Source organism: Sorghum bicolor, chromosome 7 (assembly GCF_000003195.3).
Source record: "Sorghum bicolor cultivar BTx623 chromosome 7, Sorghum_bicolor_NCBIv3, whole genome shotgun sequence".
Classification (NCBI taxonomy): Eukaryota; Viridiplantae; Streptophyta; class Magnoliopsida; order Poales; family Poaceae; genus Sorghum; species Sorghum bicolor.
Genome location: NC_012876.2, coordinates 1,269,836 through 1,339,619, shown reverse-complemented (window position 1 = coordinate 1,339,619; position 69,784 = coordinate 1,269,836). Strand labels below are relative to the sequence as shown.

At 44.0% G+C, this 69,784-nt stretch overlaps 8 protein-coding genes, 1 long non-coding RNA gene and 1 pseudogene across 11 annotated transcripts; 2 read left to right on the top strand and 8 right to left on the bottom strand.

The window, feature by feature from the left end:
• LOC8066089 lies at nt 5,466-6,881 on the top strand. Its single transcript, XM_021464880.1, has one exon. It carries the CDS (start codon nt 5,466-5,468, stop codon nt 6,879-6,881), a length of 1,416 nt encoding a protein of 471 aa, XP_021320555.1.
• On the bottom strand, nt 7,159-9,069 carry LOC110437050. Its single transcript, XR_002455103.1, has 2 exons — nt 8,964-9,069; nt 7,159-8,463 (listed from the first exon to the last, which is right to left on the bottom strand). It is a non-coding gene; the product is annotated as an uncharacterized LOC110437050 (long non-coding RNA).
• Nucleotides 10,378-13,399, bottom strand: LOC8066088 (pentatricopeptide repeat-containing protein At1g19720). The gene has a single exon (XM_002443710.2). The coding sequence runs from the start codon at nt 13,193-13,195 to the stop codon at nt 10,580-10,582; it is 2,616 nt and encodes an 871-aa protein (XP_002443755.1). The 5' UTR covers nt 13,196-13,399; the 3' UTR covers nt 10,378-10,579.
• Nucleotides 15,985-19,483, bottom strand: LOC8066087 (cytochrome P450 89A2). The gene is made up of 2 exons (XM_002443709.2): nt 18,409-19,483; nt 15,985-16,814 (listed from the first exon to the last, which is right to left on the bottom strand). The coding sequence occupies exons 1-2, from the start codon at nt 19,438-19,440 to the stop codon at nt 16,386-16,388; spliced, it is 1,461 nt and encodes a 486-aa protein (XP_002443754.1). The 5' UTR covers nt 19,441-19,483; the 3' UTR covers nt 15,985-16,385.
• On the bottom strand, nt 24,776-27,275 carry LOC8068556 (cytochrome P450 89A9). The gene is made up of 2 exons (XM_002443708.2): nt 26,057-27,275; nt 24,776-25,382 (listed from the first exon to the last, which is right to left on the bottom strand). Exons 1-2 carry the CDS (start codon nt 27,212-27,214, stop codon nt 24,957-24,959), a joined length of 1,584 nt encoding a protein of 527 aa, XP_002443753.1. The 5' UTR covers nt 27,215-27,275; the 3' UTR covers nt 24,776-24,956.
• On the bottom strand, nt 32,404-34,426 carry LOC8066085. Its single transcript, XM_002443707.2, has one exon. The coding sequence runs from the start codon at nt 34,398-34,400 to the stop codon at nt 32,991-32,993; it is 1,410 nt and encodes a 469-aa protein (XP_002443752.2). The 5' UTR covers nt 34,401-34,426; the 3' UTR covers nt 32,404-32,990.
• Nucleotides 35,595-40,045, bottom strand: LOC8066084 (E3 ubiquitin-protein ligase CHIP). Of its 2 annotated transcripts, XM_002443706.2 has the most exons (8): nt 39,776-40,045; nt 38,335-38,402; nt 38,160-38,223; nt 37,174-37,245; nt 36,444-36,577; nt 36,240-36,369; nt 36,054-36,164; nt 35,595-35,967 (listed from the first exon to the last, which is right to left on the bottom strand). In XM_002443706.2, exons 1-8 carry the CDS (start codon nt 39,896-39,898, stop codon nt 35,842-35,844), a joined length of 828 nt encoding a protein of 275 aa, XP_002443751.1. In that variant the 5' UTR covers nt 39,899-40,045; the 3' UTR covers nt 35,595-35,841. The 2 variants fall into 2 exon arrangements, with proteins under 2 accessions (XP_002443751.1, XP_021320477.1); XM_021464802.1 differs by lacking the exons at nt 38,160-38,223; nt 38,335-38,402.
• On the top strand, nt 41,269-48,660 carry LOC110436958 (squamous cell carcinoma antigen recognized by T-cells 3). The gene is made up of 16 exons (XM_021464798.1): nt 41,269-41,568; nt 41,986-42,119; nt 42,265-42,322; nt 42,415-42,903; nt 43,592-43,726; nt 43,818-43,943; nt 44,111-44,155; nt 44,410-44,499; nt 44,577-44,716; nt 44,791-44,914; nt 45,124-45,198; nt 45,719-46,120; nt 46,195-46,287; nt 47,189-47,339; nt 47,701-47,940; nt 48,301-48,660. Exons 1-15 carry the CDS (start codon nt 41,329-41,331, stop codon nt 47,925-47,927), a joined length of 2,529 nt encoding a protein of 842 aa, XP_021320473.1. The 5' UTR covers nt 41,269-41,328; the 3' UTR covers nt 47,928-47,940; nt 48,301-48,660.
• Nucleotides 49,444-56,117, bottom strand: LOC110436959 (fructokinase-2). 2 transcript variants are annotated; one of them, XM_021464800.1, is made up of 5 exons: nt 56,110-56,117; nt 52,277-52,507; nt 50,244-50,789; nt 49,994-50,110; nt 49,444-49,892 (listed from the first exon to the last, which is right to left on the bottom strand). In XM_021464800.1, exons 2-5 carry the CDS (start codon nt 52,484-52,486, stop codon nt 49,761-49,763), a joined length of 1,005 nt encoding a protein of 334 aa, XP_021320475.1. In that variant the 5' UTR covers nt 52,487-52,507; nt 56,110-56,117; the 3' UTR covers nt 49,444-49,760. The 2 variants fall into 2 exon arrangements, with proteins under 2 accessions (XP_021320475.1, XP_021320474.1); XM_021464799.1 differs by lacking the exon at nt 56,110-56,117 and having other exon boundaries at nt 52,277-52,698.
• Nucleotides 66,919-68,661, bottom strand: LOC8066083 (annotated as a pseudogene).

Here is a 69,784-nt window from a genome sequence, read left to right as displayed (position 1 = left end):
CATCTGCAACTTCTATGGCCCAAGTCATCTTTTCTGGTACAAAGCGAGGATAGTGGTATGTTGCATTATACTGAACATCCTCAAAGCGTCTACCCCGGTAAAAGACCAAGGCCTGGTAAGCTGCATCTGCCATGCTCTCCTTCATCGTGTCCCGGCTGATTCGAGCGATGTGTTTTGATTCCACCTTTCGAATCCCCTTGGTGGCATCCAGTGTCTTGACTATCAGCTCTGCAACCCAAAGCGATCTCCTCAGCGGGTGTTTGTGCTCAGTGCAGTTATACTCCAGTGTGGCTTGCAAATCCGGGTAATGGTGTTTCAATGTCAGCACCAAATTCTCATGGAAGAAATCCTTGGGATCTGCCTCTGGAATCCACAGCTCAGTAGTCCACCCCATCCTTGCATTAACAGGCTGTGATGGAGGTGGATCTTGCATCTCCTCATCTTCAGGCACTTCCTCCTGAGCTTCCACCCTTGATTCCTCATCTTCCAGCTCAGGAACTCCATCCACACGTTGTCCTCCTAGGTTGAACATGGCACGGTACTCCTCAGCAGCCATGCGTGCAGCACTACGGGTGCGGGGCGGCATCTACAAAAAGTTTTTAGACATAGATCAGATGGATGCAATAATTTCACAATAGAGCAAGATAGAGAAGCATAAACTTTTAACAAATAACAAGACCATAGTGGGAAGCATGAAGTAAGTAAAATAAGGACCTAAATTTTCGACCATTTGCTAACTAGGTTTGCGTCCTACAGTCAACAAAGCTTTGATACCAATTTGTCACACCCATATTTTAAGAACAAAATAGGATGCATAAAAGACTCATATGTGCCCCAGGAATAGTCGCACACATAAGTAGACAAATCTCAAATGTACCATTGCAGTGTTTATTACATAGCGAAACATAATAAATCACATAGTCTCATACAAAAATGATAGCATAGAGTAAACAACGCTCTCGACGGAAGCTCCACACAGGGACACTGTTGACTGGTTGACTCCAAACCTAGTACTCATAACGGTAATCCTCATTCCAGTCATCTTCATTATCATAACCTGAGGTGTTGGGAAATTGCAAGAGTGAGCACATATCGTACTCAACAAGTATAACCAGGGGTTCATGAGGCTCAAATAGCTGACACTGGTTTGACTGCATTTAGCTTTTAATAGTGGATAGCATGTTCATAATTAAATAGCAATTATCAAGGAAGCATAAATAATCCATTAATCACATGATCAAGTGTAAGCATAATTAATTCATAGCATAAACGATAATCAAATGAACATAATAACATAACAAGCTCATCATCTTAATGTAGATGCCCCCAAGGCCGCTCCTGACCGTGAGCTCGGCTAGTATACCAGTTTTACACTCTGCAGAGGTTGTACATCTTTACCCATGAGTCATGATTTACCCTTTCGCCCGAGGTAGCTAGTCTCTTAACCCCCTTCCTAGGGAGGTCGGCAGGGATCACTATGAAGCCTTTCAAAAGTTCGTCTAACATGTTAGGGCCGCAAGGATTCCTTTGCGAGCAGATATAGATACCCCCCTTCCGAATGGCACAATGACGCGCAGCCTATACACATAGGGACAGGGGCTCGCACTATACCCGTGTCGGTTCAGCCCCTCTAGCGCCCTTTCGGGTAACCGCTAACAAGCTAGAAAAGGTCTTCATACTGAGCTAAAGCCAGAGCCATAATAGCCCTCATGGTTGCACTGTTATCCCGGGTGATCACGTACAGACAAGATCTCATATCGTTATTTGTCCTTCTTTTATGTTCATTGCATAGCTATTAATCATCTTACAAGATCATGGATTATATCAAGCACTAGCACATCTACACCAAATGCGTATCAAGTAGGTAGCAAGGAATACAGGTAACAATCATCTATGATTTTGCTAAGGTCGACAAGGTGATAGCATGCATATGATATATATATGTAGTTATAAGTGAATGGGTAACAAGGATGGTCCCAAGTTATACTTGCCTTGCTCAAAGCTCTCCTGAGCTTGCTGATCCTCAAAAGCTTGGGCTTGGTCACCAACGTACGGCTCACCGTCTAATCCCAATCATCAATCAACAACACGCAATCCAATGTAGACAATCATACACGAAGCAAACAAGGTATAATTAGAACAATACACCAAACAGTGGTAAAACAAATATAAAAGTTTATGATAATATTCTACGCAGCGCTACGATCACACAAACGTAAAGTTCACGAAAATCGGAATTAAAACGAGTAAGATATGAATTTTCTAAGATTTCCTATAAAGAAATAATTAATTAAATGCTACTGCAGAATTAAAAAGTTTCAAAACAGTAAACTAATATTTCTAACATGTAGAGATCGTAAATACGAATCTAACGCAATTTGGATGGACAAAAACGGAGTTGAAATGAGTATTTTATGAGCAAAACAAAATCAGTGGCATTTCTGTAATTTCTGGAAAGCGTAATTTACTCAGCCCGCGGAGAATACGTTTTTGAAAACGAAAGGCGTAAAACTGAGTAGGCGCTTTGGACTGCGGGTGAAATCTCAGATTATCCAGGGGCTCTTAAACAAATTTCACCCCGAAGGGGTATCTTCTGTTTGGGGCCGTTGATCTTGGATCCAACGGTGGAAATCCCACCAGGGGGCCAGCGGCGGCCGGCCGGCCGGATGGGCACCCGACACGGCGGCGCCATGGGCATGGTCCCTGGAGCTCGCCGTTTCTTCGATTCAGAGCACGAAAAAAAAAACGAAACCACCAGGCGGTGGAGAAACTCACCAGGAACTCACCTAGACGCCTTGCTCGCACCAGGAGAGAACAGGGAAGGCTCGCGGCGACAGAGGGTGCTCCCAAACTCGGTGAGATTCGTTTTAGCGCGACAGCGGGTTCTAGGGCAAAGTTCTTGCGGCGTAGATGGAAAAACCGAGACGCGGGGCATCACTAGGAGCTTTATAGGGCTCGGTTTGATCTCAACATGCCAAATCCCGGGAGAATCGGGATTTTGGTTGGCGCCGGTTGCGTCCGACTCGGCTCCGTCTCGTGAAGAAGGAAGGAGGAGAAGGCGCCCGCTGCCATGCGGGCCCGCGCTGCCAGTGAGAGAAGCGGGGCGGGGCCCGGCTGTCGGCCAGAGAGGAGAAGAAAAGGGGCGCGCCTGCTGCCCTGGCTGGGCCGCGGCTGGCTGGGCCGCGGGGAGGGGGAATTGGGCCGCGCCCGGCCATGAGAGGAGGAAAGGGGCAGGCCGGGGCCTGGTCTTCCAGGGAGTTTTCCATTTTTTTTTTTTCAATTCCTTTTTCCAAAGAACTTTGAAACAAAATAAACACAATAAAACAGAACATACAATACAAAATAATTATGCTCCAGCGTGAATGCAAAACTCACGTTTCTAAACTTATGAAAATTTTTTATTTGCACAAAACTATTTATTTTGCTAGATTCAAATGCTCACACAAACTCTTAAATAAATCAAATTAATTCCTATTAATTGAAATTCACATTTTTGGGTGTTACAGGAACGTGGCTCTGCCATCTGATTCGTCATCATTTTGTTACAGGGATGCGGACCTTCACTGATTTAAATAGGTTTCCTTTTTTCCTTGTGTTTTTCACTTTGAGGGCTCAAAATCAGTCGAGCAACAAAATGGACTCTTTTCATGTAATGTCTGTCCCTGGTAATTAGATATTCCGCGAAATCATGTGTTCTTCTATCATCAAATCATTAATCAATTAGCTACCCATATTATAATGGATGGAAATGGCAAGGACACATGATGCAAAGGCTAAACAAGCAAAGACGATGGAGATACAGAAGGATGAAAACAAAGCCCACAAGGTAGTGTCCCAATTAAGGTGATTAGAGAAGCGAAAATAATTAGCCATGTTTCGTACTATGAAGAGGAGAAAATAATTCTTTAGCTAATATGATTATCTTGTATCACTAAGCGAGATCTAACTTTGTATATGTATTAGATTGAATGGCGTGGTGAGGTGCAAATGAAAACATTTGCAGAATGTTTTGGAAATGCTAACTCGGTGCTAAAGGTGGTATTGGTACGGTCATCCCACGAAAGACTTGCTGGAGTCGGCCATTTGAAAAAGTTGAAGGAGAGAAGCTTGGCATAGTGTTTTCATAAGTTATAACTTGCATATAGATTTGCCTGACTTGAAAATAAAGGTACGTTTGTTCTAAGGCCTTGTTTAGTTCCAAAAAATTTTGTTAAATTTTTCAGATTCTCCGTCACATCGAATCTTTAGACGCATGCATGGAGTATTAAATATAGACGAAAATAAAAACTAATTGCACAGTTTGGTCGGAATTGATGAGACGAATCTTTTAAGCCTAGTTAGTCCATAATTGGACAATATTTGTTAAATACAAACGAAAGTGCTACAGTGTCGATTTTCCAAAACATATAAAAATATAAAAATAGAAAGGAAAAAAAAAAGGCCACGTACGTATAATAATGGCGGTTATTTGAATGTAGCCCAAATTAAAGCAGGCCCAGGATGCGCACGCACGAACGCGGTTTGCTCACCCTCACCCTGATATATAGTAGGCCCAATACTACATGCGTGAAAGTAAAAGCGCGCGGCGGTTGGGTGCGGCGGTGTGCGGTGCTCCCAATCTGCCCAATCATATCAAGTGCGGCGGTCCAGTTGGTGTGATGCCGTGTTTAATTACGCAGTCTCATACTCCACAGTGCACGTACGTACTGCACTGTATATATATACGGTAAAATATGTCTTGCTATCTGTATGCAGCTAGCTGAAGCACTATGGAAAGTTTTCTTTTTTCTTTTTTGAATGGAGAAAGTTTAGCCTGTTGAGTGCAGATAAATTTCTCCTCTAGCAGGCCTACCGGCCTGGTTGAAAGCCCACGTACTCCACAGCTAGCCCAATACCGCGAGGAGCTGCCCATAATACCACTATTGGGTTGGGCCCCCCCACCCGCCCACTTCTTTCCTTCCTGGACTTCACTCACTTTGATAAATCACTGAGCAGCTCAGGTCGTCACTCGTCAGGCACTTTGCGTACAAGAGTGCTTAGGCCTCAGTTGGCAAGATTTTGAGGTTTTGGGTACGGTAGCTTTGTAGTATTTAATAAATACTCTCTCCATCCCAAATTGTAAGTCATTCCAAGAGTGCTTAGGTTTTGGGTACGTCTCTCATCTTCTCAAAGCAAGCACGTGCAAGCCTTCAAATGAAGCTACCCTCCCCCTTTTCCGCGTCGCATGCACTCTCAACCATGTATGCACGCAAAACTTCGATCGGGAGTCAACGCAAGCGAAACGATCGCAAGCTTTACCTCGAGATAGTACGGCTAATAAGACAAGCGAACCGGCTCGTAGATTGCACTCTTGAGAGAAAAACACATTGCTCATCGTCTGATCCTGCTTGCTTGCTACTAAGTGAGATCGATCGAGCTTCGACCACTAGCTAGCACGTACACACCAATCGAGGCATCGATCGATGATGGACGACGACGACCTCCACGGCGGCAACGGCAAGAACAAGCCGCCGCCGCTGAGCTCGAGGCCACGCCGCTGCTACTGCTGCAGCGGAACCACGGCGGCCACGCTGCTCATGTTCCTGCTCACCAACACCATCTCCATCCTCCTAGTCACCTCCGGCGCCGGGCCCTCCCTCCTCCGCCGCTACGGAAGCTACAGCAAGCCCGCCGCCACCATCGTCCGCCTCTGGGACGGCTCCGCGGCGCTGCACGCGGACCTCAACGCCACGCAGGCCGCGCTCGCCGCCGGCCGCGCCGACCTCGCCGACCTCCACGCCCGCGTCCGCACCGCCAACGAGCTCCTCCACACGCTCCTCCAAGCCATGCAGGACCACGCCAAGCAGGCGGAGCTCCCCGCGACGCCCACGACCAACGGCGGATGGAAGCGCGAGCCCGCCGGGGAGCTCAGGCTGGCCGTCGTCGGTCCGCATCATCACGAGGTGACCGAGCCCGCCGCGGGGGAGGCCGTGTTCCCGGTGCTGGGCCACGCGTGCGTCCGCGTCCAGGACGACCTGGAGCGGTACATGGACTACGCGCCCGGCGGGGAGTGCCCGTCCGACGAGTCCCTCGCGCACAGGCTCATGCTCAGCGGCTGCGAGCCGCTGCCGCGCCGCCGGTGCCGACCGCGGTCACCCAAGGGGTACCCGCAGCCGCTGCCGCTGCCCAAGAGCCTCTGGACCACGCCGCCGGACACCACCGTGGTCTGGGACGCGTACGCGTGCAAGAACTACTCGTGCCTCGCGTCCTCCGCCGCCGCCGCCGGCGGCGACGGATCATGCTTCGACCTGCGGCGGCGCGGCGGGCGGGGGAATAATAATAGTAAGCAGGCCGACGACAGATGGACGCGCGACGACGGCGCGCTGTCCTACTCCATCGACTCCGTGCTCGCGGCGCGGCCCAACGGCACGGTGCGCGTCGGCGTGGACCTCGGCGGCGGCTCCCCGTCCGGCACGTTCGCGGCGCGGATGCTGGAGCGCGCGGGCGCCACCGTGCTCACCGCCGCCGTCAACTCCGGCGCGCCGTTCGGCAGCTTCGTCGCGTCGCGTGGCCTGGTGCCGCTGCACGTCACCGCCGCGCACCGGCTGCCGTTGTTCGACGGCACCATGGACATCGTGCACGCCGGGCACGAGCTCGGCGGTGGCTGTGGCGGCGGCGGCGGTGTGATGCTGGAGTTCGCGCTGTTCGACGTGTACAGAGTGCTCAGGCCAGGGGGCTTGTTCTGGCTGGACCACTTCGTCTGCGCCGCCGCGCAGTTGAACGCGACGTTCGCGCCGATGATTGATCACGTCGGGTTCAGGAAGCTGCGGTGGAACACCGGCCGGGGAAAGGAGAAGGACCAGTGGTACGTGTCGGCGCTGCTGGAGAAGCCCATGGCATGATGAGCGACAACATTGTGTTTTTCTTACTCCTAATAACAAAATTGTGGTTGTAATAATCATATTATGTCTTGCTCAGGATTGCTCCTGGTCTCTGACTTTTTGCCCAATTGCAGAAAAGTGCAATACTTACATATGGTAAATTGCCGAAAAGCACCAGAAAAGTGCAATGCTTCTCATCCCTAGATGATTCCTCCTCTTCTAAACGAGCCACACAGGAGCTGGAGAAACTCTGGTGGGTGACCAAGAAAGTAGATTTCAGATTTGAAGAGAGAAGAGATAACGATAAAAACCGAAGTCCAAGAACTGATAAGACAGTACTTACATATACCCAGCTTGTACCTCACAGTAATGGTATTTTCAAATTTATACATATATGGTAAAAGCCTAAAAGGCGAATAACTCCTAGTTCTTTTTGAAGAAAAGGGACCCTAATCAAGTTCAACTCATCAAAAACACGACATCGAAATCTAGCACCAAATAATTTCCATACAACGTCGGTCATTATACGTGGCTGAAACGGAAGCAGGCAACTAGAAAACTCCACACTAACTTCACTTCATATTCTCTCCAAAAGCTTCCAATAAACAAAATATGAGAAATAAACAAAGCCAGGTTAGATTTCCCCTGGGGCACCCTTTCTTCCAATATCCAAGAAACCAGTGAAGAGAAAGGGCTTCGATGCAGCAGTGTGCCTAGTTCAATTCATTGGTTGCCAACATATGGCCCAGCCACCATATCCTCTGCTTCGCCTCTGCTGCTGGCTGCTGCTGAACACGTCGCTGCTGCTGGTTGAAATGACGCCCAAGGTATGCTTTCATCTGTACCTATGCACATTGGGTAACAATTTACTTTTCCAGTCCAGTTTATCTTATTTGCTCTGCGCCAAGGTCAACATTTAACAGTCCATACCTAGGCATTCTGAAAAGCATCACCTACAGGCCTCCTCTGCACTAAGGGCCGTCTCGTTGTGTGAATTGCGAACAGAATTGATAGCGAAAGCTCTTGACTTGTACCTACAGGCCTCCACTGCACTAAGGGTCATCTCAGCGTGTCGACTGCGAACAGAACTGATAGTGAAAGCTCTTGACTTGTACAGTGTCAACTTCTTTTGTGGTTTGCTATGTTGTGCATTTTTCCAAACCTCATCCATTTTCAGTGTCAACTTAGAAACACTCATCACAGCTGGTTAATGCATGTGCATCAGATAAGTCCAATCCATTAAGTTTCTGGCTGAAATTGTTCTCAGTGTAGCAAAAGTCACCAAACTTTATTCCTTTGAGATAAGTATGCGAAGAGTCATTGGGCACACTTTCATGGTCATCCTGGCCCCTGTTTAAATTCCCATTGCTTCAAAGACAAGCTGTACCAATAACAGAAGATGCATATGTACTTCTAAATTGTTCTGCAAGATGCTTTTGCTTTGCTACCTCTCCTATCCGCCATTGATGTTCCAGAATCTCTTCCAGCTTTCTTTCCTCTGCTTCAAGTTGTACCCTATGCCTAAGTTCCTCCTCTTGTTCATTGAAGTAATCATCACTTGTCGAGAGTTTGCAGTCCAAATCATTAGTCAGAAAGCATTTGACTGCAAAATGAAAATAGCATGGTCAAAATGAAAGGGCATATAACTACTTCCAACAAATTTGGTCAATGAAAGGATTATTATGTTGCAGCTTCTTTTTCAATAACACGGGCACAAGTTAGTCATTGACAAATAAAGTTTGCAGTGAACTTCAGAAACACGTACAAGCATATATGACATAGAAGAGACAAACAAACATCTCAGGAGCAGAGGGCCACTAATGACACAAAGACGGCCTCAAGCACCTAATAGAAAACATTAAATGCACAAGTTTGGGTGACGCCACATGGGAACAAGGCATTCACCATTATGTCACAATCAAGTAACATGTGACCTGATATAGAGAAACTTGGAGCATTCATTTATAATCTGGGTGGCTGCGGACTAGGAAAGTGATTTAGCTGGCTGCGAATTGAATGTGAAATGTCGATAGAGGCAACAGAAACAAGGTAATATAAAGGGATAGTATAAGAGAGATTCGTTTTTCTTCAGGAAACATCTACCTTTGGGTACACATAACATTGCTAGCCCTTTGATCACCTACATTAAGATCGAGTGGCCCACACTCACTTCTGTATTGTATCTTGTTTCCCAGAGCAATCACTGGCCATTGATCACCGCAAACAGAACAGCTTATATTAAATTTCTCATCAGACTGGCATTTAAAACCATAATAATCAAATAAATCCTCGAATGGTATTGGTAGGCATATTTTCTAACCCTCTGATCAAAATGAGTAACTGGAAATATGTAGTACCATGTTTCAATATTATCCAGCAAGACTATCAATTCACATGACTAACTCAAACAAAATAAAATTACAGGGTATGGTTAACATCGTTCAGCAATTATAGAATAATAGAAATGAAGCATACCACATAAATCGGCTGCTTTCTACTGCTGCAAGATGATATATTGATATATAACATATTTTGCGTAGAGAAAAGAAAACAAATAGAATAAAACAAAGCAAGCTTGTGATTGTGCAACTAAGCATCTTTCCATTAGTAAATTCTGTTGACAGAATCTGACTTTCTAACAAAACAACCATATGCTGATTAGAATGCCAGTTATTAATACTATAGAGTTACTACAGAAATCGCAAAAAAGGAAAATAAGGATTCCAAAACACTCAGAGGAAACATGTACAGTGCACCATACCCAAAGAAACTTGAACGAATGTGCCATCACAAAGAGCTCTTCTTTAGTAATCAATTTCATGAGAATATAGCTACTGCAAGAATCACTTACAATGTCTGCTGTTTCCTCGTCAGCGCTGTCTTGGCGAATGAGAGACTGGTCACCCCAGCTTGAATCCTTGGGAAAATTCAGAAGAATTGTAAGAAGGAAAATTCCTTCATGCGAACATAAAAAGGAGTAAAGTGTATGGTCTAGCTCAAAATCACATCCACCTTGAGCTCGTTTGATCTTCGAGAAAACAAGCCTTGTGCCACAAAAATATGAAGTTGATTGTTCTTATAAACTTCCATGCAAACACCGGAATCACAATCATTCTCAGCCAATATAGCCCAAGGTGCATGACTCAATAAATTTAACAGCCCCTTGAATTCAGTAAACTTTCTCATAATCAATAAGATAATCATTGTTTACCTGTCCATAACAATAACAATTTATTAAGATGATCAGTGTTTACCTTCTCTGCGCAAGAACACCCTAAGCATTAAGAGAAAATTCGAAAATTTAACATGACAAAAGCTGCCAAAAAAAACAGTGTCATTGCAACATACTTGTCTAACGGTTGATCTAGATTCCATAAACCATTGAACCTTGCCATTCCCTTATTAGAGTTGCCAGAAACCATAGGGGGAGCTCCACCTCTGTCCGTAGCAGATAGCATTTGAACACCAATAAATTCAAGCTTGAGAGACATTAACTAAAGTATAGTAAGCCCAGTCAAAGAAGATAAAGGTATCTACTACTTCCAGCTAAAAAGTAGCAATAAGACAACAATAGGCTTTTTTTATGAGCAAAACCAGCTACAGTAATTTTCTGTACCAATACAACCATGAACTGAATGACACTACACTCATACATGAAAAAACCAGTCCGGATGACGCATACATGAACAGAACCATTGGTACACTAATATTAGTTGTATTCACCAATAATCTTCACATGAGCACTTTCCATTCTTAAACTTGTGCAAACAATTTGAATCCTTGATCAGTATTTGCCGCTCATATTTTTCTGAAACTAGCTTGGCAAAGACGTGACAAAGGCTACACATCCTTAAGGTCTTTATTATCCGTATGTTTCTGAAAGGAGGGGAATTTGAAACTGCAAAAGCAATTGCTAGCTTCTCACAATGTATTCCAGATAATTCTTCTTTCTCTTCTTCAGCGTCAGTCCCATTACACAGCAATGACATTCTGATCTGAATCATAATCAACTTCAATTCAGCTATTGTATTCTCTAATGCTAAATTATCACTGGTTGAGAACAAATAGACCTTGTTCTTGATTTCAACCGAACAACTATCAACATCTTCCAACTCTCTTCCTTTGTTGTATACTGTCATGAGTGGCACATCAGCAGACTTTCCAGTTAGATCCCAATAATTAAAAACCAGCCTTTGGATTCTAGGGTCACTGGGATCAAGCAATGACAGCTCTCTTGCTGCCAGGTTTGCTAGCCTTGCATTTCCATGAATAGATGCAGCAGTAAGCAATGCCTCCCAAACTGCTAAATTGGGTATGAGTGGCATATTATCAATAAACTCATATGCTTCTTGTAGACTCCCTGAGCGGCCAAGGAGATCAACTATAGCTGCGTAATGATCTAAATCTGGATGAATGTTGTAATCGTGGGTCATATTGTAAAATATTTGTTTCGCCTCAGATACCTTTCCCTGGAGGCCATAGGCCTTGATTACGGCAGTCAAAGTTGTATGATCTGGCCGCACACCTTCTTGTTTCATCTCACAGAAGCGATCCAGTGCTTCACATGGAGAACCATGCAGCAAGTGTGCAAGAATTATACAATTCCAAGATATAATGTTCCTTGATGAGTGCCTATCAAAAACAGCACAAGCACCAGCAAGGTCACCAGATTTTGAATAGGCATTGATGAGTGCATTTGCAATTTTGCCATCCATCTCTAAATTGTTGTGAAAAATGCAGGCGTGGATCTCCCGTACTTTCGAAAATGCAACTAGGTTTGCAAATGCTGGAATGATACTTAATATTGTGATGTAATCTGGTCTCACCAAGAGTGATTGCATCTGCCGAAATATTCTCAGGGCTCTATCAGAATGGCCATTATGCACTGAACCAGCAATGAGTGCATTCCATGAAGCCGTGTCCCTTTTTACTCCATAGCTTTCCATCATCTGAAATAGCTCAAAAGCTCTCTCATCATCCCCATTTCTTATGTATCCCGAGATCATTATATTCCACGTTATCACATTGCGCCGAACACCAAGGCTCTCCATCTTACAGAAAAGCTCATATGCTTTGCCGCAATAGCCCGCTTGTGCATACCCTGCAACCATTGAGTTCCAGGAGAAGATATCCTTCTCGGGTATCTCATTAAATATTCTCTTAGCTGCAACAATTTCTCCACATTTTGCATACATGTCAACCAAGGAGTTCCCCGAGAGCACATTGTTCACGCTCCCAACCTTAATCGCGTGGCAATGGAGCTCCATGCCCTGACTCAGTAGCCTCAAACTAGCACAGGCTGAGATGGCACTCGCAATTGTCATGCCATTCGGTTCAACTCCAGCAAGACGCATGCGCATGAAACATCGAAGTGCCTCACCACTCCTATCACTATGGACAAAACCAGACACAAGGCTAGTCCAGGTGACAACATCCGGAGCAACACCGGACTCCTCCATCTGCTCCAGCATCTCCATGGCCACATCAAGTTCCCCAGACCTTGCATAGCTCGAAATCAGCGTGTTCCACGTGACAACCCCGGGCAACGTACCTTCGCGCCTCATATCATCGAGCAGCATCCGCGCCTCCTCCCACTCATTGGACTGGCAACACCCGAAAATCATTGAGTTCCACGTGCCCAGGTCCCGCTGTCCCATCTTCTCAAACACCACACGCGCACGGCCCAGTTCTCTGCACTTGACGTACATTGCCAGCACCGAGTTCCCAACCGGTACGTCCCTCGCTGTCTCCGCCATGAAACCACTCCGGATTGCCAGGGAATGCATCGCCACCCCAAGCTCCAGGTCCTCTGTGTACGCACACGCCTGTAGAATCCGGGTGATCAGGAACCTATCCGGAGTGACACCTTCCCTGACCATGGTCACCGCAAGCGACACGACATCCTTGTACAGGCCCCTGATGGCGTAGGCGCCGATCATGGCCGACCAGGCGAGCAGGTCCCTGCATGCCATTCCTTCGAACACCTTGCGAGCGTCCCCGAGGCGCCCGGCGCAGGAGTGCATCGTGATGAGCTTCGTCTCGGTAACAATCAGAGGCTCACTGCTGGCGGAGGAATGGAAAGGGCCAGGAGGCGGCAGGTGAGCTGTTGTTGGTCTCTGGGCGGGGGGGCTGGGACGGTTACTTGGGCGTGGAGGCTGGGAGCTGCTGCTTCTCGTTGCTTCTTGGAAGGGGAGTGCAAGGGGAGGAGCCTGGGCGAAAGCAGCCATGATGGGTTCTTGGAGGCGGCCATGGCAGGGTCTAGAAAGAGGCAATTGGGGAAGTAATTGGTGGGGTCTAGGGAGGAAAGTGGGAAAGGGAGCAGGCAGGAGCTCCATGGCAATGGGAGGGAAGAAGATGTTGGGATAGGGATACGAGCCAACCCAACGAGAGGCACAGACATGGGGCGGGAGCGATGAAGCTCACCGCGGGGGCCGCCGGAGCTTGCCTCGCAGCCAGCTGCGGGGCGGTAGGAGTGGGGAGATCGAGCTGGGTGGGTTCTGTTCCGACGAACGAGAGTGGCCAGAGGAGAAGACGACCGGATAAAGAACGATGCGATGCGCACACCTGGGATAAAGCGGGAAGAAAATTAAGGAGAAAAAAAACAGTTATTCTAGCGTGATCCAAAAAATGTTTGAATTTTGATACCGTAGTATTTTTGTTTTTATTTAATAAATATTATCTAATCATAGAGTAAGGTAAACTGTATAATTATTTTTTATTTTCATCTATATTTAATGCTTCATGCATATGGCACAAGATTCGATATGACGGTAAATCTTGAAAAGTTTTTGGTTTTTTGGTGAACTAAACAAGACCGCTGCTACCTTCTTAAAACCCCATACACCTGACAGAATCAGATCTAGAAAATAAAACAGAATAAAATAGAGAATTGCTTGTCTCTCCGTGCCCCTGATCCTTTGTCACCGCATCTCTATCCCCGCCACGCCCTGTTCCCCATCCCTCCGTGCCCAGTTTCTCTCTTCCTCACCGCATCCCTATTCCCATCACACCTCTTTCTCTATCGCTTCCATGTCCCAAAAACTTCAAGTGTAATCTCGCAAAAAAATATGTGAACTGCATAGTGTAACATAAGGATATAAATATTGTAACTTGCCAACATGTGTAGTGTAACATCGAAAATTATGTATTGCAACATCGAAAAATTATGTACTGCAACATTCGCGAAGTATGTACTGCAACATCTTATGCACCAATATTGTGACGTCCCAAAATTCAAACATGAACCATGAAAAACTGGAAACAACAATATTTGAAAAAGATAATTTCAACAATTGAAATCCCCAATTACAACAATCTCAACACTAATACTTCCTTCCTGCAACACATGAATCATCTTATTCCAGTGTAGGTTGTTTCAGCCCTGGCCCATCACCTTCGAGCTCGCGAGAGAGAGAGAAGAGAATAGGACATTAGAGTTAGCCGGAACCCTAGTCATTGTCGTATCCCTCGAATCTAGAGGAGGAGGAGGAGGAGGAGGAGGAGTAGTAGTTAGATCCATAGAAGGAGGAGGGCTTAGATCTAGAGAAGTGTTTACCTACCTCGTCGGAGCTGTTGTCTTCGTCCTCATCACCTGTAGGAGGAGCAGGAGCCGAGTCACCATGGAGCTCGCTGAGAAGGGGACGGAGGAAGGGAGAGATGGAGGGAGGAAGGGCGGCAGCGATGGATGCGAGCACGACATTCCTCATGGGGAGCTCCTACGTCTAGGTGCAATAGCGAGCGACCGAAGGCGTCATGGAAGACAGGAATGATGTGGGATCAAGGAATCGAAGCGTCCTTTCTTTTCTTTAGCGGTGGTATGACGTGGTGCTAACTAGCCCGCAGGCCCAGGTGCGTGGCATCCGGACAGGACGAACGCCCACACAGTATCATTACTGTTCTTTTCTTCAGTGGTGACATGACGTGATGCTAATTAGGCCAAGGCCCGGGTGCGCAGTGTCCGTACAAGACGAACGCCCGCACAATATCGTTACCGTATTCCAATCCCTAACACAACATGCAACACTAATTACATGAAAACCCCAAAGGATCTGTAAGTGAATTGGCTGCTACAGCCAACAAGTCATGATCACAAGTTAGAAATACTGCTGGTCTGAAAGTACTGTTCATTGATTTATTGTGATGCTGGCTGACAGAAAAAGTATGGCTTCTAAGACAAGCGGATGATCCTATAATAAAACAAGACACATGAGGAGGCAACTTTATTTAGGACAGCGTCGACAGTGTTGCTGTTCGACCCGTAAGGCAGGAGACAAATAAAGTAGTAGTATGGAGATATGGTTCAGAACATATCCATTCCACTGTACGCCGTTGCTCTGCCATTGTTGCCTCCGCCTGCTTCCGGTTGCTGCTTAGTTGGCAGAGTAGCCCCCCTCGCTGGAGGGGCCAACTTCACCACTGAAGCAGTTGAGGAGGACACCATTGGAGAGCCTCAGGAAGGTTGCAGTCTAGGAACCAGGACGAAGGGAGGATTGTGGTCCGCGGTGGTGTTGCTCCAACGATGAGCGGCGCTCCTAGACCGAAGAAGTCGTCTCTAGAGCCAGAGTCACCGGAGTGGGCACTGGAATAGCTGTTGGAGCTGTGATGCTTGTGCATTGAAGCCCATCGAAGCCTGGACGGCCTCGTGGAAGGCATACGACATGGGGGCCGTCCTTGGTCCGGCCGCCATGGAGAAGGACCTAGGAGTCGGTGACGGTAGTCGGACTGGTGTTGCCGGTGGAGTTGGTGGCACGGCCGATGTTGGTGGTGCCAATGCTGATCTAGAAGCCTGGATGATGCTGGAGGCAGCAGGGCGTGCGCGGTTGCCCTGGCCATGACAAATACGATGATGATTGTCGCAGCCATGGCAAGGACGACAATGACTATGGTGTTCACGACAATGATGATGGCTGAAGATGCGGCGGTGTTGTGCGCGGCTCTCCTCTAAGCGGACAGCATCGACGAGCAATGGAACACGGCAGGTGAGCAGGACACCGAGGACGATGGCAGTCATGATCAATAGTGAGTCGTCAAAATCCATCTCACCTTTTCGATGGGAGTCTTCTCCCTCTCGATCTCGAGCAGTACTGATAACGTGTTTTAGCGTGGTTGTAATCAAGAGAAAGAATGGATCAAATTGCAAACTTTTTATTGAAGATCTCACAATTTATACATGGTGAAACAACGTCACGGGAGTTGCAAGACGCTCGTTTGGGATCGTGGATACACGGTCACTCAACGGATAACCCTTCTGGTGATGTTGATTCCTAAGGGTGGTGCTGTCGATTCTTGAGGGTGGAGTAGTCCATACGAAACAACGATTGTTACAGGGAGATATTACATTGATCATTGGATTAGGGTAAAGGCTAAGATTAATCAACGTTGCTAATTGATATGATCTCTCTAATCCTATTGATTCATCTCCTTGAGGCACGGATTGCTTCCTAACAATATCAAAGGCCCACACACAACACGATGGATTGCCTGCTCCAACTGGACCAGCAGGACACTGCTTGTCCATCCAATAAGTTAACGAATGCTTTTGACCTCCGGACGGCGAGGCACAACGTGAGCACGTAGTGGACGCTTCATGAAATTGAACAACAAGACGTTGGCATCAGTGTGGAGTTGGACAGCATGCTCACCCTCTGCTTCGCTCCACTCGAACTCCCTCACAAGGTTTGCCATGAAGTAACCGATGTGGAGCAATGACATGCTTATAGCAGGGCACATCCTCTTGCCGGCCCCAAAAGGCATCATCTTCATCTCCCCGGCCATGGACAGCAGGTTCTTGGTAATGCTTTCTGCACCTCGATATGCTTGAAATCGTTCTGGCTTGAACTCATCAGGGTCAGTCCACATTGTCTTGTCTCGCCCTAGGGCCTCCAACGAGAAGACCATCTTGGTACCCACAGGAATATGCTGGCCATCATGAACCACTTGGTCTTCTTCCATCACCTTTTTTTCATATACATGTTGTTGGTTAGATAATCTTGTATAAGTAATTATTTGGTCATGAAAACTGTTTCTCACTCTTCTTGACTTTAAATAGCTCTAAAAAATAATATATAGTTAACAAATGCAAATATAATGGTTGCAAGAGGATTGTATAGAGAAAATTATAATTATTATTGAATGTCTGGAGCATATTATTTGGCACTAAGAACATCTGCAATAGTTCCCAAAACCCACTTCCAGTCTTGGTTCTTTTGCAAGACTGAAAATATAAGAAAAATTCAATGACGAGAACAGTTCCCATGGAGCAACCGTGTGGACACCCATAGTTAATTTTACGTGACACGTATAGATGGCCATAAGACCTGCAGACCATGGGCATGGCCCATGGCCTAGCTTAGGCACATCATGACACGATGGCCATCGGGCTCGACCTGACTCTAGGGCCATGCTCGGACTATTGTCTCAGCATGCCGTGTCGGTCTGATTGGCGGGTCTACCTTTACCACCTTCACTTCTCATATATACACACACATCAAGACCCTAGCTCCTAACCAATCCTGAGATATTGCACGCCTCCTTCTCTCCTCTTCGTAGACTCCGTTCCACATGCCTTTTCTTTTGCTCCATGCCTCTTATTCAACTCCGCGTGTGCGCTCTACCTTGACGCCCCGGCCCCCTCCCATCCCTTCTCCACACACGCTCCCATCCCATTGTTAGCGCCCAAGGCGACTCCTCTACTAGAGTGGGTAGCACGACCCCGTCAAATAGTCACTACACCAAAATGGAAATTCCTTGAGGGTCCAGGATTTCCTTGATTGCCAAAATCCAACCGCCAAGGAATTTATCATTTCCTTAGGGGGGTTGTAGTAAACCGCTAAGGAAATGTGTATCCTTGGTGGTTTCTACTCGACCTTTCTTGAGTGATGTTGGGAACTGCAAGGAAAAGACCATTTCCTTGAGTGCTATTGCAAACCGCTAAGGAAAATAAATTTTAAGAGATCAACATTTTTTATGAATTTTTTAAATGATCCCGGATAGAGAAATGGCCTAAATAAAAGTTATATAACTCAAAAAGATGTAAAACTTTCCTGTTCAAACTTTTTTATTTGAATTCATTTATTGTGTCAAATATGCATTACAAAATTCACCAAACTATATACAAAAGCAATGCGTTAGCTATTTAGTCACAAATGATTCCAAGGTGCGCTGGTAAGGACCTAACCATTCGAAGGTGGTTGTTGTGAGTTTGAAACTCAGTAACTGCATTAGTTTTGAGATTTTTTTTTTGATATATTTTCTTGGCGGTTAACATATTTTTGAATTTCCTCGACTGCCGACTCATTTTCTAGTCGCCTGCCGACTCATTTCCTTGACTGCCGATTACGGGCGGTGGGCGTGATCTAAGTGCAAAAGAAGACTGAGTTGCCGTCAACAAACCTTTGCATGTGTGGAACCCAACAAATATATATGCTTACAATGCAATTTCTAACATTTTTTAGCTTTACCTGGAAAACTCATTGATTTATGAATTCAATTTTTCTGAACTATATATATTGGAGAGATGCTCTTATAGGACTATAAGCACTTGGCTTACCTGCCTAAATACCCACATGGTGGTGGGATGCAGCCGCAAGGCCTCCAAGATGACAGTGTTGAGGTGGTCTAGCTTCCCAAGAACCTCCTCCCCAACCTCCTCCTCGTTGGCCCCAACAACAGCGTCGATCTCCCTCCGGATGGCCTCCTGCATGTCTGGGCGCTTCATTAGGTTCGCCATGATCCACTGCAGCGCCGCGGATAGGGATTCAGTTCCGGAACCAAGAAACTCCGAGCAGAGCCCCACGAGTTCACCATCCTCGAGCCTTCGTTGCTTGCCTCCAGCTATGCCCGGAACATGAAGATCCAGGAGTGTGTGCACGTATGTCGTCGTCGTCTCGTCAGAGCTCCGGCGATGTATGCGGCAGCCGTCGATGAGCGGGAGGTACAGCTGCTCCTGCTTCTGTCGTATCGCCACCAGCTTGTTCCACCGCTTGCGGTAGATTAACCTCCACAGCGCCAGGAACGGCGCAGACACGAACGTGCGTGCCGCAGGCAAGGACAGGATGAGCTCCATTTGGACATCAGCCATGGCGCGGACCACGGCCGCGTCGACGCCGTCGCCGAAGCACATGGTAGAGACGAGGCCAAATACCGCGCTGCGGATGCTCTCCGTGGCAAGCACCACGCCGCCGCCGCCGGCGAGCTGCTGCTGTTCCCTGAGGTCCTCTACGAGGCGGCGTAGCGTACGGCGACGCGTGGCGGCGTAGCCACGCAGGTGCTTCGGGTGGAGGACTCCCGAGGTGAGGTTGTGGCGGAGGGCGCGCCAGAGCTGACCGTAGGGTGCCGAGATGATGTTGTGGTAGAGGCGGCCGGAGAGGACGGCGCTGGGTGACATCGATGGAGGCCGGTTGGAGAAGGAGCCGCCGCCGACGAGAAGGCGATGCGCCGCGGCATAGTCCGTGACGAACATAGCTGGTGGCTTACTTGCTAGAACCAACTTGACGAGGTTGGCCACCTTCGTCGGCGTTGCACGCCGGACGATCAGGATGACCACCGGGAGAACCAGCGAGAGCAACACAAGAACTTGCATGATTGCTGTTGAGGTTGATGAGCCTCAGATGCAGCTGTTATATAAGGTCATTCTCAGCGAGAGTTTTATAACTCAGTTTGTAACACAATCCACATTTTAAAAATAGTGTAGAAAGAGTTTTATCTCTATGAAACTTTTTCTACCCTATAAAATTCTTATCACTTCTCTTTTTATTAATATATAATATGACATCGATATATTTAATATTCATGAAACTATGATCGGCCTAAGGTATAAGTTCCGCTTGGCACTGCTAGTAGGCTGTAACTACCCTATGTATGCCATTATTAGTAAATAAACCTTGTGAATTTTGAGATTGTTTGGGACTGCTCTACAAACTCTGCTCCACAAACTCTACCATGGAGCAGCTCCAAAAAAACTGGAGTTTGTGAAGTACCTCTTTAGGTGCTCTCACAACTCCACCCTTTTTCCTCGAACTGAGTGCGTGGAGCTGAAACCGTTTGGCTAAAAAACGTGGAGCAGAGCTGAAAAACGTGGAGCAGAGCAGTCCCAAACACCCTTATATCTGAGAGTAGAGATGATATGACTTTTAGCTCAGTTGTTATTGTCGCCTCTTATTAGTTTATTTTATGCGTGTTATCGTGTAATCAATGATTGAGATTACATATATATTACCATTAATTCACCACCAACTATATATGTACTGAACAATATATATATAAAATGAGTGGTTAGCTCAGGCACTGTCCAGGCTACAAATTAAAGATCTATTAAATAAATGATGCTTGATCTAATGGTAGAAGTGTACTTTTTTATTGGGAGGGACATATATATAGAGAGAGAGAAATGCTGGCTTAGCGATGGTTATACGAATCCGTGTAGTAAAACGCATGTAGTATTCGTATGCATTGCATATGGCACCGATGATACAAAAATGATCTTTGCATGCCAATGTCTATTCAATCAGAAATGGTAATCGATTATGCAGTTCGGATGGAGTCCGGCCCATTGCCATCGACAACCTTTGCAGATGGATTTCTAGGAACAGCATATCAAATGGATGCCTTTGGAAACAGAGCTATTTTCATAGGAGGCCATGTTAATTAAACAATCACTACAAATGCTCATTTTTATAGACTAATGCTTAACCCTCGTATCTAGCCTAAATATGGATATTTGTAGAGGCGTTCACCTTAAATAACTGCCACTGAAATCCATTTAGTTTTTAAAGGATGCAGGACAAATATATAGCTTTTTTGTACGAGACTGGACGACGAAGATAAAGTTTATATAAAAAATGTAGAGCTGGACAATATCTATGTACAACTGTGGACGTAGATAGCCTCTGTGTATCATCAAGCCTAACATTATGCGCGATCGGGGGAAGAAGTCTTAGTGACCTGAAGTATATCCTTATGGATGTACAATGTGGATTAGTGGTTGTGTTTTGACAACTGCCACCATGGGGTACATTGTCGTGTCAACTTAGGAGTTTACCCTACTATGACCTGAGTTTTTTTACTTAATGCACTTATATTTTCACATCTAGGCTTTACCGTACCTTTTGTAAAATTAGCTTAGGCTAGTTGATAGGATTGACTCTAGGTCATAGGTTTGGATAAGTAGAGGCTTTAGATAAACATAATAATCAACGACTATGTGTCATAACTTAGAAAGATCTATCACCCCTTACCCTATTGGGTCACATATACATGGCATCAAGATCCTTTTGGGTAATTGGCAAATGTTTCATTTTGAGATGGCCAAATATTTATTAGAAGTTCTCAGATCTATTTTTAAAAAATGAAATTTTGATTTTTTTGTCTCTATTATCTTATTAATTAAGTTGAGCTTCACAATGGAATTTGAAGGGATATATCATGTGCATCACCATCTATAGTAATTTTTGGAGCCAGTTTGTTAGAGCTCCACCTTTTTATTCTCTAGTGTGATTCTAGTGGGGGAGTAGGGTAAGGACCAGGTGAGAAGTAATTCCAAAGTGATTTGATATTAGGTACTAAATGGGAAGTGGTGAGGAGCGTGGAGTTTTTTTTAGCTCTACGGATGTAGCGTAAATGGAGAAGTGATAATTGTTAGTTTTCGTCATAACCCTGTTGTGTTTTAGCTTTTAAACATACGTAGGCTTCATCGAACTACTTGAAGACCCTAACTGTGGCATATTTTACCTATAACAATAATGCTACATTCAAAATCCATGAAAAAGAGTTTACAAAAATTTTGCAAAAAAAATCTTGAGTTGGGGATAGACATCTCTCTTCAAAATTTCCATTGTGAAACTCAACTAATGAATGAGATGACCGTGATATTTGTTTTCAAAGATTTTCGGGCGCGGTTATGTTCCCACACCAGCCCTTTTCATATTTCTATCAAGAATAATTATGTGGTGGGATGGTAAGAAAGGCTCGCACGGCCATGGGTTTGACCTGTTTGTTGGCTTAGGTGTAAGAAAATTATCTTTTTGCTGATTTTCTCTGCACCAATTTCTACATGACATGTGTACAGGCTGGTCCGATAAAGTGGCCTCATATTAAAAAAACAACTCCCACTTGAGATTTTTGCTCGCTTATATGATACTTCTACTTGTCTTTGTCTTTTTAGTTACGGTTTTATCTAACCGTGCGCTTGTAAAAATATTTTTGTAGTACTGTGTTTTAATTTCGGTACAAGGAGTAATCAAATTCCACGTATTTTTCTCACTAGTATTTAATGGGTAGATAGGTCTAAATGGAGTTTGATGATGGAAGCAATTTTGTCGACAAACAAAGCATCGAGACATATAAAGGTAATTAATAAGACACTACTATCAGTTAAGTGTCGTGATCACGTGGAGCACGAGATGGGCAATCAAGAAATTTAATATGCATTCGGCAATCTTAGGGCAGTCCCAATGGAGAATTTATGATAGTTTCTATCCCTATTAATTAGCTTGATAATTTAATTTTTTACTGATGTGGCATAAGAATTAATGAAGAGAGAAGATGTAAAACAAGGAAACGGTTTCTAGCCCAAGGAACGACGTCGATCCTCGCCCCGAGGCGCGTAGACGCGACTAAATTTCCGTTGGGAAGAAACGAGTCGTTTCTTCCGGGATCGACTGCGCCGCCGATTTCCTCGCTCCTGCCTCCGCTTCCCTCGCTCCCTCTGCCGCGGCCTCGCCCCGTGGACTACTGCGTCGCGATGCCTTCAACCTCGGTGCCGGCGGCAGTTTCCGTGATGTGGTCTGGTTCACCGACAACGAGGTGTGGCGACGGCAGCAGCTGCTCCTACATCTACGGCTCCTGTGATGGCCTCCTCCTCCTGACGCCGTGGTACCGGGGCTAGTGGCACAACGAAGATGGTGCCGGACTCTAGGAAAAGGGCAGGGGATCGGCCTGCCGTCGGAGAAACGGTGCTGCCGTGCTGCTCGGCCATCTCTACTGGATGCCGCGGTAGAAGATAGAAGTTAACGAGATCTCGGTCTGCAGGTACTGAATCCGTCTGCCGACGATGATGTTCAGCACCTTTGCGTTCAATGAATTGTGGCTTATGTTATTTGTGTCAAAACGCAGAAAAGGGTGATAGTCACCCAAAGCAGAAGCTGCTGCACTATGGCTTGAATCGGCCATCTCAAGATTGCTCTGTACACCTTCAAAGAAAGCCTCATTTGGCATGCATTCTTTGAGAGAGGAGGGCAATGCATGTACATGCTTAGTTGGAATTGTCGATCGATCTGCTAGTTCATGCTTTAGATATTACAATTTACAACCTCGGTGGATGAAGTGAGAGTAAGCTAGCTTTTTCTGCAAGATGTTTGATCTGTACGGTTGCTTGCCACAATTGATCGATTGCTTTATTGTGTTCCATTTAAGTTATCTCTTGTATACAAAATAATATAGAAACTATGGATTGGGAAGGATAGTTTCTATAGTATATTAATTGCTCTATTTCTCTCTTGGAATATGAAACAAGAAACTGCCTATTGGGACTGCCCTTACGAGGCATGCACTCTGTATAATATATAGTAAAAGGAAATCTAGGCATGTTTTTTTTTTAGGAAAAGGAAATCTAGGCATGTAATCTATAACTCTTATAATCCTAAATCCCACTAAGTATTTCTCTAAGCATGCAAGCTATCCACCTAAGCAATGCACTATCATATTGAGTTAAAATCCACTAAGTAAAACCTCAATAACTATTTATCTCAACATGCAATGTGCTACCACATATATACAATTAAAATCCAATAGCACATATGACAACTGTAGTGTCCACGCCAGCAAGACAAATAAGTATAGTCCACATCATCGTACTACACAATCTATTAATCCGCGATTTCCGCAGCAACGCGCGGGGTATGCATCTAGTTAATAAGATGACAAGATACTATGGGACCGGCAACTAGCACTCTTTGGATGGATGTAATTTTTTTTAAAAAAAAGGAAATCTATGGATGCTCTTGAATTTCATTCTGATATATAATTTATTAGATGAATCAAGAAATGTTTATACTACTGAGTATGTATGGCCATCTAAATTGAAATTGTTTACTTGTGCTTCTCTTTAGGCTATCACAAAAATCAGCAATAAGATTATGAAACCACTTTTGATAATTCCGAGTGTGAGAATTTTTTTGATGAATTACATAAGAATGGATATATCAAGATGTTTCATGATTTACCTCCGCTTATTTAGTTATATAGCAGCAAGCTTATTATAGATGTCATAATTCCTTCTCACATGTGACGAACAATTACAATGTTTTTCATCGATAGGTCTAATCGACAATGAATGAGGGATGTTAGTCTATGTGATATGCAAGTTGACAAGACATTTTTCTTTGCCAACAACACTGGCTTGCAGGCTTGCAGAAGGTGTTGAGGTTTGGTCTGAATTGGCCGATAGGACAAAAGGGAAAGAATGTGGTCATTGGTAATCCAAGAGAGTTGAAAGGAAGTGACAAGATGTGGGGCGACAAGTTGTTATTTTGAAAAAAAAAAATCCCCCTGATGGCAGATAGAGACCCTCAAGATCATATTTAAGATCCCTGATCTCAGGAGGGGGTATGCAAAGAGTTTTTCATCTGAGCAAGAGGTAATGATTACTCCTAATTAATGGAATGTGATTGAAGATAAGGCTTCAATAATATTATTATATATTGATCAGGGGATATGCATGGGACCCCAAAGATGGTAAGCCGAAGCGTCCACAGATTTGAGAAAGAGTGTGAGACCCAAGTCAACATTGGACCAGATTTTGTCCAAATATGTCCATCAAAAGGCCATTTCTATGAATGGGACGCTAAAAAAAGATCATATCGCCTCGGAAGCAAGGAGGAATACTGAGCGCGGTAATGGAAATAAAAAAATCTTATTACAAAAAAATAAGGAAAGATTTTATTAAATTTTCAAACACATTACATCGAGTTGATACAAAGTTTTGAAAATAATTCTCATTACAATGCTGTGTTATTTACCTAGAGGGATACTCAAAGTAGTTCCTCCATATAACCGGGCTAGTGAAAATATATCAGTGGACCGACAGGACATTTTGTCCACTTAACGAAATTTTGTGCCTTTCTGTCGGCGAATCACAAGGTGAGCACGCAGTGGACGCTTCATGAAATTGAACATCTCGATGGCAGGATCGGTGTGGAGTTGAATGGTGTGCTCACCGTCTGCTTCCCTCCACTCAAACTCCCTCAGAAGGTTTGCCATGAAGTAGCTGATGTGGAGCAACGAGACGCTTATAGCAGGGCACATCCTCCGGCCGCCACCAAAAGGCATCATCTTCATCTCTGCTGCCATGGACAGCAGCTTTTTCGTGCTTTCTCCACCTCCACATCCATGGAAACGTTCTGGCATGAACTCATCAGGGTCATCCCAAACTGTCTTGTCCCTCGCTAAAGCCTCCAAGGGGAAGACCATCTTGGTGCCCGCAGGAATACGGTGGCCATCATGAACCACTTGGTCTTCTTCCGTCACCTTTTTTGGTTAGAAATTACATATATATACATGAGATTTTGTCATTGGCTAAAAAATAATTTATAATGAAAGGTTACGGAAAATAATAATAACACTCCTAATATATGTAGTTATTTTAATTCCTTCATTATTCTAAATTGTATCATTCGAAACTGTATAGATTTTTTTATTTTAGATATATAACTTTTAATATACACCTAAGACATTGCGTATGTAAATAAATCAGAACGACATATAATTTAGAAGTACTATATATATATATATATATATATATATATATATATATATATATATATATATATATATATATATATATATATATATATATATATATATATATATATATATGAGAACGTATCTAGTGCAAACTCTAATCTGGACCATAGGATGTTGATCCAAGGGGCGCGGAAAGATTGGGTAATTTTGCACTTAACCGCCCGCTTTTAATCACACCTTTACAAATCTCTCCTTCCACCTCTCTCATGCGCCCCCTTGGATCAACATCCTGCGGTCCAGATTAGAGTTTGCATAGTTTGCACAGGAGATGAGTTTGCACTAGATACGTTGCCTATATATATATATATAGCAAAAGTTAAAACGAATTAGTACAATTAATTTGGATTTGTAATGGAAGGATTACTAGCTCCCTATAGTAGTAGTAGTTCTTGGCTTACCTGCCTAAATGCCAACTTGGTGGTGGGATGCAGCCTGAGCGCCTCCAAGATGACAGCGTTGAGGTAGTCGAGCTTCCCAAGAACCTCCTCTCCGACCTCCTCGGCGTCTGCATCCACAGCAGCGTCAACCTCCTTCCTGATGGCCTCCTGCATGTCTGGGCGTTTCATTAGGTTCGCCATGATCCACTGCAGCGACGCGGATACAGATTCAGTGCTGGAACCAAGGAACTCCGAGCAGAGTCCCACTAGTTCACCGTCCTTGAGCCTCCGTTGCTGCTGCCTGTCCTCGCCTCCTACGCTGTTCTGCTTGTCGAGTTCTTCTACCGGGACTTGGAGGTCGATGAGCGTGTGCACATACGTTGGCGGCGTCTCGTCAGCTGAGTCCCGGCGATGTCGGCGGCAGCCGTCAATGAGTGTGAGGTACAGCTCCTCCTGCTTCTGCCGTATCGCAGCCAGCTTGTTCCATCGCTTGCGGTAGATTAGCTTAGACACCGCGAGGAACGGCACGAACACGAACGTGCGCACCGTGGACAAGGACAGGACTAGCTCGGTCTGGACGTCGGCCATGGCGCGGACCACGCCTGCGTCGACGCCGTCGCCGAAGCACATGGTGGAGACGAGGCCAAACACGGCGCTGCGGATGCTCTCCGCGGCGAGCACCACGCCGGCGGCGACCTGCTGCTGCTCGCTGAGGTCCGCCACGAGGCCGCGTAGCGCGTGGCGCCTTGCGGCCGCGTAGCGGTGCAGGTGCGTCGGGTGGAGGACACCCGAGGTGAGGTTGTAGCGGAGGGCGCGCCAGAGCTGGCCGTAGGGTGCCGAGTTGATGTTGTGGTAGCGGCGGCCCGAGAGGACGGCGCTGGGTGCCATAGACGGCGGGCGGTTGGAGAAAGAGCCGCCGCCGGCGGCGGCGGCGGTTGTTGATCTGCTGCCCCGCACGAGCAGGTGATGCGCCGTGGCGAAGTCGGTGACGAAGATAATTGGCTTACGTGCACGTGCTATGGCAGATTTGAGGGTGGCCAGGCGTGCTTTGATCGGCGGCGGCGTTGCACGCCGGACGACGAGCAGGATGGACACCGGCGCCAGAGCCAACAACAATGGGAGCAGCAACTGGAGGACTTGCATGGTTGCTGCCTGCATGCATGGCCTGATCAGCGGCATGCATGCAGCGACCAGATATACATTTGTGTAATGCTGGTATAAACTTGTGAATTTTGAGCTATATATATATTTGGACGCAGGCAGGGTATGATTTTTAGTTCAGCTAGAGCTAGCTGTTATCATCGGCATGATCCATGCATGATGGGACGTAGACGTACGACCTACCAGCAACAAGCCGCCCTACCACTTCAATTATTTTGTGTGTTGTCGTGTCACCACAGCACCATGCACCAATGATTCAGCTAATCAGATCACATATCACCACGAAGTCCTTTCCTTTAGCGTCAGCGTACATATATATAATTCCTCCCGACCAAAAAAAATGCAATATCACTCCATATCTTTATATCATCGCCAAATCTAAATCCGGCATCACTACCGAAAATGGATCTCATAGAGGATAATAGGCAGTGATGGATCGAGCTCGTCTATCACTGTCAGTTCTTGACCATATATATATATATATTACCATCTGGCACTAACACGATGGGCCGGTCTGAGTACAACACTAAAAAGCACGGTCCAGGCACGGCACGGCCCGGTGGTAGTGCCGTGCCTGGGCCGCAACTTCGGTCCGCAGTGCCGGCACGGGCACGGCACAACTAACACTACAGGAAACTGGAATTACCTTGAAGGCCGTAGATTTCCTTGAGGGCCAGAATCAAACCACCAAGGAAAATAGAGCTTCCTTGATGGTGCCAGAGGGTGCCTTCCCACTGGATCCACGCTGTGGAGGGGGACGCCTGTGAGAGAAGGGGGAGAGGGAAGGGCGCCTCGCACTGCTTGCCCCCTGCGTCGTTGCCTTGCTGCTCATCGTGGAGGAGCCTCACACCGCTCGGCCCTACGCCGCCTGGCCCTACGTGGCCCGACCCCGTGCCATGGAGGAGCCTCGCACTGCCCGGCCCTACGTTGTCTGACCCTGCATTGCCAGACCCCCATGCCATGGAGGAGCTCGCGCTTCCCGCCCCGCACCGCTGCTTTGCTGCTCACCGTGGAGTATCCAGTGGGGAGGAGCCTCGCGCGCACCACCGTGTTACTCGCCGTGGAGGGAGAGGTAGGAGCCATGGAGGGGAGGGAGGCCGGAGGAGAGGAGGGAGGCCAAGGGGAGGGGATATTGAGACGGAGAGAGGTGGAGAGGAGGAGGGTGCGGCGCCTCTTGTGCGGCTAAGACAGAGGGAGAGAGGGTAAGGAGTGGGAAACTCTACACTAGTATTTATATGAGCCTAAGAGGAGTGGTAATGGCCACGTTAAGGAAGGCGGGCCTTATAATTGGCCCGCCTCAAAAAATAAGGGTATTTTTTGAGATGTGCCACTTATAAGGTCCGCATCGATTAATAGATTTTAGGAGACGCTCCATAAATCGATTTTGTAAGGTGGTTGCTTGTAACCGCCTCAGAGGAGGGTTTTAAAAGGTCATTGTTAATTTTTTTTAGTAGTGAGTGTTATGATCTGTTGTGCATCTTTTTTCCCAAATTGATTTTCATGGTGGTGGTATAGTTCTGTGGAAGTTTTGTTTACCATGTCAAGCAATAGGACATGCCTTTCAAGTTACAAGTAGTAAAGGAGCTCGTTGTCTGTCAGTGAATTTAACTGCAATTTTAGTATTCAAAGAATGGTGTTATTTGTATGCTGTGGAAGTGTGGATAAACTATGTGATCTATTGTTCACAGTGAATAGTAAAGTATTAACCACTTTTGGATCACAATTTATTGTTGTAGGTGAAAATAAGGCCCTGTTTGGTTCCCCTTGCTAAATTTTAGCTAGCTAAAATTATTTTAGCTACTCTTGGGTGACTAAGGGCCTATTTGGTTCACCTTGCTAAATTTTAGCTAGCTAAAATTATTTTAGCTACTCTTGGATGACTAATAGAACTAAATTATTTTAGCTCCTTTTAGTCAATGTGTTTGGAACTTTAGTTACTGAAGTGACTAAAGTTTAGCTAGGTAAAATTTAGCAAGGGAAACCAAACAGGGCCTAATGGAACTAAACTATTTTAGCTCCTTTTAGTCAATGTGTTTGGAACTTTAACTACTAAAGTGACTAAAGTTTAGTTACCTAAAATTTAGCAAGGGGAACTAAACAGTATGTACACCGGTTTTTATGAGATATAAGCAAAGGCAGAACACTCCACAACACACTGGCCTGAGATGCTTAAGCTAAAGGATTGGCCACCATCTAATTTGTTTGATCAGAGATTGCCTCGACACAGGCCGAGTTTATTAGTGCGTTGTCGTTTCCTCGGTACTCTGATCCTAGATATGGTCCGCTAAATCTTGCTGTCAAGCTTCCCCATGGGGCCCATAAGCCAGATCTTGGGCCAAACATTTGCATACCTATGGATTTCCCCAAGAGTTAGGCAGAGGTGACTCTGTGACCAAGCTTCACTGTGACATGTCTGATGTGGTTTGTGTTGCGTTGTTAATGGTATTTTTTTTTCTTCAGTTTATAGCATTTGTGGATGTCTTGTACCTTCAAAGTATATTAGAACTTATGCAAAGCTATTGTCTTTATTACTGATGAGTAACCTACATCTTGCATTCTTGCTTTCTTTATGTCTCATTGCTTTTATTTCTCGAACACGCTTTATATTGCTTTCTCTGATCTGATCCTCAAGCTGTATCTGTATACACTGACAATTGATAGTTCTTTATTTCTTATTTAGCAGTTGATTGGGTTTCATTAGTTTGTCACGGCAGTAATTAATTGTGACACTTGTCTGTTTTACCAGGTAAATGTTTTGATGTACACAGAAGAAGTGTCCTACGAGGAACATGAGCTTTGTGACGTCGAGAAGCCCCGAGCTCCATCTTTTTTGCTGTTATGTTAATGATGCAGGTGTTTCACCCAATTCATGACCAGGCTTTCTACTTAACTGACGAGCATAAGAGAAAGCTCAAGGTAGAATATGGTTAGTGAACTCGTTTGTGTGACGTATTCAGACCTCACAAATGCAGTGTCTGTCTGGTGCTATTACGCATTTTTCCCTATGTGGTGGCATGCTCCTTTCAGGTGTCGAACCTTGAACGTTCGAGCAGAAGCTTGGTGAAGCTGTTTTCATTCCTGCTGGATGTCCTCACCAAGTCAGGAATTTGAAGGTGTGACATACTGAGTACTGACACAACGCAGACTGCTCTAATGTTTATTTTAATATAGCAACAAGTAGAAACCATTTCCATTGTGCAGTCATGCATGCAGGTTGCAATGGGTTTTGTTTCCCCTGAAAGTGTTGGCGAGTGTATTAAACTGAGTAACTAACTGGAGAGTTTCGGCGACTTCCATCTCATAACCAGGCGAAAATGGATAAAATGTAGGTTGGCGTGGCATATTTTGAACGAACTGGTTATTTGATTTGATGACTAACCAGGAGGCAAATCTGGTGCCTTTAGATTAAGAAGATTGCCCTTTATGCTCTAAAGGAAGTGATAGATTTCTTGGATCCTTCTTGCTCTGAAGGGTAAGCAATAGTAGGCCAGCTTTAGATGTTCAATCTTGAAGGTCTAGAAGTGTATGAAAACAGAGAAATTTCGGAGGATTTTGGTCAGTGGTCACTGATAGTTGTATGATTGATTGATCTGGTCAAGTATAGTGGGGTGATCATATTCTGCCATGGATAGATTGATCGAGATCAAGTATGCATCCGTAGTCAGTCACCTCCAATTCTGGGCTTCTGGAGCAGCGCAGAGATGTACCACTCGTCCATGTGGATGCCCCTGTCGAGCTTCCTGCCGGCGTTCCACCGGAGCTTGTTGATTGATCGGTGAATTTAACTGCAATTTTAGTATTCAAAGAATGGTGTTATTTGTATGCTGTGGAAGTGTGGATAAACTATGTGATCTATTGTTCACAGCGAATAGTATTGTTGCAGGTGAAAATAAGTGTACACCAGTTTTTTATGAGATATAAGCAAAGGCAGAACACTCCACAACACAGTGGCCTGAGATGCTTAAGCTAAAGGATTGGCCACCATCTAATTTGTTTAATCAGAGATTGCCTCGACACAGTGCCGAGTTTATTAGTGCGTTGCCGTTTCCTCAGTACTCTGATCCTCGATATGGTCCGCTAAATCTTGCTGTCAAGCTTCCCCATGGGGCCTAGAAGCCAGATCTTGGGCCAAACATTTGCATACCTTATGGATTTCCCCAAGAGTTAGGCAGAGGTGACTCTGTGACCAAGCTTCACTGTGACATGTCTGATGTGGTTTGTGTTGTGTTGTTACTGGTATTTCTTTTTTTTCAGTTTATAGCATTTGTGGATGTCTTGTACCTTCAAAGTAGATTAGAACTTATGCAAAGCTATTGTCTTCATTACTGATGAGTAACCTGCATCTTGCATTCTTGCTTTCTTTATGTCTCATTGCTTTTATTTCTCGAACACGCTTTATATTGCTTTCTCTGATCTGATCCTCAAGCTGTATCTGTATACACTACTAACAAATGATAGTTCTTTATTTCTTATTTAGCAGTTGATTGGGTTTCATTAGTTTGTCACGGCAGTAAATAATTGTGACACTTGTCTGTTTTACCAGGTAAATGTTTTGATGCGCACAGAAGAAGTGTCCTACGAGGAACATGAGCTTTGTGAGATCGAGAAGACCAGAAAGAAAATGAAAGAACAAGATCTTCGGGAACTTTACGGTGTTTTAGAAGCAGACACTGAACATAACCTATCACAATCTTCTACTGAATCCAGCAATATAGCTTCTGAGGAAACATCAAATACCTTGTGTAATCCTCTGATGCATAAGAGAACAAGTGGTGCCTTATGGGATATTTTCCGAAGAGAGGATTCTGATAAATTACAAGATTATCTTAGGAAACATGGCTCAGAGTTTCGGCATATCTACTGTAATCCTGTGAAGCAGGTATATGTTTCCCCCGTGCACATTTTTAGAAATGTATTTCTGTTATTTTTCCTATTGTGACCAGCCATTATGTTAATGATGCAGGTGTTTCACCCAATTCATGACCAGGGCTTTCTACTAAACCGACGAGCATAAGAGAAAGCTCAAGGAAGAATATGGTTAGTGAACTCGTTTGTGTGACGTATTCAGACCTCACAAATGCAGTGTCTGTCTAGTGCTATTACGCATTTGTGAAGCTCCTTTCAGACCTCACAAACGTCCAAGCTTCTGGCATGCTCCTTTCAGGTGTCGAACGAAGCTTGGTGAAGCTGTTTTATTTCCTGCTGGATGTCCTCACTAAGTCAAGAATTTGAAGGTGTGACATACTGAGTACTGACACAACGTAGACTGCTCTAATGTTTATTTTTAATATAGCTACAAGTTGAAACCATTTCCATTGTGCAGTCATGCATGCAGGTCGCAATGGGTTTTGTTTCCCCTGAAAATGTTGGCGAGTGTATTAAACTGAGTAACTAACTGGAGAGTTTCGGCGACTTCCATCTCATCATGAGGCGAAAATGGATAAACTGTAGGTTGGCATGACATGTTTTGAATGAACTGGTTATTTGATTTGATGACTAACCAGGAGACAAATCTGGTGCCCTTAGATTAAGAAGATTGCCCTTTATGCTCTGATGAAGGAAGTGATAGATTTCTTGGATCCTTCTTGCTCTGAAGGGTAAGCAATAGTAGGCCAGCTTTAAATGTTCAATCTTGAAGGTCTAGAAGTGTATGAAAACAGAGAAATTTCGGGGTATTTTGGTCAGTGGTCACTGATAGTTGTATGATTGATTGATCAGGTCAAGTACGGTGGGGTGATCATTCTGCCATGGATAGACTGATCGAGATCAAGTATGCATCCGTAGTCAGTCACCTTCACCTCCTGGGCTTCTGGAGCAGCGCAGAGATGTACCACTCGTCCATTTGGATTCCCCTGTCGAGCTTCCTGCCGGCGTTCCACCGGAGCTTGTTGAACCCGATCCGGTCGAACATGGGCAGGTACGTGGCGTCGAGCTGCGTGCCGAGGCAGAAGAAGTGGTCCAGCCAGAACACGCCGCCGGGGCGCAGCACCCGGTAGACGTCGAAGAGCGCCGACTCGAGCATGGCGTCGGGGATCCAGCTGCTGAGCACGTGCATGGAGTGCACCAGGTCCAGCGTGCCGTCGGAGAAGGGCAGCCGGCTCGCCACGCTGAGGTGCATCGGCACCAGCCCGCGCGACGCGATGAAGCTGTTGAACGGCCCGTCGAAGTTCATGGACGTGGTCACCACGGTGACGCCGCGCTCCCGCATCCGCGCCGCGAACGTCCCGGACCCGCCGCCGATGTCCACCCCGATCCGCACGCTGCCTCTCGGCAGCAAACCCAGCACGCCGTCGATGGTGTAGTCGAGCGAGTTCCGCTCGTCGTCGGCGTCGTCGTCCTTCTCGCCCTTGCGGCGGCGCACCCAGCGGTGCTTCTCCCGGCCGCGGAGGTCGAAGCAGTCCTTGCAGTCGTAGCTGCCCTTGGCCTTGCCGCGGTTCACGAGGCAGCCGTAGGTCTTGCACGTGTACGCGTCCCACACGATGCTGGTGTCCGGCGGGATCGCCCACAGGCTCGCCGGCAGCGGCGTCGGCTCCACGTACCCTGCCGGGGTGCGCGGCCGGCACCGCCGCCGCGGCAACGGCTCGCACCCTTTGAGCATCAGCCGCTGCGCCGACGCCTCGTCGGAGGGGCACTCCCCGCCGACCGTGTAGTTCATGTACCGCTCCAGCTCGTCACGGTACCGGTGGCACGCCTGCCCCAGCGCCGGGAACATCACCTCGTCGCCGCCCCCGCCCCCGCCGGCGCCTCCGATCATCAGGCGCCTGTGCGGGAGCTTGTGCGGTCCGACCGCCAGCTTCAGCTCGTCGCCGAGGTGCTGGTCCCGCTGCTGCCACAGCCCGCCGGCCGCCGCCTCCCGCTGCTCCTCCCGCGCCGCCTCCATGTCGTGCTTGGCGGCCTTGCCGCCGAGGATGGCCTCCAGGACCTTGTTGGCCGCGGTGAGGCGGCCCGACAGGTCCACCACCTCGGCGTGGCTGGCGGCCATCGCCAGCCCGGTCACGTTGAGCTCGCGGAGCAGCTTCGCCGAGGGCCAGGCGTGGACTACGGCCGGGTAGTGCCGCCTGACGTGCGCGTGGAGCGCCGTGCCGGCCCCGGAGAAGATGAGGATGGAGGCCGCGTTGGTGAGGACGAGGAGCAGGAGCATGGTCCTCGACTTCCTCGTCTGCTCTCTGGGCTTCTTGTCATTGTCGTAGTCCATGCTCCCCATGGTGCAGCAGGAGAGCCGCTCCAGTTCTTGCACGTACGCAGTGACAGTGACATTGTCAGCCATGGTGGTAGTGTTTATAGGCCTGGCGTGGTTTGGTAAGTCATCCTACTCCTCCATAGGTGAGGGTGACTGGGTGAGGTCTTGTTTAGTTCGTGAAAACTTTTGGCTTGAACTACTGTAGTATATTTCGTTTGTATTTGATAATTTTTATTCAATAATTGATGATTAACTAGATTTATAAAGATTCATCTTATAAATTATAGACAAATTATGCAATTAGTTTTTATTTTCGTCTATATTTAATGCTCCATACACACGTCCAAAGATTCGATGTGACGGAAAATTTTAAAATTTTTTGGAAACTAAACCAGGCGTGAGGTGACGATCGGGAAGGAGCAACTGAGCTGAGCTGTTGCTTGAGGAGTGAACAAAGTAGAGATGTGCCCTCAACTTGTCAGGTTTCTTATCTGGAGTTGGAGGATTTCAGAGGCTGCTGACTGGCTGAGAGCTTGCATCGGTTCATGGTCATGTCACCCCAGCCTGCAGCCCTGCACTGCAGTACAATTTACCACTTGCAATATGCAGTGGCACCTTGCCATTTTGGCACGCCTAGCTCGCTAATCACGGCCATCCACTGTATATATTCTGTTTGTGTGATGGGAGATCACGAATGAGACGAGAGGCTTTGCAAGATGCCATGCCACGATGGCTTTGCGCCTTTGCGTCCCCGTGAAAAGATCCCGCATGTGTGCATTCCACAGTCTTCTCCATGGGTGCTTTGACAGCAAGGCACCGTACGATACGAGCCAGCTGCTGCTGTTTTTCCGGCTCACAGCCACACACACACACACTAAAAAAAGGTCTAGCAGATTCAGAACTGAAGATGCAGTCAGGAACTCAGGGTCATGCATTTGTTCTGTCCTTGTTGCAGCCACCTGTGGAGCTCTAAAGGAGACACACTTGCAGAGCTCGTGTAACAGTTTTTGCTTCCGAATGAGATTGCTTGGGAACCTCAACTAAAAGAGGCACCTTTTAGTAAATGACTCTCATAAACTTCACCCATCACGGTTCATATATAATAAAAAAGCATGGCATGATTGTGATGGGATGAGCTTGAATCGCCATTTCCCCACCCTCTTGGCTCTTATTAGTGGGCATGCCGTTCTACACCAGATAAATCCTATATCATTCTGCTGACTCCCTTAAAGCAAACAGCAGTCTGGAATTCAGGCACTCAACTTCACTTCCTTTGGTGTACTGTTTACAATTAATAGCATCTCATATGTACAGACCGATCAATAACCGGAGAAGGTGAATCTGTACACGGCCATCCCAGATTACAATCCGCCACCAACAGTAAACAAAAATTCCCACCGTCAAATCCGACAGTAGCCAAAAACCTGTATCGCTAATCTTACCTCCAACTCAGTATGTAAAGCAATCATCTGATCTTGTAAGCCCAACCATGCTCGCTCAAAAATGCATGTACAGCTTCCTTGATGGCAAGATTCGGAACCAGCTGGTGTGGTTCGAGTGCCTCACGGGTCACCGGGTCAAACTTCCCCACCTATGTATGAATTACGAGGTTCATAAATTTGATATGTCAAAACACAAGTGCTTTTGCAAGAAACTGTCAGTGCTTGTGTCAGTTACCGTTTGAAGGTGGTCAAGAAGTACAGCCCTCTCATAAGTAACCCCGCTTGGGGTGATCACTGGGTCTCTGAAGATATCAAGTGTAATTTTGCAGCAGAGATGGTCAGGAACCTGCAAGTAAGATAGGCTGAGTGGTTAGACCAGACAAAACGGCCACAGTAAATATTGTGTGAGGCAGTGTAGTACTTCTGCTGGAGTATCAGCTTTTGCAGCCTTCATGAAAACTTCGTCGAGCTCATTTAGCTGTTCTACTGGCACACCTGCAGCTGGGTTATCAAGGCTGTTGTAACACCTTATGGCTTCGTAACATGCTACCCTGGAAAACACGGAACAAATACATTAGGGTACTACAGTTTAACCCTGTCCGGAAAAGAGAAATTCGTCACGCACTTTAGCTTTTGCAGTTGAGAAGTTCGCTCTCTTGATAAGCTCTCCCATTCAATGTATTTTGCTTTAGAAAGCTCCTGCCATATCTCTTCGACCATGTAGCTTGCAGGATGTGCACCCCTTCCAAGCTCCAAGGACTAGTTTTAAAAAGTTTTGTTCATCATTAAAAATGGAATAAAGAGAAACTGAATTCTAATTTCTAACTCTGTCCAAAGAGACAACTGCACTAAAGGTGGCACTGGCACTAGAAATTATAACTTCCCTGCTTTTTGTACATGCTGCCTAATTGTCATTTCAACCATTCGTAATTCAGACTCAGGTCAGAACTGTTGTCCTTACCAGATGGGAAAAAAAACAATAACAGTGTATCTGGATGATAAAATTTTGTTAAAAGCAGTGTTCTATGCTCTTTTACCAATCCTGTATCGGGACAGCTAACATTGTATTGTCCGTGACAAGATGGAGCAGGAGCAAAGACCAGCTTGAGGCCTCTATTTATACACAGAAGTTCCATACTAGGACCATAGGAATAAGTTGGATCGTGAGCCCACCATGAGAACTATTTATACACAGGCATGAAGCAAGTAACTGTGGAGCTCAGCTTGATAAAAGTTTGGAAGAGGGCAACTATTGATGGTTGGTAAAAGTGTTCAAAACTGATTAGGAGTTAAAACAGCAAACTAGCAAAGTAATACAAGCACACAGACACGTGCTTGCAAAAGAGGGGGGGTACCTTCTCCAGTGATTTTATTCCTTCTGACAATCTTTGGCTGTTGACAAGAGCTAGCCCGAGCATGTAATGCGCCTGCCAATAAAATAAGCAAGTTATCATCTTAAGACGAGATTAGGAGTATTAACATTGTTGGATAGGATAAATGTGATGTGTTGCTCATCCAGGAAAGGAAAAAAAAAAGAACAACAATGCTGAAATGCAGTGCCCCCTCAATTTCAATAGTGAATCAAGTCCAATTCAAAATGATTAAAGCCAGAGAGTTAAGATGGATTGAAGTTTGCAAACAAGTAACAAACAGATTCTGTGGCATTTGGTTTGATTTGAGTTATATGTTCCGCCACTTGACTCCATAATATTGCATCCCAAGATGTACTTATAAACATATATTAGTAAACCCTGTACATGTATGAAGCATATCTTACCGAATAAGTCAAAGAATCTTGGAATAAACCCTCTGAATACATCATCAGGTCATCACTAGATGTTATTATGCTAAGTCGTACAATCAAGTTAGCAGACAGCCATACAGAATCTTAACAAGAATCTGAACAGTTCCAGAAATAGTTTCATTTTGGCTCTAAAGTAGATATTCTTAGTAATCACTTGCAGGAGTGTGCTCACGAGTGAATGTGAATAGATCATAAAAAATGCAATACAAATGGAAAATTCATGGATGATATGTCTACAAGTTTTCACTTCATCCTACTTCTTGAAAAGAAACTGGTTCCTGCAATACGAAATGAAGCATAACTCAACAAGCATGTGGATAATGCGCAAGAGGTGTGATACTGGTATACTGACTATATTACATGTTTGGTCAATGAAAAATTTTGATCGGAATGAAATTCCTTTCCTTATGAGAAAACAAGGTATATAGAATGCACATAGTGCTTTCTCGATAATTTGGTATATTCCCATAGTCAGATGGGAACAAAAATGCATAGAGGAATTAATTTGATTAAAGACAAGTCAAGGCACCCACTCACCTTAACAGACTGGCTGTCAAGCTGGATAGCCGTTCTGCAATCTTTCTCAACTTTAGACCACTCACTGGCCATTTAGATAGGAACATAATACGAAGCAAACACTCAGTGACTCAGGTTGTGCACCAAGTTGATCAATAATACAAAACAATATAAGGGGACTATCAATTTTACATACTTGCGCTTCCTATAGCAAAGTGCTCGGTTGGTCCAGTATACTGCAACATTTGGGCAGAGAGTTATGGCCTGTCAACCAAAATAGGCACTGAAGTTAGCAAGGGATGTGCAAGATATACAGGGTTTCAACTACAGATGACATCAGTTTTACTAACATTTAGATGGCGTTTGGTTTAGAAACTGTAACGCAAACGCTAATGTAATCGAAAAAGGCAGGTAACTTAAATAAAGTAACAAATTCCTTCATTTGTTTGTTTCCCACATGGTAACGGAAATGGGATGGGGCTGACACATGGCATCGCCTGCCATCTTGAGTGGGGTCTACATCCAGAAAGATGCGGAATGAATAAGACTTGCAGCCAGTAACAAGTCTGTGCACGCCTCGTCCGACATGTGGAGCAGAGAAAAAAACGCACAGCAGTAACGATTCGCGCTCTCCTAGCAGGGGTAACACGTTTCCACAGTGTGGTATCTGATTACGGCGTGACTTAATTACAGTTGGACTAAAACAAACAGAATCGCACGTTATCTGTTACCAGTGTAACCGGATGACGTTACAAATAACAGCACCTTAGTGTTCATTGGTTCAACTATGTATGTGCATTAACGGACATCAGTTTCTTGGAAATGCCAGACAAAGCGGCTACCTAGGTAACTGGAGGTAGGCTATAACCCTAGCTGACTGGCTAAAACCAACTCATCCAATGTCACGTTCCTTAATCTAGAATCAATTTTCAATAAGTCTGTGGTTTGCAAGGATAGGAATTTTAGAAGCCTGTGATGTTTGTACACCCTGGCAAAAGATTGGAAAAAATATCTATCAACTCTCCATTCAATTTTGTACCTCTCCCAGTAACTGCTCTTAATCCATTTCCCTGCCTAGCATTAAGTGTCTAGCAAACTGCAAAGGACAGCACATTAGCATTGCCTAGCCCCACCCCCACATAGCTTAAAAGGTAAAATTCTCTGCAACCTGCATTGTTGCACAGCAACACTCAACTAGATAGCGAACATCTCTGTATTAACTAATCGAACCACCTAACCAGTGCCCAAAAAATAAGCCTGCCAACAGGTAACCGTCTTCAATCCTCAAGTATTTTCTTCACCACAAGAGGCAAAACATATCACGTGACCCATTCTGAACAGCTATGCCAACACCACAAACCAATTCACCAAGCCATGGTTACTACTCAGCAGTATTCAGGAAGCAATCTCGGATAATTCAGCATAGATTCAGACAATTTATCAGCGGGACGCACCAGACGCGCTGCCGCGCTCAGCAGAATGCTGCACACCACACTTGTAACTCACTCCACAACGCATCGATTGAACAGGGGAAACAGAAAGGACGCCTGTATATAACTGGTATTTGAAACGGCAAGCGCGCAGCACGCGAATCAGGCCGCCGGGAGCGGGGGAGTCCGTCAGGCAGGCAGGCTTACCCCGGTGTAGGCGTCGATGGCGGCGCTGAGGCGTTCCTTCCTGAAGAAGGCGTTGCCCTCCTGCTTAAGCAGGTCCGCCTGCCGCTGCGACTCGGCCCCGCCGTCCGGCGCCGCCGGCGCCATATCCGGCGGCTCGCCTCGTGCTCCGGGGAGGATGAGGATGGGAAGGGGTGCGCGAGGAGGAGGCGGCGGGATTTGCTCGTGTGAAACCGTGGCGTGAGCCTGGAGGCTTCCCTTCCGGTGGCCGCGGTGGAATAGAATTGCAAGGGGAAGGGAAGAAGAAGAACAATTGGGTGTGGACCCACGGGAGGGTTCCCCAGGGACACGGGGATTTTGGGATTTTACAGTGAGGTCCCTGTATTTGACTATGCAGGGGCTTGGATGCAAATACGGATACTTGTTTAGATATGGGTATATATAGTAACGGTTGAAGGTCTCCATCGCAAAAATCAGATGAATGTGCTTGTCTACAAAACAAGTACTTTTCGTTTGAACAAAAAACTTCTCAAATTCCAAACGTCTAGTCTATCTAGAATCTACTTAGAACATATGAATTTCCACGCGAAACTCACGTAGAGGGTGAATGATTAGAGGATGCCACAAACAAAGTAGATAATGTTATTGTTGTTTGTTGGACGATTGAAATGTTATCACTCTTTGTTATGTTCAACAGTTGCAACCAAGTATATATTGAAAATACACCACAAGGTTTTTGAAATAGTCATCCGTCGCACAGTAATTTACCAAGTTGTCACAACCAGAAAGGTTTAAAGGTTTCTTTTGATTGCACTAGTTCTTATTCATGTGTTATTTTTCTTGTAAGATTCGCTGATAGCTATCATCTCACAATACAAACATTAAAAACAAAAAATCAATGATACTGTGTATGATTTACACGAGCAATTCTAATAGTGAAGCCTATTTGATTTCTAAACTTGTTATCGACTCGAGGAAAAAACTAAACTATAATAAGTCCAACTTTAAAAATGAGCAAAATCCCCTCTTAACCATTATGAAGCGAATTTGTTTTGGTTAACATGGCATGTGAACCCCCACATGTTATCATCTTTTACCTATTTTGGCATGTGAACCCCACATGTTATCATTTTTTTACCTATATTTGGAACCCATATATTATCATTTTTACCTATTTATTTTTATTAAATATTTAAGCTCCTTAATGATCTAAATGAAAAAATAAGAAAACTTTATATTTCGAAACGATGTTTGACGTGCTTTTGGCTAACATGATTTGTAGACCCTATAAAATGTGTTGTTTTAGCTATGTCATCGATTATATTGAATTTTTTAGCTCCTAATAAATAATCTGAAATGAAAAAAATAAGAAAGCTTTATATATCGTTGAGTGCTCTGAGATAATTCATAAAAAAATTGATGCGATTATAATCAAATGGATAAAGGTTCTTTCTGAAAAGAAATCAATTCGTGAACCGCCCTTGTCCGGAAAATTCTAGAATCGGGGAAAACGATTCGACCTACACCTGAGATTGCACAGTTGCGCTCACTGGCACACGGGCACGCATCAGAGAGACATGACGACGGAAGAGGAGCTGCCGGAGGCGGCCGAGGCGGCGCCCGAGCCCGCGCCAGCAGGTGCAGGAGGCGGGGACGACGCGGAGATGCCCGATGCCGCCGCGCCGTCGGGCTCCGACTCGGACTCGTCGGACTCCGACTCCGACGACGAGGGGGCCGCCGCCGCCGACGAGCTCCGCATCCAGGCCCTAGAGAAAACCCTCCAGGAGCAGCCGCTCGACTACGAGACCCACGTGCAGGTATCCTTCGCCCTCCCTCCCTCCTGCGCTCTCCCCCTATCCGGCTGCCATGGCGCGCTAGGGTTTTTGAGTGGGTTTAGCCACTAGTGTTGGTTGGGGCATTTGCTGGTAGCTTCACTAGGGTTGGAGTTATTGCGTGCTCTTACGCATTGGATCCTACTTGTTAGTCTAATTGGGGACATTAGGATGTTGATTTTGGTGCGGGGGAGCTCCGTTTCAGACATGCAGTGTGGGAATCTTATCACTGGATTATCAGCCTAGTCGTGAGTAACTGGAATGCTTCCATATGCTAGTAGCTGTTATTTGCTTGCCTTGCATGGAGATGGAGTGGTCATTGTTAAAGTGTTAATTGAGATATGATAAGCTTATCATACTGTTAGCTTGCTGTTGGTGAGTGTTTTGTGGTTGTTGTTGCAGTATATCCAGTGCCTGAGGAAGTCAGGCAACATTGAGAAGCTTCGTGCGGCAAGGGAGGAGATGAACAAGTACTTTCCTCTCACCCCAAAGATGTGGCAGGAGTGGGCTAAGGACGAGATCTCATTGAGCTCGAGGTTTGTGATCGTTTTCTACGTCTACTCCTTCATGAAGTACCTCTATCATGTGCAGTCTGTGCATAAAACACTGCTCTTCAATCTTGTGGGAAGATAAGTTTCATTCTGTGGTTTTCTTTTTTCTGTCTTGTTTTTGTTGTCACAGTGAAGAATCTTTTGGTGACATTGAAAAGCTCTACGAGCGTGGGGTGCAAGAATACCTGGTATGTTCGATTGCTATTGTGATATCGTATTTAAAGCATTGGGCATGTGGGTTGTCGAGTGCTAACTTACTGTGGTGGTTCTGACATTGCAGTCCATCAAGTTATGGCGGGATTACCTTGATTATGTTGAAGAGCATGATCAGTCGGTGTCTCAATGTACACCTTCTGGCCTCTCCAAGATGAGAAATTTGTTTGAAAGTGCTATTACTGCAGGGGGGCTGCATATTACTGAGGGTAGCAAACTATGGGCAGCTTATAGAGAATATGAGATGGCCATTTTGATCACCATTGCTGATGCCAATGATGAGGAGAGGGAAAAGCAAGTTCAGCGTATACGCACGCTATTCCACCGCCAGTTATCTGTTCCTTTGGCTGATATGGAATCAACACTTGCTGAGTATAAGAGCTGGGAGGCCGAGCAAGGGAATGCAAATGATCCAGGTGCAGATTTTGATGGTGTCCCCTCAAATGTCGTATCTGCTTACAAAAAGGCCAATGATATGTACAATGAAAGGAAGCAATACGAGGATCAACTAAGCAATGCAGGCACATCTGAAGCTGACAAACTGCAGGAATTTGTGGTATGCTGAACATAATTTATGATCTGTCATTGCTTAACTTAAACCTTGTTTACAGCTCATGGTGCTACTTTTTACTTGATAATTGAGATGCACACCTATTAGCGTGTCATTTTGTTGGATATTTTTTAAATCAGGTTTGTCTGAGACTCTGAGCAGTTCTCCTGTCTTAAATTTGTGGTGAAAAGTTACATCTGTGCTGAAAAACTTGTTTTCTTTGAATTTTCTTTTTTTTACCTAATTTCTATTTTTTGGCTTGTTTCACTTTGCAGACTTACAATTTCATTTGATGATCTTGCTGGAAAAACATTTAATTCGTCAGTTCTGTCATTTGAAATTTAGTTTCTTTATTCCAGTTGTTTATGCTTTGATAAATATTTTTGAGGAAAATTTTATTTGGAAACCAGAAGGAATCAATCTGCCCCTTGTACTGTGAATAACACAGTATGAGTTGTTAGGTTCTTTGGGTTCTTGCCCCACTTTCTTGTGCTTAATATAATGATACACAGCTCTCCTGCGCGTTTGAGAGAAAAAGTTATTAGGTTCCTTGCCACCTTACAGTCTTCCCAAGCTTAAGTTTCATATGGTGCTTACTTTTTTTTCAAGTGCTATTTCATCAAATTCATTGTCATTTACTTTTCCAATTCTTGTTATTAGTAAACTCAATGTTGTTTTTTTGTGGGTGAAACAGAAATACATCAAATTTGAGGAGTCTTCTGGTGATCCTGCTCGTGTTCAAGTCCTGTATGAGCGAGCTGTTTCAGAGCTTCCTGTTTCAAGTGATATATGGATGGGATATACAAGTTACCTGGATAGAACCCTGAAGGTCCTTTTAAAAATTTCTTTGGCAATAAATGTAGATGCAGTCATCATGATATTTTTCTCTTTATAGTATCAAGAGATGCTCTTTTGTGTAGGTGCCTTCTGTACTCAGAAGTGTTTATTACAGAGCCACAAGAAATTGTACATGGGTTGGTGAGCTATGGGTCCATTATTTGTTGTCTTTGGAGCGTATCCGTGCTTCTGAAGAAGAGCTGCAGCATGTAAGTTCTATATAACAACACTGTATATCATGAATGTCTAATGTGTTCACTGCATTTCTTTTGTTGTATTTGCTCTTTTTGTAGTTTTAGAAGATTGTTGTTTGTCTTCATCTGTTTCTTTTATTTATAATTGGGAGCTAAATGTATGTGCTTGTACATGCTTTTAGGTATTTGAACGGGCAATACAATGTTCCTTTTCAACCATACAAGAGGTGAGCAGGAACTTGCAGGGTTTATTTTTGTTCTAGTCTTCTAGAGTGCTGTAGGTGTTTGCGTGTGTGTGAGTGTTGGGGATTTCTTCTTAAAATGATATACAGCTCTCCTGCATGTTTGAGAAAAAAAAACTTTCTACATAAAAGCAGATAACTCATCAAGAATTTATTCCCTCCAACGTCTGTTGCTTGTTAACTGTTCTGGTGGGAAGTGGTTCTCATTTATCTTTATTTGGATGTCTGAACAATTGCAGTATCTCAATATTTATCTTACTCGAGTTCATGGTTTAAGACGAAGGATTTCTGATGGGTTGGATTTTCAACTGATTAGGCAGACATTAACGGTACATTATTTCTATCACCTCATTATTTACACATTTTCTTAGTTCTTCCTATAATTAATAATGAGATATAAACTCAGGATGCTGCAGAATTTCTCTCACCTCAACTGGGTATCAACGAGTTACTGCGCTTATATGCTTATTGGGCCAAACTAGAGCATAGTCTTGGCAAAGATCTTTCTGCAGCTCGTGGAGTTTGGGAAAACGCAATCAAGAAAAGGTTTTGTTTTTACTCTGCAAATTTTTCTGTTGTTCTTTTACCAGAAATCCTTAAATCAGCTATTATTCTTCCAGTGGGTCTGTTTTTGAAGTTTGGGTGCAGTACATTTCAATGGAGATAGAAATGGGCCATGTACATGAGGCGAGATCCCTTTATAAGCGTTGTTATAGCAAAAGATTTGCTGGTTCTGGATCAGAGGTAATCTCTTCTCAAACAAATATGAGAATATCTGAATATGTATGGTTACTTGCATCCTGAGTTCCTGTGTTATGTAGCTACTGATGTACTCCTGCTGCTGCCTATGAACCATACTCTTAAATAGTAGCTTAAGTATTGATGTTTCGACATGACGATTCTCATTAATACTGATGATTTAATTTCCAACGCTCTTATCTGAAACTTGCTAGGAGATATGTCACTCATGGATAAGATTTGAAGAGGAGAATGGCACCTTGGATGATTATGACCTTGCTGTTAAGAAGGTATTCTTCTGTTTCGTTTGTTCACTTGGCTTTTCTGATTGCAAACTGGAATTTTTTTTCTTGTGAAACCTAAAGTTAAACTGGCTTGATGTGCCCTGCATGATCCTTCAGCATGTGAGTGAATGTTTCTTCAGTTTGTCATCTATACATGAATCACTTGTTTTGGCGCACTTGATAAAAAGGAGCAATACATAAGATCTGGCATGCCAATTATTGATTAATAACCATAGGAACATAATTTTGTGAAGATTCCTGGTTCCTTCTGCATAAAGTTTGATTAATCATGAAAACTTTGACATCATTCAGATTTTCATGTGATTAAATCCTATGTGCAATCATCAGCTGTTGGCCCCTTGGGTTTGTTATTGAATCTTGCAGGCGTTAAAGTTAAAGTTCTAGCCATGATAATTTGATGTCTGTTCAACTGTTTAAAGTGTTCCTAACTGAACTCTGTACATTTGATGGTAGCATGGGTTATCAACTTATCGTCCTCCGCCTTATTATCCTTCTATCTGACCAGGTTACCCCTCGGCTAAAGGAGCTTATGACGTTCAAGTCTCAAGAGGAGGCTAAAGTTGAGGCATACCCTAACCCCAATGATAATTCTAATGCAAATGATTCCTCTCAGAAAAGAAAACCAAGTAAAATGGCCAATAAACAGCAGCCCCCTGCTAAGAAAAGAAAAGAGAATCCACCAAAAAGCACCATGCCATCAGATGACCAAGGATCAAATTTACAAAGTGGGCACAGTGGTGCTGTTACTGCTGTAGAGGTTGGAGAGGCCAGCAGGGAGAAGGTCGTGGCATCTATGGAGATGAAAGTGGACGGTGACAGCCAAACAGGGAAATCAAGTTCAAATGAACCAAAGCCATCCTTCTATAATGACAAGTGTACAGTTTTTGTGTCAAATATTGACTTGAAGGTATGTCATTTTCTGTTTCTTAGATGCACTTGGCTCCTAAAATTCAATAAATTAACTCACTCCTCTCTCTATAGGCAAATGAAGATGATCTCAGACGATTCTTCTCTGACATTGGTGGTGCCACAGCAATAAGATTGCTGAGGGACAGATTCACAAAAAAATCAAGGGTATATGTTACAGTTTTATTCTTCTTTTTTTCCTTTTTGCCTCTAGTGTCCCATAGTGTAATATGATTTGCTTGCTTGTCGGAACCCGTACACTGCATCTTTGCAGGTTTCAGTATAAAATAAGGCACTAGTTGATTATTCTTGCTCCAGGATTAGTTCACTGGATGCTCTGGTAGTTTGTATTTCTAATGCTGACACTACAATATTAGGTTGAAGAGCACATAGCGTATCAAAATACCGCAGATTATGTATCTTACCCTGCCTAGTCTGCCTGAAAGACGCAGCTTTCATCCTGCTCCAGCTTTTGTGATTCTCCACTGCTCCAACTTCCAGCCTGCCCAGGGACCTACATTACCAGCTGAGGACCGACCCAAGCAGCACCCCTAGTCTGCCAATGATGGGTAAAGACATGGGGCTGTTGCTTGCTGTGAAACCCACTATGCTCTTTTAATTCCTACTAGATCCGAATTGCAAAGTCTGGTTTCCAATAATTGTTCATGGAAACTGATTCTAGTGGACTTCTATGTTTTCACCATTTTGTTGTTGTATTTCCCAAATGTGCGCGACTATATTTTTCTTCAAATAGTGAAAGGGCCTCTAGCTGAGTTGGTTAGTTGGCTCTAGTAGCACTCAGCTCCTCGGTTCGATTACCTGTGGGAGCGAATTTCAGGTCGGGGTTAAAAAATCCCCCTCGTTTTTTCTTCAAATGGTCCTTGTGAAGTTGTGAACAACACATAAGTGCCACGTCGTTGGTGCTACCACTATCTCCATGTTTTCTGTTTATGGTCATGGGTATTGCTTTTAAGTGCAGAAAATCTAAGGCATCGTGTTTTAAGGGTGTTACTAAAGAATTTGAATTGCAGTTTTTGTTGATTTGTCTTCTCTTATTGTTTTTATACAGGGGTTGGCCTATGTGGATTTTTCAGACAACAAGCATCTTGAGGCAGCTGTTAAGAAAAACAAGCAGAAGTTGCTTGGAAAGAAAGTTAGTATTGCACGATCAGATCCAAGCAAGGGTAAGAAGAGCCGCGAAGCAGGTCAAGCAAGCCAGGGTATGTTCTTTGCCAGTGGAAGACATTCAGTGTCTCACATTTTTTATATTTTCAAAATTGCATGAATAGATCAACCTAAAGCAAACAATTACTTGTAAACAAAAAGGATTAAGAACTCTAGAAGTGCTATATTGTCCCTGGAGAGTGAAGATTGGTGCCAGCTCATTAACAGATGGAACACCTGACCTTTTACTCTTTTGCACTAAAAGTAGTAGGTAAAATATTGGATGGAAACCACCAGTTAGGCTCCATAAGCTATATGCGGAAGTTTTGAAAATCTCAAAAATAGTAGTTAGCCACAGAAATTTGAAAATTGAGAATAAACACTTATCCAAATTTTGTAACATATTCCTTTCTCCAGATAATTTACCTCAGAGTGGCGGTGATGATGCAAAAGCAACAGGATCCAGTGGACCAGACAATGAAGTACCTAAGGGTGATGCAAAAACCACGGGGAAGAATACCCGTTTTGCACCACGAGCTGTGGTTAAAACTCTTGGGTGGACCAACAAGGATGAGAAGAAACCAGATGTCACAGGGGAGTTGAAGTCAAATGAGGAGTTCCGAAATCTGTTACTGAAGAAGTGATATCAATAAGCAGGTTAGTTTGGTATCTCTACAGATCATGTTCATCTAATGCTGCAATTATTGCCTCATGCTTGTCAAACAATTCTCCCTCACCATTTCACGATACAGTTGATTAAATTGCTTGTGTGACTTTTTTCCCAGTTACTTTTCACACATCGCTGTTAAATATGTTTGGGTAGTTAGTCTACTTTTTGCCATAAAAGGGCATATAACAGGAGATCCTGCCAATCTGTTTTATTTCTTCTTCAGCTGTAAATTTCAAGAATCTGACACATGCACACAACCATGCTATACTATGTTTCAAATATATACTACTGTATACCCCATATATTTCTTGGACCTTCAACTCAATTGCTACTCGCATTGTGTGCAGGTGCGTGAATCTCCATGCCCGATCCAGCTTTAATTTGCCAAGACTTCTGGTGGCTTCATCTCTGTTAGAAATTTAGAAAGATGGACCTGTAGTAGCATCTAAAATCGTTCTGTCTTAACCCGATGTAGCAATGGATATTTCTTTCTGCCGGAGAGATTATATAAGCCATGTCGAATTGCAGGGTGGTGAAATATGACGTCGTCCGAGAAAAAACCTGCCCATGTAAAAAAGAAAACATCGACCTTATACTATATACTGAGTTTTTCAATCGTACGCAGTGCTGGTGAAACATCACAGCATCTCGAAAATGTGTAATCTACTCTACGTGGATTGATTGGAGATGCTGAAATTTTGATTGTACGTTGGACCTTGCAACTGCATTTGGTACCTGATATCTGATAGGCTAACATCTTTTCAGAGCGGCAGCCCAACTACACCTTGGCTACACGTTTTAAATAGTGATGGTTGAACTCAAATCATATGGTCGCTGAAGAGGGGATTTTGAACTTTTTGAGCGGTCAGGGACTTAAAAACAGAAACTTCGTAGTGGGCTATAGAGAAATTTGTACGGGTTTTCAGGGGAAAGAAAAACTTAACCACTATTGAGAGATTTCAGCGGGTTTTCAGAACCACTGAAACCATGTCTACTGAGATTTTTGTGGTTTTCATTAAAACCAAACCATCCCTATATTTGCACATTGGAGCCATACGCTGATCAATTTCGCCTTTACACAATATTTGCACATTGGACTTTGAACTTTTTGATCGTTTGGAGACAAATTTAGTGCAGAACAAGATTTCAGCGGACTTTTTATGGTCGCCGAAGAGGGGATTTCGATCATTTTGAGCTATTCAGAGACTTGGCGCAAAACAAGTGAACTATATAGGGAGATATCTACTGATTTTTTTCAGAAAAAAAAAACTAAATCTATAGAGTGTTTTAAGCGGTCAGAAAAAAACTAAAATTATTAAGAGATTTTGAGTTTCCAGGAAAGAGATTTTTGCAGGTTTACATTAAAACTAAACCATCTTTGCAGCCAAGGCGAAGTGGCGAACAATATTTGCACATTGGAATCATAGGGTCGATCAATAGAAGCCACTACAGAGTTGTGCGTTTTGTTTTTTTTTTTCTTAAGACGTTCCTTGAAAACTCTGAAAAGTTTGCATCGAAGGCATCAGATTACAGCAGCCTTCCTCACACGACACAATGGAAATTTGAAGCTAAAAAAATTATCCACCACGCATGCCAACATTTTTATTAATGCCCCGGGGCGAAAACCATGTTCTTCTCTCTCACACTCACACCACAAAACCAGAAAAAGCTAAATTAATTAACCCAACAAACCCGTCTCAGCTTAGAGCAGAGACGGACGCTAACAACAATCTCCCTAATGAATTCAAATTGAGGACGTCGAGGGGTGATGGCGAAGGCGAAGTGGAGTGGCGGCGTGCGTGAGCGTCTAGGTGGCCTTGGCGATGAGCTCCTGGGCGGTGGCGACCGTGGGCAGCGCCGGGATGGCACCCTTCTTGGTGGTGCAGATGGCGCCGCAGGCGTTGGAGAACTTGAGCGCCTCACGGAGCTTCTCCTCGTTCTGAAAAAGGCAATGATGGTAGCATAGCAATGGAGTGATCAGCAACACGTACTTTAAAAAAAAACCATTTTCGACATGTGTGATAGGTGAAAGCTCCTTACGTGGAAGATGGAGTCGTCCTTGGCGACGTTGACGAGCAGGGATCCAACGAAGGCATCACCAGCACCGGTGGTGTCGATGGTGTCGACCTTGAAGCCAGGCACGCTGCCCTTGAAGTCCTGAAAGCATTGGTACATTGGTGGACAATGTCAGTCAGTCAGCATTACTTTCCTTTGTTGTTCATTCATCCTCCAAAGAACAATCAATCATCATATCAGAAAAAAAAAAGAAAAATAATCCAACAAAACAAACCTTGGTGAAGTATCTGCAGCCCTTATCTCCATCGGTAACAATGAGGAGCTTCAACCCCTCAAACCAAAGCGACAGCACATTCTTCTCATCATTCGCATCCCCCTTGGTCAAAAACGCCACCTCATCATCACTGACCTTAATGAAATCCGCCTCCTTCCAAATACTCAGGATCCCCTCACGGGCAGCATCCGGGGACGGCCAGAGCGGGAGACGAACGTTAGGGTCGTAGGAGCAGAGGATGCCGGCAGCCTTGGCGGCGCGCATGGCGGCAAGGTGCGCCGACCGGACGGGGTCGGCGATGAGCGAGATGGAGCCGTAGTGGAAGATCTTGGCGCGCCGGATCAGGTCCAGGTTCAGCTCGGCCTCGGTGAGCAGCATGTCCGCGCTCGGGTTCCGGTAGAACATGAACTCGCGCTCCCCGTTGTGCTTCAGGGTGACGAAAGCGAGCGCTGTGCGCGCGTGCTGGTCGAAGAGGCAGCCTTCGGAGTTGACGTTGTTTTGCTTCAGGATGTTCACCAGCATGTGCCCGAACTCGTCGTCGCCGAACTGCAGGGTAGAAAATCCAGACGTTAGTTTTACAGCGCGTCATCAGTATCAGTAAACAATGCACAGTTCGATTTCATATGAACAAGTAAAAAAAAAAGAGCACAAGAGATTAGGAACTGACAATTGAGTAATTAAGAAATATGTGTTAATCTATAATAATAAATTAATAATAATAATAATCAGAGATGAAGTAAAAGTTTTGGCTTCGTCCATGGTAGAATATCAGAGTAGGTGGGACAATTACATCACGTACATTGTTTAGTGATTCATAACAAGGTTAAAAAAAGAACTTTTTTTTTTATCCATCTAACCTCACTTGTGATATTAAAAATTGCAACTTTTTTATTGGGGGCTGGCTGTTGGAGGATCCGATTGTGCCAAGCGGGTGTCAGATCCGAGTCAGCCGGGACCCACCCACCGTGGCACTGAACGGAAGGGCGTGCAGTGACACATCGTAATCCCAGAGCCAGAGGTCAGAGGTCAATAATACTTTATAACGTTAAGAATAATGGCCCATGCGTGTGCAGTAGCAGAGACACGACACCAGTGGCAGGCAGTGCAGAGTGTGCGTATTCGTATGCGTACGCACCCACGCGTGACCAGTGACCACTCCCAAAGGCCAACGACAAGGACAACGAGCTGGCCAAGATCGTCTCGGCTCGAGTGATCCGTCCGTGGAAAACCATCCCCATGGCTACCACGTGCTGGACCCCTCTCATCCAGGTGTATAAAGAAACAAAAATCATAGATTGCCTTTTTTTCCCCTTATTATTTTTAATCTTTTTTCCTTAATAAAGAAACAAATGAAACTCCGGGGTTTCTTTAGACTCAAAACAAAATGACAAGACGCATATAAAACGTAAAGATCTAATAAATCAATAGAGTAAAGTTAGCCGGCTTCAGCTGCCGCCGTCGACGATCGATAAGAAAAATGGTGCAACGAGGTGAGGTGAGGTCACGCGGCGACAAGAACAAACGAGTCCTTTGTCTGCCTCCGGCGCCCACCCACCCACTCTCCCCTCCAAACAGCTCCACTCTAGTGGCATCCGTCGAACGACAAGGCACAGCCGCAACGATTTTGGCATTTTTTGCCGCCCAAGAAATAGCGCCGCCGCTGACGGACGCCGAGACCAAATTGTAACGCATACGCATCTCGGTCAAATTTCAAAACTGGAAAAAAAAAGCAACAAAAATCATGCAAACGCGAACTAAAATGTACTGTACTATGAATGCTCAGGTCAACGCCCGGCCGGCTGGCCGGCGAGCGGCGATCAGGATCCGCGGGCGGCGCATTTTGCCAGCCAGCCAGGCAGCCCCGCGGGAGGGATGATCAGATCCGGGTCCAGATCACGCGGCACACCAGCAGATCCACCCGCCCGCCACCGCCGCAAACTAAGCTATCGGACTGGATCTAGAAGACCTGCTGAGACCGGTGCTGTACGGCTCTGCGTGACAAGTAATCGACGGGGACGGGGACGGGGACGTACCTTGCCGAGGAAGGCGGAGGATCCGCCGAGCTTGGCGATGGCGCAGGCGACGTTGGCGGGGGCGCCGCCGGGTGCCTTGACGAATCCGCCGGACTCGGCTAGCGACAGACCCGCCACGTCCGGGACGAAGTCGATCAGCATCTCGCCGAACGACACCACCAGGTTGTTGGCCGCCGCCGGCACAGCTCCGCCGTCTCCTAGGGGCGCCATTGGGCTTGGGCTTGGGATCGGCTTAGCTTGCTACGACGACGAGAGAGATCGCTCTTCTGCTGCACGAACTCGCGCGCGAGAGAGCCAAGTAGCCGAGGTGCTCAGGCGATTGCGATGTGATGCGGTGGAGAGGAAGGGGGGAGGAGGTGCTCGGGTTTTATAGCGGGAGCTCTCGCCGACGGGTAGATTAGGATTAGCGTCATTATCCGATAATAATACCTGCTGTAAATAATTAATATATATATATATATATATAAATCCTACTCGGAGTTGAAAATAGATAAATTCCGATAGGAATTTTCTTTTTCTGGGCGGTGGGGCCGGCTAGTTGGTCAGTGGGTGCGGTGGCGCGGGGCCCAGCGGTCGGTAGCTAGGCGCGCGGATTTTCGGACGCCCCACAATCCTATCCTATTCCTGATGATTTCCTAACTTCTCCTCAAAACGCGCGCGGTAAATTTTATCTGGATTTTTACCCGATCCAATCCATCATCGCCTATATTTATCCCCCTCCTTTTGAACTTTTCTTCACGCACGCGTTTCCTTTTTTCCCCCTTGCCTGTGATAATAATACTAGTAACTTGTAAAAAAAGCCACAAACGGAACGGAATGGAACGGAGCCGATCCCGAAGTAGCGTGTGCGCTTCTGGTTTCGTAACACCGTTGGAACGTACTGTGCTACTGGGATCCAAGGTGGAGCGTCCGAGGGTAGATCCATGCATTGTCACTCATGCATGCAAACTTCCAAATTGTTGGGACTACTTGTAGGTACGTGCACGCACAACCGTACATTTTGTTTTCCTTCCTTCTTTCCTTTCTTCCTTTCTTTCTTTCCTAGGCGTTATTATGCGTGCACTTGTGCTCAGCTCACGTGTGTTCTCTCGTCGCCTTCCATCACAATTGACCTTTTAAATCGTCTTGTTCATTTAGCTGATAAGCCATGACAGAAATTATTGTCGGCTGATTTATTATAAGAAAAAACATTAATAAATAGTTAGCAGATTCGGCTGATAAGCTCAAGCGAACAAGACGGCACCACATCCACTATTTCCAAGACTATAACAATGTGTGGCCTCTGTCACGGTCCTTTATCATCGTCATCACTAATCCCATGCGTCCTCCCCTTCCTTCCCTCATCCATGCCCTCCCGCCTATACCGTTTGGCAAGTGTCACCCTAGCCCTGTCATCGTATCGACCGCCACCACTGCCAATCCAATGGCCTCCTTGCCGATCTGAATATACCAAGAAATCCCGCCTAAAAACCAAGTGACCTCTTCATCTCCCATGGCTGCAACAGGTGAGATATTCTTCATTTACTTTTAGAAATATGTTCATAATATATAGTTTACACGTTGTCAAATTACATAGATTTTTTTAAATAAATTGTTAAAGTTAGTAATGTTTAATTTAGAAAAAAAAAACTAGTAAGACTTTAAAGGGCTATATATTTGGCTCCTATGTTGCATCGAGATCTGGGCTGAGCTGGCGCTGGCAGGGCGTCTTTGTTTGAGTTTGCAGCACGCAAAGTGCACGTTCCTCGATATGATCTGCCTGCGAGTGCGAGTAAATCCAGCAGAGCCGCAGAGGTGGTTTGGACAAACCATCATTCACTCAGCAATGCAATACCGTCGGCGCCTCCTACGGTTAGGCATTGTTTAGTTCATCCAGAAAACAAAAAGTTTTCAAGATTCCTCGTCACATCAAATCTTGTGGCACATGTATGAAATATTAAACATAGACAAAAACAAAAACTAATTACACAGTTTAACTGTAAATCACGAGACGAATCTTTTGATCCTAGTTAGTCCATAATTGGATAATATTTGTCACAAACAAACGAAAATACTACAGTACCGAAAACTTTTCACTTTTCGGAACTAAACAAGACCTTAGACCCTTAGTGCGTTGCTCTCACTTGTACTAATTTTCTTTTTTATTTAATTTCGATTTGATGAAAACAAATTAAATCAGATCTGGCAAAACCAACGAGCGCGGGCCGGGTCATCAGCTGCATGCATACCTGACGAGCTGCGCGCTGCTCACCACCAAGAAAAACGTGGAGGAGAAAATGACATTTTTGTTTACAAGCAATATTTCGACGAAACTTAATATGTCCTGGAACTATACTGCAAATCATTGTCGTACATGGGTTGTGTTACTGCACTTCACCATGGCAACACTACTGTCGTTCAGCCCAGAAGAAGCAAGCGTGCCCAAGCCCGAAACAAGCAAGTCTCCGGCCCAGAATGGGATTGCAACGCTTGCACGGCCCAGCCCAAGACGGAAGCTGCTACCTGATATTTATACTCTGTTGTAAGGAAGAGAGGGCAACCATGCCAAAACTCTGTAGTACTTTGTCAAGCACTTATCGTTAATGTTCATGGTAGCTAGAACCCTATATTTTTCCCCTGTACTGTTCGTCTTTCCCCATCTCTGGTTAGCGCCGGCATTGGGGCGCTGATAGGTTGTTTTAACTGTATAAACACACGAGGTTATAGAGTCATGTGAGTAAAACAAAGACATCTGGAAGAATCCCTTGGATATTTATTACTCCATTTCAAACTGTAAATAAGTAGCTTTTGCTATGCACATAGATATATACTATGTCTAAATGCGTGGTAAAAGCTATCCAGAACAATTTACAATTGGAATGGAGGGACGCTACTACAGGAATCTTAATTGAGACAGACAAAAAGTCTTAACCGAGACAATTTTCCATTAAAAGGTCATGGTTAATCGAACCTTAATGGGCCAACCGTCTTGGTTAATCGATTAACCGAAGCCACCCGCCTCGGTTAATACATGTTAATGAAGGCGATCGTCATATTACGTTGATGCAAGTCAGTGGGAAGTTGAAGGCTGACGTGCACACGTCAGCAAGTGGAGGGAGAGAGAGAAGCAACATGAGTACATGTTAATGAAGGCGATCGTCATATTGCGTTGATGCAAGTCGGTGGGAAGTTGAAGGCTAACGTGCACACGTCATCAAGTGGAGGGAGAGAGAGAAGCAACATGAGTATTTTGGGTCATACGAGAATACACTTGCCCTTTATTCATCGGCACGTAAGCCCAACGCTGTCGAATGGTATAAAATGGCATGATTCAAGCTGAACAAAAATTATAATAACAAGTTTTTATATAGTCAAATAGTAATGGCACTTCTCTAAACTTACAAAATTGTAACGACACCTATAAAAAACCTTTTTAACTAATAATATAAAAAACATGATTGGCTACCTACACACGTTCACACATATGTAAAACATAGATAAGTTCATATAACAGAAGACTTGAATATCGTGGTATAATATATATCGTCGGCACTTGCCCTTGTGACCACCTGCACTGCTTTGTTCTAGTAGGGTAGGGGTTAGACTCCATGTTTCACTTGGATGAATGCGTTAACTGAAGTTTTGTGTTTAAAAAATCTCCAAGACCTTTATTGACATGATTTCATATTTTCTTAGTAACAGAGTTTTAACAGAATCGTGGTGCTCATCTAATGAAGGACTATTCATTACATGTTGGAGGAAAGGTAATGTTGGAAAATGGTGTGTCCCTAAGACCCACTACATATATCTAAGTCACACCAATTCTCCCTAGGTCTTTTCATTTTGAGTTACACAAGAGCACACATCTTTAAGTGGCTATCCTAACACCTGTCACCTTCTCACATCTACCATGCTCTTGGATGGTATGGCATGGCAAGGAGGGTTGTGTCTATTTATATGCTATAGGGGCTCATAGGAAGATGGCATGTGTCCCCCTTCTAGATAGTTCTAAGATAAATATTTATGTTCTACATAATTCTAATTTTCCATGGTGATAATATCTAAAGCTTAATGCCAAATATCTAGCATCAAGATATGTGTAGAAGCTTCTAGAAGTTTGCAACGCAATCTTCATTCTTCCTTCAATGCAAACTTTCTTCTATTGTAGTCCTAGAGATGATGTCGAGTGCCTCTCAATTTTTTCAAACTTGGCTTTGCTGAGTTCGATCCTTTCGTGAGTATATTGACAATTTACTCATCTATCTTGTTGGGAACCATTTCAATCTCTCCCTCAAGAACCTTTTCTCTTATGTAGTGGTAGTGAACTTCTATATGCTTGATCCTTGCAAAAAAGATAGGATTTTCTGCTGAAGATAAGTTGTTATAGAAAATCCTTACTTGCTAACTTATTGGTTAGTGAAGGTCTTTCATTAATTGCTTGAGCCAAGTGCTCTATTGTGCAACCATTGTTGCTGACTGGTACTATGCTTCAGTATTGGATAGTGCCACAATAGGTTGCTTCTTGATGAACCATGGTATATATGGTGCCTGATCCAAGACTAAAGAAGTATCCTATGGTTGACCATCATGTGCCATAGTCTTTGGCATAATGAGCATCACAATATTCATTCACCTAATAATCCCTTGTCTTTTATATAGGATACCAAAGTTGATGGTGCCCTTGACATACCTTAGTATTTGCTTGACGGCATCAAGATGAAGCTTATTTAGATTGCTTATGTATCAAATAAAACTTCAATTGAGTAGGCTACATCAGGCCAGGTCAATGTGAGATATATGAGACTCCCAACAAGCTATCGATACATAGTGGCACCTCCAAGTCTTTTTCTTTATCCTCTTATAGCATCACATTTGGATCCACAGGTGTGGAGATAGGTTTGCAGTAAAGTAGCCCATACCTCTATAAAAGATCCTTGGCATATTTCTACTATCTAAGCCTTCCTTTGTACGCTCCACTTCCAATCCAAGGAAATGCTTCAGTTCTCTAAGCTCTTTCATTGGAAATCGGACGGAGAAATATTCTCTTGTCCTATCTATCTCTTCAGAGTAGTCTGTCATGATGATCAAGTCATGAACATAGAATAGGACTATTGTATTGAGAGAACAGGGCCTAACCTAAACCTTACATTATATTGCACAATGACTCCACCATTTACTTTATGACCTTTATTTTGGGTTGGGTAGCTTATACAACTAGCTATGTATAGTCCACTACTATAGAACTAACCTTCGGACCATCACTGTCGGTTTCTTATGAACCAGCAATGATAGTGTCCATTGGCTCATCACTACCAATTCATGGCTTAAATCAGTAGTGACAGGATTATTGACAGTGATATTGGGGTCATCACTACTGGTTCCTATTAGGTTTGGGACATAATCGATAGTGATAGGCTGCATGAAAAACTTCATAACTTTCTCATATGATATCCATTAAAGACAAACTTTATAGTAAAGTTGTAGTACTTGATGAGATCTACAACTTTATAGTTCACAAGCTTTTCATTTGAAGTCGTTTTGATGCCAAAATGTTTGATTTGCATGATTATATAGAGTTAATAACAAAGAAATCGATATTGTATAGTCACAAGTGAGTATGTAGTGGTACTGAAGGATCTCATATGGAGAAACAACCAAAATAAAAGTTGTAGATCTCAAAATGTTATACAATTTTATAGTTTACAACTTTTTTAGCTGAATCATTTTGATGCCATAATATTTGATTCATAAGATTGTATAGAGTTAATACCAAAGAAATCCATATGCTCTATAGTTATAAAGTGAGTGTGTAGTAGTAGGGAATGATCTCAGATGTAGAGATAACTAAAACAAAATAGTAGATCTTAAAAATTTATGTAACTTTGTAGTTGATAATTTTTTCATTTGAAATCATTTATCTAAAGGAAGTTACGTGTGATTTCTCACATTCGGAGTTCACATTTTTCAAACGACCACGGATGGAGAAAAGATCAAAACAAAAGTTGTAGAACTTAAAAAGTTATGTAACTTTATAGTTGACAACCTTTTTATTTAAAATAATTTATCTAAGAAAAAATTACGTGTGATTTTTTTCATATTTGTAATTAAAATTCTTCAAATGACATTGGATGGACAATTGACTAAAATCAGAGTTGTAGATTTGGAAAGTTATAAAACTTTTGTAGTTGATTTTTTATTTGAATTTATTTAGGATCCTAAATACTTATTTTAAAATCAGATGAATATAAAATGAGGAGGGCAAATATGCCAATTGAACACAAATGTCTTATGGATGGAGTGACTAGAGGATGAATGCACCAAGCCTACTTGAGCTTGTGGGTCTAAGCGTCAGCGGCTGCAAAGCGTGAGTTTTTTTTTTTTTTGACTGAATGCAAAGCGTGAGTAACTTGTGATTGTCCATTATATATATTGAGGTCTCTCTTAGTATTATTTTTTGCTATTTTTCAGCCTTTTTTTATTTCTGAAAACCTCGTCACTGTCCTTTATCGAAAGTCATTTTCCTACTGCCGGTTCAAAGGTTGTTTTGCAACCGGCAATGATGTGCTGTTACGGGGTAATGTTTCGTGTACATACTAACCAGTAGACATGCATGCGGTTTCTGTATGCCACCAACTGCCAATCTAGCTACCATGGCATGCAGTGCCCACAACTAGAATTTTCTATTTCTGTGACGTGGATTTCTTCTAATATTTTACCATTCAAAATTTATATAAAGTTATAAACTTCTCTACTAAATGTCTCTTAGGCCCTGTTTAGATTAGAAATTAAATTTTTTTATGTCACATTGAATGTGTCGGAAGGATGTCGGGAGGGGTTTTTAGAAACTAATAAAAAACAAATTACATAGCTCGTCAGGAAACTGCAAGACAATAAGCATAACTAATCTATCATTAGCACATGTGGGTTACTGTAGCACTTAAGGCTAATCATAAAGTAACTAGGCTTAAAAGATTCGTCTCGCGATTTTCAACCAAACTGTGTAATTAGTTTATTTTTTTATATACATTTAATGTTCTATGCATGTATCTAAAGATTCGATGGGATGGATGAAAAAATTTTAGGTGGGAAACTAAACAGGGCCTTAGTGAGAATCTTATGTGCTATGATTAGTAATAATATTTTTTACTATTTAAAAATACTAGAAGAATTTCACCTTTTTTTATGGGCCCGTGTACCGCCAAATTTGTATGTTTGCATTGCATCGAGATCCTAGGCTGGGCTGAGTTGGCGCCGGCCGTTGTTTGAGTTTGCAAGCAAAGTGCACTGCACGCTGTTGCTGAATTAGCAGATAGCAGTGGTGGTTTGGACGAAACCATCAATCAATACCGTCGGCTCCTGCTGTCAGTTGGCCACACCCAAACTTGAAAAATATCTGTTTATTTATAAGTCCGATCCGGAACCAAATCAGATCTAGCAAAGCAAAACGAAGGATGTGCTGATACATGATCCATGGACCAACGTAATCGGACCCTGCAGCAATCTATCTGCCGGTCCAGGTCCAGCTCCATCCATGCTCCATCCACGTGCGCACTGATTATTAAAAGAAAATTTATACCAAAAAAAACGTGGAGATGATTAGACACATTTTCCCTCTCTTTAGGGCAAAGAACAAAGAATAATGCTGCACTAGTTTAATATGGACAGAACAAATAAATATCTTTCCTTTTTCCGCGTGGTTGCGTAACTAAGTAAAACAGAACAAACTTAAGGCCATGTTCGGTTATAAGGGAATCAGTCCCTAAAGAATCCAGCTGGAATTCAAAGCTTAATTTGTACTCCCTTTGTCCAAAAAAGAACGTAATTATGAAAAGTATGCCAGTTAAACTAGCTCAAGTTTGACCAAGTGTATAGATAGCATTTATATTTTTAAATAAATTTATTATAAAACTAGGTTCAAAAACTAATCTAATGAAACTTACTCCCTCCATCGCAAAATAGATGTCGTTCTCGCTTTGCAATGTGATGCCTTTAACTTTTACCAAAGATAGATAAAAAAATGTTAATATTTGTAGTGTAAAATTAGTATCATTAGATAGATCATGAAATCTATTTTTATAGTAAACTTATTTAGATATACAAATATTGCTAATATTTTCTATAAGCCTAATCAAAACTGGAAAAGTTTCACCAGCATGAATATCATAGCGTCATTTATTTTAAGACAAAGGGAGTATTTTGTTTCACGAGTGTTATATATATATATATATATATATATATATATATATATATATATATATATATATATATATATATACACGGTAGCGCTATTCTACACCCTAGGTGTAGAATAATATTCTACACCCAGATGTAGAATATTATTCTACACCAACAAATCAAAACTGAGTAGAAAAAATACTGAGCAGTACTGGAGAGTGTTTAGTATTAACTTGTCCAACACTCAGGACCATGAAATACTGAACAATACTGAGCGATACTGAATTTTGCTCAGTACAACAGTTTGGTGTAGAATAGTATTCTACAACTAGAGTATACAATAGCACTTGTGTGTGTGTGTGTGTGTATATATATATATATATATATATATATATATATACGGTAGCGCTATTCTACACCTTAGGTGTAGAATATTATTCTACACCGCAAGTCAAAACTGAGTAGAAAAAATACTGAGCAGTACTAGAGAGTGTTCAGTATCAATTTGTTCAACACTCAGGACCACGAAATACTGAACAATACTGAAACACGAATACTGAGCGATACTGAATTTTGCTCAGTATATAGCATATATATATATATATATATATATGTGGCTGGTATATTGGAAGCCCTTTATGTTATGAGCAAACACATATCACCGTTATTCACAAGCTGACACATATATACGTGTAAAGCATAGATAGGTGATAGGTGCGTATAGCAGAAGACCGTGAGTATGTGGGACATACAATGATACAAAAAATTATGTACTATAACATCATCGGTAATTTCTGACCAAATTTAAAACGATATAGAAACCATCATCAGTTTATCACCATAAATGCGGTTTATGTTTCTATTTATAAAGAAACACGGTCATTAAAACGTCAAAAATAAACGATACGTTTCATGTCTCTGCTTTCATCATCCCTATTAATTAGCTTCTTGATTCTCTGGAACCGGGTTCCGTTGTTCCAAGTGGCTGTCATCATCAGCAAAACGCAGCAGGACGTACAGTTTTTGAGATGGTGCCTGTCAATTCGTAATTCCATCCATTTTCCATGCACTCCATCATGAGGCGAGGCACAAATTCTTGAAACGATAGCGTCCACGAATGAAAGCAGAGTTGGGATCTGGCGTGTGGATGAACCCGATCCCGGTCATCGTGCACAGGTCTCCTAGTAGACCAGACCAGTGGTTTGCCGAGTTTTTTTTTTCTAGCAGTCTGTTTGGAAATTAGTTGTAGTTGACCGTGAAATTAATTAAATAAAGCACGCTAGAAAATGTGTTGTGTTGTGAGCTGGTGTCATGTATTGGGCCTTGGGCTCTAGAGAGTGTATCTATGTGCTTTAGTGTGTGGGTTTGGGCCTCTATGGCTCGTCATGCCACCAACGTCCATATAAGACCTTGTTTGGATGTTGTCGGATTCACCTCAATCAACATGTGTTGGAGTAGATTGGGGTAGAATTTAGTTTAAGTTCCACTCCAATCCACCCCAACACATGTGGATTGATGCGAATCTGACTACATCCAAACAAGACCTAAGCTGGGAAAGGCAGCGTGCGGAAGGGATCGAAATCTGTATCCATAACTGAAACGGCCTTGGTTGCCGGACCTCTACCCATGGACTCCTGCCATGTTCTTCCCCTCCAGATTGATGTTCTTGCTGATTCTATCCTAAATCCTGCTGTTCACAGTCTTAAATCCATCTAGTTACCCAGTTCCATAACAGCTGGACACAAGTATCTTCAGATAAATAAATAAATAAATAAATAAATAAATAAATAAATAAATAAAATCGGGATTCTGGGTAGAAAACGCAAAAAGAAGAAGAAGAAGAAGGAATTTTGTGACGGGCGGCAGTCTAGAGTACACTGTGTCCGTTTGGGTCTCGGAGAGGATGAACCGCCGGCAGGACGACGGCAACGGACGAGCCGTTTTGGATCCGCGTCAGCTGGGCCCGGAGGCCGGATGAGGTCAGTCTCAAATTTTTTCAGATTCCCGTCGCATCAAATCTTTAGACGTATGCATGAAATATTAAATATAAATGAAAATAAAAAACTAATTGCACAGTTTGGTCGGAATTGATGAGACGAATCTTTTGAGCCTAGTTAGTTCATAATTGGATAATATTTGTCAAATACAAACAGAAGTGTTACTATTCCTATTTTACAAAATTTTTTTGGAAGTAAACAAGTCCGTAGTGTAGAGAACGTGTGTGCACTGTGCTACGCGTGACCCCAAAGGCCACGTACGAGACGTCAATACGATAATATGCCCCAAAACTTTGTTATTTTGTGACGTTTTTTTTTTAGGGCTGTGTAGTTTATACGGCTGGCTCGGGCCGGCTATACAAGTATACTATACAGTACAGTACGTACAACCAGCCTATATGCATGCGGTTTTTCTGCTGTATGCCGCCAACTGGCAAGCTTGGCAATGGCATGCAGTACGTACGGTTCCTGTACGAATGTCGCATTGCATGCATCGAGATCTATGTTGGGGTTGGGCTGAGCTGGCCCTGGCCGTTTGTTTGAGTTTGCAAGCAAAGTGGTGGTTTGGACGAAACCATCAATCATATCAATACCGTCGGCTCCTGCTGTTCGTTTGTAGTTGGCCACACCCACATAACTCTGGAACCAAATTAATTAAAGAGACCAGATCTAGCAAAACGCAGGATATTATAGGGGTCTCCCCGTTTTTAGGGGGAAGAACAAAGATGATGAACGAATAATGCTGCACTAAAACAGAATGAAAATTAATTAACATATCATCATCGTGAGGACTAATTAAGGAGGATCGGAGTGACGTTTGAATTCTGTGGCACGGAGATTGGATTCATATTCTATTATTATTCATATATTCGATTCCATGCCCACGAGATCCAAGTGGAGGCGCTTATTACATACCTTAGCTTCGATCTGGATCGTGGAATTCCATTCTGAATCATCGAGTTTGAGTGCTGCAGCTGCAGGACGGTTCCAAGCATAATTCCAACAGTTTTGCAAATTTTGTTTGGCAAATGTTGTTATTTGTCAACTCTCAAAACGATATAGGGAGGGAACAAAAAGGACATCTCCAAGTGTTTGGCAATTTTGATTTAGCAAAAACAAAATTCTACTCTGAAGATCAACAAAGAAGCATCAGGTTGTCAGATTGCGTCACGACTCACGAGGCATATCGTGTGCACGCACGAGCACAAATCACCTCGCTCAACAGCAGTTTGTTCTGCAGTTAGACGGCCCGCTGAAAATAACTTTTCCTTGTTCTTGACTCCTATGCTTTGGTGGCCCATTTTGCCGCTTCTTTTCCACCAACGGCCCAACAGCAGTTTGTTCTGCAGTTAGACGGCCCGCTGAAAATAACTTTAGTCTAAGCGTTTTATTAGGTGTTAAATAACATTTTTTTAAGGAAAAAATTAGGAGGAGGAGGAGGAGGAGGAGCATGCCCGCGAGTCACCAACCCACTGCGCTGCCCGCTCACTAGTGCCTGGATGCTTGGTCACCCGAGAGACTCTGCTGTGTGCCCATGTCGTTGGGTGTCTCTTCCTTGTATTAGGTATTTATATTAACACCGTTTTAAGTGTTTATTCGGTGTTAATAATACCTTTTTCCCCCCCATGGCCCGCTGGTTGAGTGTCTTCCTAGTTAATTTTTTTTGGCCTAGGGAGGAGAATCCACCTGACGACCATATACTCATTCATATTGATCAGTGGTTAAGGTCACAAACACTACACCGATTAGGATTATAATAGGCATACTAATTAGAGGTCGCAGTGTGCAAACTAAATATATAACCATGATTCAATTTGATGTAGAATGACAGCATTGGAAGGCCAAATAAAATTCATAACCTCTTTAAGGTCTAGCAATTTATGTTGCAAAATAAATAATTAGGGTCTAAATCTCTTGTCGGGGATGGAAACAAACCTGGTGATTCCTAATTTTAGATGTGGGTTTAATGAAGGTTAAGCCTCTCTTCCTTGGTGGGGGAGAATAGAATACAAGGTGAACAAATGGAGCCAAATAAGGTTTTGGGAAGATAAGTGTCTAGGAAATCAATGTGCATATAAAACATGATTTGGTGGCGAGAATTGCTAATAACACTATTTGGAAATAAAGCTAGTGGCATGGCATGATTTGGTGGCGAGAATTGCTAATATTACTTTGAATGGTCAAATCGGGTCATTTAGATGGCTACAAACAAAAAAAAATAGACAGTTTACATTGCAATCTAAGTATAATTATCTTATTGATGATTTGGGATTGTACATAACCTAATTTTTTGGAGGCTCAAATAACCTTAAAAGATTAAGATTTTTCATTTTGCTATTAAATAAGGGGATTATTCTTACTAAGGATAATTTGATTCTAAGAAGGTGTCAAGGGAGCAAACATAGCCTGTTCGCCATGACTACTGTTCGCTGGTCTAGAAAGCCATGACTATTGTTCGCTAATTTATTGTAAGATGGCGTGTGAGATTTATTATGAGAGGGCGTGTGGAGATGGCTAACATGGCTTATCAGCTAAACAAACAAATCAACCAATAATACTTACAAACATGGCCTTGTTTAGATCCAAAAACTTTTTGGATTTTGACACTATAGCACTTTCGTTTTTATTTGACAAACATTATCTAATCATGGAGCAACTATGTTTAAAAGATTCGTCTCGTGATTTACAGGTAAACTGTGCAATTAGTTATCTTTTTTATCCATATTTAATGTTCCATGCATGTGCCGCAAGATTCGATGTGATGGAGAATCTTGTAAAGTTTTGGGTTTTTGAGTGTATCTAAGGCCTTGTTTAGTTCGTAAAATTTTTGGTTTTTTGGCTACTGTAGCATTTTGTTTTTATTTGACAAACATTGTCCAATCATGGAGTAACTAGTCTCAAAAGATTCATCTCACAAATTACAGGTAAACTGTGCAATTAGTTTTTATTTTTATCTATATTTAATGCTCCATGCATACGACCAGATTCGATGTGATGGGGAATCTTGAAAATTTTTGCGTACTAAACAAGGCCTTAACAAGGCCATAGTTTATCAACGAGCCAACCGGAGCTGCTTTGAGCCACCTTTCACGAATGCCACCTTTCAACGAACAAGGCGTAGCCATGGCTTATCAGCCTGTCTTCTCTGTCCTCACAGTTGGCTTTTTTGAGCACCTTGGAGACCTTTCACGAATGCCAACAGCCTACAGCTTCAGTGTAGCGCCAGCTAGCGGTGGACTTTTAGTTCAACCATGCCGCCACAGATTTAGGCCTTGCTTAGTTTACTCAAAAACTAAAAAATTTTAAAAATTTCTCGTTATATCGAATTTTATGGCACATGTATAAAGTATTAAATATAAATAAAAATAATAACTAATTATACAGTTTATCTGTAAATCGCGAGATGAATCTTTTAAGTCTAGTTACTTCATAATTTAATAATATTTGTCAAATAAAAACGAAAACGCTATAGTGTCAAAATCCAAAAACTTTTCATCGTAAACTTGACACCTCTGTCCATTAGCTTTGAATGACTTGACGTGACTGCACCTGTCCATTAGCTTTAAAAAAAATAACACACCGAGGGAGTCGAACCGCAAATACTAGCCTTCGGCTGTTCTTGTAAAGTAAACATTTACAGTGTTATTTAATAAAAACAAAATATGAAAACTAATTTTTAATTAATTATTTTTTAGTTATTATAATCTTATTCTAAACATCAGCTAATTCGGATAGAGAGTGAGTACCAGCAATGCGAGGTTTGCATTGGAGACGACATTCATCTGAGATAATGCTCGCTCGGCGCACAGTGCATCAGCGTGCGCCGCCTATAATTCGAGTGCGGTCTTCGGGCCTTGTTTAATTCGAAAAATTTTCAAGATTTCTCGTCACATCAAATCTTTGGTCGCATGCAAGGAGCATTAAATATAGGAAAAAAATAAAAATTAACTACACAGTTTATCTGTAATTTGTGAGATAAATCTTTTGAGCCTAGTTACTCCGTGATTAGACAATGTTTGTCAAATAAAAACGAAATGCTGCCCAGGAACAAAATCTAGGGCCTTGGCCCACGGGCACGTGACCAAAAGTGGCGCATCGATCTAGCATGCAGTTTAAATTTTTCAAAATTTTTTGTCACATAAAATTTTATAATATAACTATAGAGCATTATCTATAGGCTTAAAAAAAATTACTCATTACGACAGTTTCGCCCGTCGCCCGTCGCCCGTCGGCACATAATAAATAAAATGGAATCATGCATTGAGAGCCTTCTGTCATCTTTGGAATCTGCCACTGCCACATACATCTCCTGCATTCTTTTCTTCAAATTCAGGTCTGGTGTTTATAAAATTTTCAAGATTTTTTTTCACATTAAATCTTTATAAGTATACACAAAGCATTATATATATAGACGAAAACAAAAATTAATTGTACGGTTTATCTATATTTTGCGAGATAAATTTTTAAGTCTAATCTATAATTAGATAATAATTGACAAATACAAACGAAAATGCTATAATAGTCACAGCCAAAAAAAATTTTACAAACTAAACAAAGCCTTATTAAAATGGTAAAAGGAAGAGAGAAAACTGAAGATAACAAACTCTCAGTGGTACACACGTGGCTCTCAGCACAGCAAGAGGCGGACACCTTTCACGCCGGGGTGGCGCTCACCGCGTCCATGAACTCCTCGTCGGCGACGAGCTTGGCGAGCGCGTTAGGCGCCACGCAAACCTCCAGCGCCATGCTTCCCCCGCCGCTGCGGCCCTCGTACACGGTCACCTTCCCGTCCATCTTGTTCCCGGCGCCGCTGCGGACGGCCACCGGCCGGCCCCACCCGAAGTCGTTGCCGTAGACGTCGAACCGCGGCGAGCTCCCAGTCGCGATCGTCGCGGCGGCGGCGGCGCCGTCGTCCCTGGGCGGCGGGTCCACGTACGTGAACCTGGGGCGCCGCGGCCACGACGCGAGGTCGTCCCTCACGCTGGCCTCGTCGAACGCCGCCACGGCGCGGTTCAGGAGCCACGCCGCCCGGCCCAGTCCCTTGCTCACCACGTCGCCGGCCGTCGACCTGGCGACGGCGACCGCGACGGCGTTGCCCATGTACTCTTGTGGGATCCCCTTCACGCGTGCCCGGCACCCGACGAGGAGCATGTACGTGGTCTCCCGGTCCGGCGCGAGCTCCCGAGCCCGACACGACGCTCGCCACAGGTGCGCGAGCAAGGACTGCAGCGACGAGACGACACGCCGGCCGTCGCCGTGCCGGCCGTCGCCCAGACCCATGCATCTCGGCGTTCGCCTTTGCCTTGAGCTTCCTCACGCTCTCCGCTGAGAAGTGGAAGAAACACTCCCGCACCGGCGGATAGACGGGCCGCCGGACCATGTCCTCCAGCTTGCCGAAGGGCAAAGGGATGGGCACCGGGCTGGCCTCCACGAACCATCTCTCCAACACCGGCGGCGGCGTGGAAAGCTCACAGCCGCAGCCGCGGCTCATCTCCGACCAGGTGTTGAACAGGTGCCAGAATGTGGTTCCATCGGCGACGGCGTGGTTGAGCGACATGGCGACGAAGACGCCGTCGGCGAGCTCGGTGACCTGAACCGCTAGCACCGGGCGGGAGCCGTCCAGGACGGCGTCCGTGCCCAGCATCCCGTTCAACGGGAAGAGAGACCAGACCAGGGAGCTGGGGATGTAATAACAGCCTGCAGGGGGCGTGGAAATAATGTCGGAGACGGTTACCTCTGCTGCCTCGGCGTGGACGAACTCGGCGCCTTCGCCGTTGCAGCGCAGCGAGACGACGACGCCCGGACCGCCGGTGGCATCGTTGTCGTCGGTGACGGCGAGGCGGCCGGCCAGCGGGTAGAAGCGGGCCAGGGCGCGCGCCAAGGACGAAGCGAGGCGGTCGACGACTCCTGCCGCTGCCGCTGCCGGGGGCTTGGGCAGGAGCAGACCCTTCTGGACGTAGTCCACCGTGATCATACGGAGATCCCACGGCGTCAAGTGCATGGTCTGCTCCGGCTCCGGCTCCGACGACGGCGCGCCATCGACCGGCTCTGGCCGGACGAGACGCCTGGAGACGATCCGGACGGCGCCGGTCAAGTCTTCTTCTTCTTCCATTTCCTGTCACCGCTACCAAGTCCAAGTAGCTGTGACCTGTGAGGTACTTCTGTTTTATTTTGGCTTGCGTTTTCAGTAACACTGGGACCAAAACGACATCTTGCTAAGATGCCGATCTTTCGTTCTCAATCGACCTTACATGAGGATAAGAACGAGGATGACAACACATTTTTTTTACGCCCTCCGGATCGTAAATTTTGCAATTTTAGAGTTCAAATTTGTCACATAAATTTTGCAATTCTTGGCTATCACATCAAGTGGACCCACCGGCCATCTGCTCACTCACGGATGATGTCGCTCGAACAAAAAACGAAAAAAAGTGATGGCTGCCACACCCCAATTCCATTTTCACGGTCGTTCAGTGATTTTCTATCTGTAGTCGTTGACTCATAATGAGTCGCTGCCTCCGAGTATCGTGTATTCAAAAAAAAATTTCTAAGACTAAGTAATTATCCGTGTATTGCAAGGGAACAAAAAAAATTCACAAAATAACCGATAGTCAAGCCAAAATCATGATCATGATAATAATTGAACTTTGCGCATGTGATGTACCATGACAATGAGTTCTAACAAGAAAGTAAGAATGTTCAAACGTGAGCAACAATCATAGATCTGGAAAACATAGGGTCTTGTTTAGTTCAAACTTTTCGATTTTCAGAACTGTAGCACTTTCGTTTTTATTTGACAAACATTATCTAATCATGGAGTAATTAGACTTAAAAGATTTTAGTTTTTTGGGTGAATGCACAAAACATAGATAACCCTATGAGGCCCCAACTATACCGCAAAAGTCATACTCGGAAAGATCTACACCCTCATTGTCATATAAACTACAAACACCCCAACCTATGCAGTGCATTTCAAAATTCTCCGTCACATCAAATCTTGCGGCACATGCATAAAGCACTAAATATAAATGAAACAAAAATTAATTATACAGTTTACCTGTAAATCGTGAGACGAATCTTTTGATCCTATTTAGTCTCTGATCAGACAAGGTAAATGCCTATAGCTGCATCAACAAGGAAGTTTGACAGCAGCAAGGTTCATTGGGAAAAGTGCCCAGGCTACAAATATATAAAGATGCATCCTTCCTTCTCAAATCTCTCCTTCCAATGGCAATCCTCCAAATCAACAACAGGACATTTGTGAACGCCAAAAATATTTTTTTTTTAAAAAAACATTGTAAGATTTGAGATAACCGACGAAGTTGCTTGCTTATTTGGATGGATTAGGAAACTAAAC

Coding starts and splice junctions, on each gene's coding strand:
- LOC8066089 (XM_021464880.1), top strand. CDS start 5,466: ATGGACGACGACGACCTCCACGGCGGCAACGGCAAGAACAAGCCGCCG.
- LOC8066088 (XM_002443710.2), bottom strand. CDS start 13,195: ATGGAGCTCCTGCCTGCTCCCTTTCCCACTTTCCTCCCTAGACCCCAC.
- LOC8066087 (XM_002443709.2), bottom strand. CDS start 19,440: ATGCAAGTTCTTGTGTTGCTCTCGCTGGTTCTCCCGGTGGTCATCCTG. Junction 16,815..18,408: donor CCATGTGGGTATTTAGGCAG/GTAAGCCAAGTG, acceptor TATGAAAAAAAG/GTGATGGAAGAAGACCAAGT.
- LOC8068556 (XM_002443708.2), bottom strand. CDS start 27,214: ATGCCGCTGATCAGGCCATGCATGCAGGCAGCAACCATGCAAGTCCTC. Junction 25,383..26,056: donor CCAAGTTGGCATTTAGGCAG/GTAAGCCAAGAA, acceptor TAACCAAAAAAG/GTGACGGAAGAAGACCAAGT.
- LOC8066085 (XM_002443707.2), bottom strand. CDS start 34,400: ATGGGGAGCATGGACTACGACAATGACAAGAAGCCCAGAGAGCAGACG.
- LOC8066084 (XM_002443706.2), bottom strand. CDS start 39,898: ATGGCGCCGGCGGCGCCGGACGGCGGGGCCGAGTCGCAGCGGCAGGCG. Junction 37,246..38,159: donor TTGACAGCCAGTCTGTTAAG/GTGAGTGGGTGC, acceptor TTTTATTGGCAG/GCGCATTACATGCTCGGGCT. Junction 36,370..36,443: donor TCTCAACTGCAAAAGCTAAA/GTGCGTGACGAA, acceptor CGTGTTTTCCAG/GGTAGCATGTTACGAAGCCA.
- LOC110436958 (XM_021464798.1), top strand. CDS start 41,329: ATGACGACGGAAGAGGAGCTGCCGGAGGCGGCCGAGGCGGCGCCCGAG. Junction 42,323..42,414: donor GTGGGGTGCAAGAATACCTG/GTATGTTCGATT, acceptor CTGACATTGCAG/TCCATCAAGTTATGGCGGGA. Junction 44,156..44,409: donor CCTTTTCAACCATACAAGAG/GTGAGCAGGAAC, acceptor GAACAATTGCAG/TATCTCAATATTTATCTTAC.
- LOC110436959 (XM_021464800.1), bottom strand. CDS start 52,486: ATGGCGCCCCTAGGAGACGGCGGAGCTGTGCCGGCGGCGGCCAACAAC. Junction 50,111..50,243: donor GCTGCAGATACTTCACCAAG/GTTTGTTTTGTT, acceptor CAATGCTTTCAG/GACTTCAAGGGCAGCGTGCC. Junction 49,893..49,993: donor AGGACGACTCCATCTTCCAC/GTAAGGAGCTTT, acceptor TGCCTTTTTCAG/AACGAGGAGAAGCTCCGTGA.